The sequence below is a fragment of the Urtica dioica genome, chromosome 2 (assembly GCF_054948205.1).
Source record: "Urtica dioica subsp. dioica isolate 48M chromosome 2, U.dioica_male_clone48M_v1_H2, whole genome shotgun sequence".
In the NCBI taxonomy this organism is placed as follows: Eukaryota; Viridiplantae; Streptophyta; class Magnoliopsida; order Rosales; family Urticaceae; genus Urtica; species Urtica dioica.
This window is the reverse complement of record NC_142757.1, coordinates 37,730,640-37,802,218: the sequence shown is the minus strand read 5'-3', so window position 1 is coordinate 37,802,218 and position 71,579 is coordinate 37,730,640. Positions and strand designations below refer to the sequence as shown.

The 71,579-nt window shown below is 38.0% G+C and overlaps 5 protein-coding genes, 1 long non-coding RNA gene and 2 pseudogenes across 8 annotated transcripts; 5 read left to right on the top strand and 3 right to left on the bottom strand.

Annotated features, from left to right (window-relative positions):
- Positions 1-623: 623 nt before the first annotated feature.
- Positions 624-1,409, bottom strand: LOC149404616 (secreted RxLR effector protein 161 pseudogene; annotated as a pseudogene).
- Positions 1,410-9,586: 8,177 nt separating this feature from the next.
- LOC149404615 (ATP-dependent caseinolytic protease/crotonase family protein) lies at positions 9,587-11,808 on the top strand. 2 transcript variants are annotated; one of them, XM_089601365.1, is made up of 6 exons: positions 9,587-9,768; positions 9,946-9,982; positions 10,169-10,335; positions 10,455-10,494; positions 10,591-10,859; positions 11,024-11,808. In XM_089601365.1, the coding sequence occupies exons 1-6, from the start codon at positions 9,703-9,705 to the stop codon at positions 11,648-11,650; spliced, it is 1,206 nt and encodes a 401-aa protein (XP_089457491.1). In that variant the 5' UTR covers positions 9,587-9,702; the 3' UTR covers positions 11,651-11,808. The 2 variants fall into 2 exon arrangements, with proteins under 2 accessions (XP_089457491.1, XP_089457486.1); XM_089601360.1 differs by having other exon boundaries at positions 10,452-10,494.
- Positions 11,809-11,838: 30 nt separating this feature from the next.
- Positions 11,839-12,732, bottom strand: LOC149404614 (uncharacterized). Its single transcript, XM_089607605.1, has one exon. It carries the CDS (start codon positions 12,730-12,732, stop codon positions 11,839-11,841), a length of 894 nt encoding a protein of 297 aa, XP_089463731.1.
- An 8,145-nt stretch (positions 12,733-20,877) lies between these two features.
- Positions 20,878-23,185, top strand: LOC149404613 (ATP-dependent caseinolytic (Clp) protease/crotonase family protein). 2 transcript variants are annotated; one of them, XM_089605224.1, is made up of 9 exons: positions 20,878-21,107; positions 21,187-21,356; positions 21,470-21,544; positions 21,964-22,054; positions 22,155-22,206; positions 22,357-22,460; positions 22,549-22,625; positions 22,765-22,953; positions 22,988-23,185. In XM_089605224.1, exons 1-8 carry the CDS (start codon positions 20,966-20,968, stop codon positions 22,939-22,941), a joined length of 888 nt encoding a protein of 295 aa, XP_089461350.1. In that variant the 5' UTR covers positions 20,878-20,965; the 3' UTR covers positions 22,942-22,953; positions 22,988-23,185. The 2 variants fall into 2 exon arrangements, with proteins under 2 accessions (XP_089461350.1, XP_089461343.1); XM_089605217.1 differs by having other exon boundaries at positions 20,879-21,107; positions 22,765-23,185.
- Positions 23,186-44,228: 21,043 nt separating this feature from the next.
- Positions 44,229-45,224, top strand: LOC149404612 (uncharacterized). The gene is made up of 3 exons (XR_016295537.1): positions 44,229-44,571; positions 44,847-44,924; positions 45,161-45,224. It is a non-coding gene; the product is annotated as an uncharacterized LOC149404612 (long non-coding RNA).
- Positions 45,225-48,800: 3,576 nt separating this feature from the next.
- On the top strand, positions 48,801-52,639 carry UCH3 (ubiquitin C-terminal hydrolase 3). The gene is made up of 9 exons (XM_089608031.1): positions 48,801-48,962; positions 49,619-49,750; positions 49,825-49,863; positions 50,609-50,714; positions 50,881-50,939; positions 51,049-51,123; positions 51,889-51,937; positions 52,059-52,135; positions 52,369-52,639. Exons 1-9 carry the CDS (start codon positions 48,888-48,890, stop codon positions 52,450-52,452), a joined length of 696 nt encoding a protein of 231 aa, XP_089464157.1. The 5' UTR covers positions 48,801-48,887; the 3' UTR covers positions 52,453-52,639.
- A 5,046-nt stretch (positions 52,640-57,685) lies between these two features.
- Positions 57,686-58,250, top strand: LOC149404610 (protein LEAD-SENSITIVE 1 pseudogene; annotated as a pseudogene).
- Positions 58,251-60,426: 2,176 nt separating this feature from the next.
- Positions 60,427-61,666, bottom strand: ERF-1 (ethylene responsive element binding factor 1). Its single transcript, XM_089604394.1, has one exon. The coding sequence runs from the start codon at positions 61,551-61,553 to the stop codon at positions 60,696-60,698; it is 858 nt and encodes a 285-aa protein (XP_089460520.1). The 5' UTR covers positions 61,554-61,666; the 3' UTR covers positions 60,427-60,695.
- Between the last annotated feature and the right edge of the window lie 9,913 nt (positions 61,667-71,579).

Sequence of the window (71,579 nt, the reverse complement as noted above, 5' to 3'; positions counted from 1 at the left end):
GGAATCAACCCTTAGGTGAGAGAACATTAACCTTCTTTCAGAAAGGCTGGATTACGTATCTGTAAATCGTTTCCCACTCGAATTATGCTATGAGAAAACTCCCAAGACATAAACTGTGATTAGCATGAATAGCCTTTTAGCGAATGAGTCAAAGAGCTCAGTAACATAACCCAGTGTCCATGATCACTTCAGGATTTAGATCAAGTCTCACTGTGACCATCATAGTGGCCTCGGTTAGTGTGTCGTAACGGTCCTTAAACGGCACATCTACACCAAGACCTGTCCGGGTCGTACACTTACCACAAGTGTAGAATGCTCCCACATAGTGATCAGCCTTCACTCATGTGTTCCACATATATGACTTTAGATATAGTTTTCCAGGCGTATATCAGTCATCGACTATGTTTTAGCACACCGCCCGAACTCAAGTGCCCAGCACGTGACTCAGTTAGATACGGAGGCTATGGAATAATGAATGTTTAATAAATCTCATTAAATAATAAATAACGCTTTCAATTCAAATAGATAATAAATGTCAAACTTTATTTTATTAATAATTTCAACGAGAATTTACATAAGTATCTTCTCGTGGGCAAGAATTCCTAACAATCTCTCACCTTGACCTAGAGAAGATATGGCATGTATCTAAGGCCCATTCCTCCTACGTGTTTCACGAACACATGTTCAGATAGTCCCTTTGTCATTGGATCCGCGATGTTGTCCAACGTCGAGATCTTCACGACTGCCACGTCTCCTCTTCGAACTATTTCTCTTATAAGGTGGTATTTTCGTTCTATATGCTTTCCTCTCTTATGGCTGCGAGGTTCCTTCGAGTTTACGATGGCTCCAGTGTTATCACAATGGAGTTGCACAGGCTCGTTCATTTTAGGAACTACCTCCAGTTCGGCTAAGAAATTCTTAAGCCAAACAGCCTCTTTGGCTGCCTCGGAAGTTGCAATATATTCAGCTTCCATAGTAGAGTCTGCGATACTAGATTGCTTAATGCTTCTCCATAGAATCGCTCCTCCATTGAGAGTGAACACTGATCCAGACGTTGACTTCAACATGTCACGGTCTGCCTGAAAATCAGAGTCAGTGTATCCTTGTATCACCAAGTCATTACTTGTGTATACAAGCATCATGTCTATAGTTCTCTTAAGATATTTTAGGATATGCTTAACAGCTATCCAATGTTCTTGACCAGGGTTTGACTGGTATCTACTAACAACTCCCACTGCATAGCATATGTCGGGTCTAGTACACAACATGGCATACATCAGACTCCCAACTGCTGAGGCATATGGAACTCGACTCATATCCTCCACTTCTTGCGGTGTCTTAGGACACTGCTTTTTCGACAGGAACTTTCCTGAACGAATTGGCAATAACACCCCATGGGCATTTTGCATCGAGAAGCGAGAAAGTACCTTATCTATATAAGTACCTTGAGACAGAGCTAGTAGTTTGTTCTTCCTATCACGAATGATTTGGATTCCTATAAAAAAAGCAGCATTCCCCAAATCCTTCATTTGGAATTGCTTTGCCAGCCACTCATTTATGTCAAACATTACTTTAATATCGCTTCCTATAAGGAGGATATCGTCTACATAAAGGACTAAGAAAACAACTACTTTCTTCGAGTACTTGTAAACACAAGGCTCAGAAAGGTTTTGTTCGAAACCATAGGTCTTGATCACCTCATCAAACCTTTGGTTCCAGGATCTAGACGCTTGCTTGAGTCCATAAATGGACTTCAATAATTTACAAACCTTGTACTCTTGACCCTTTTCTATGAATCCGTCTGGTTGAGCCATATAGATTTCTTCTTCCAGATATCCATTCAAGAATGCCTTCTTTACGTCCATTTGCCAAATCTCATAATCGTAATGAGCGGCAATGGCCAGAAGAATTCTGATGGATTTAAACATGGCTACAGGAGAGAAGGTTTCGTCGTAGTCGATTCCTTATCTTTTGGTAAAACCCTTAGCCACAAGTCTAGCCTTAAAGGTTTCGACTTGTCCATCAGCTCCTTTCTTCCTCTTATAGATCCACTTGCACCCAATCGGTCTAATTTGTTCGGGTGCATCTACAAGAGTCCAGACTGAGTTCGAGTGCATAGACTCTATCTCTAGATTCATGGCTTCTAGCCATTTTTCCTTGTCCAAGTCGACCATGGCGTCATTAAATGACACGGGGTCGCCGTCGTTCGCATCCAAGGCAACGACGTTTGCTTCAAAACCAAGATATCGGTCAGGCTCTCTAGAGACCCTCCCACTACGACGAGGCAGTGTAGCACTTGGACCAACGTTTGTGTTTTCTTCTTCATCTCCCACTCTCACAACAATTATAGGTGGAGATGGATTCCCTTGGACGTTAGTCTTCGGGGTTGGTCTAACAGTTTCCTCGAGTATAATTTTACTTCGAGGTTTATGACTTTTAACATAATCATCTTCAAGAAAAGTAGCATGAGTTGAAACGAATGTTTTCCTATCAATAGGATCATAAAATATACCTCATTTTGTCGCTTCTGGATAACCAACAAAGAAACAAACGTTTGTTCTTGGTTCCAGCTTGCTCGATTTCTTTTTCAAGACATGAGCAAGACAACCCCAAATACGGAAGTGACACAAACCTTCAGGTGTTCCATTCCATAGTACTTTGGGTGTTTCGGATACAGATTTTGAAGGAACTTGATTTAAGATATACATGGCAGTCTTCAATGCATAACCCCAGCTAATCATGGATCTTACCATGTCTAATAAGGTTCTATTTCTCCTTTCAGCAACCCCATTTTGTTGAGGGTTACCAGGAGCCGATAATTGAGACTCAATCCCATGCTCAAGCAAGTAATCGGTGAACTCAGTGTCTAAGAACTCGCCTCCCCGATCCGATCGAAAGGTCTTAATAGTCTTACCCAATTGGTTTTCAACACAAGCACGAAATTCTTTGAACTTACTAAAAGTTTCAGATTTTCGTTGCATTAGGTAAATGAAACCATATCTAGAATAGTCGTCAGTAAATGTGACGAAGTATTCATAACCGCCTCTCGCAGCTTCACTCATTGGTCCACATACGTCAGAGTGAACAAGTTGCAGAGGTTCGGTGGCTCTTAATCCTTTTCCAGCAAAAGATCGCTTGGTCATTTTTCCTTCAATACATGATTCACAAACAGGCAGAGTTCCCACTTGAAGGTGTTTCAACGTCCCAAGCCTTGAAAGCCTCTCTAGCCTTTTTATATTTATATGACCAAGTCTTAAGTGCCATAAATAGGTTTGTTCATCACTAGACAGTTTAATTTTCTTATTAGATGTGGGTTTAGCTACTTTAAACATTTCAGCATTAAATGAACATTTATTTTCAGGAGTTAATACATATAAACCATTATCTAATAAGGCATCACATATTAATCTTCCATCTAAAGAAACACTCATAGTTTTCTCATTCACAGATAAAGAAAATTTTTGTTTAAGTAATTCAGAAACTGAAATTAGGTTTCTACAGAACCCAGGAATAAAATAAACTGAATCTAATATTAAATATTTATTTCCAAATCGGAGTCGAACTATTCCTAAAGCTTTAGCCGTGACAGACTCTCCGTTCCCCACTCTAAGCTGTAGTTCGTCTCCCCTCAGTTCCTCCCACGAGTCAAACACCTGTAAGGTTGTACAAACATGATTAGTTGTCCCCGAATCAATTATCCAGGACGAGAGAGAATCTCCAGCATATAATGCTTCTAATACATGTAAGTGAGTGAACGGTACATTACCTTTACACGACTCAGGGCTGATGTCATCATCATCAGGAATCACTATAAGTGATGGCCTTTCCATTACGAGAACATTCTCTAATGGTAAATCTTCTGGTGAAGGTGGACGAGGCTGTGGTGCCAAACTCGGTTGCACCTGATGGTAAGCATACTCTATCAAACCATCACGCCAAGAAAGAAGTTTGCTTTGAAACTTCGTCATTTTATAATCCGGGCCAAAACCACGAAAGTAAATGACAAAGTCGGCATATTCCTCGGCGAGTGAATTCAGAATGATTTCAACCCGAGTTTCCTCATCAATCTTTGTGCCCCGAAAGGCGGCTAGATTCATCCAATCCGTCATGTTTCTCATATAGAGAACTAGACATTCACCAAACTTCATTTTGTTATCCATAATATACTTCAGGAGATCATAATTCGAAGTCATGCTGAATTTAATAAAATACAAATACATAAATTACTATTGAAAAGAAAAACATTCATCATATAAATTTAGGAAATAAAAAACATAATGCATAAGCACGGGGAAAAATACTAAAGATTTAAAAGACCCAGTTTTTTATATTCCAAGGTAATTCGACTAATAGTCACAGTCCGTTTCACTCTGGTGACGTAACGGAGTGCACCTAGTGAAAATGAGAACCATCTCAGATTAGTGAACAATCACAGTACATGTACTTTCATAACTATGCTCACTAACTACCATTTTAATAGGAATCGTTGGCCACATGAGCAACCACCGGTTGATTCATGCATGAGTCGACCCAACATTTCAGTGAAAGAAATCTAGCCCATACGCACTAGCGTAACTAGTACACGCAGAGATCAACCCTCCCACCTATCGTCAGAGACACAACCTTGGTATTGGAATCAGAAAAGCCCTTCCGAATGGAACTGACCATGTTTAGAAAACCACCGGTCACGAGGGGATCTTTCATCTTCACGGTGTTGTGTCAATGTTGGAGGCCTAAGACTCAATATTCTTTTAGTATTTTAATTTCCTAGCATTAACTTTAATCTAGGTGATACACTCGTGTTTACTAAATCATATTAAAAGCTCGAGTGATTCTAAGCTACCCTTAAAAACAATAAGTTTGATATAGCTTAGTGATTAGGAAAATTGTGACATTCTAGTCTTGATTATCCTAATAGTAGTCCTTCACGGAAAAGCTCCCAGTAGAGAAGGTGAGACACTAGGTCTTCTTAAGTACCTTTCAGCTTAGCCTCTTATCGGCTTGGTGACAAAGCTCTCCGATCCGTTCAACTAATTCATTAATTAACTATCCTAATCGAATTAGACAATTTTAATGAATGAAAGCCCATGACAACTATAAACATACGATACATGATCTAAGTTATAGCATACAAGCATGGCAAAGCAATTAAATAAACAAGCATAGCAAGCATGGTTTAATTCGTGTTGATCGTATCCTAATTGACTCTTATAAAGTAAATCAAGATGAGCCCAATCATATTGGCCCATGGATTCAATTGGACTCATTCTTATGTCCCTTAGAAAAATAAATCAATATCAAATTATTTAATTTTTCTAATTTTTTATCGAAAAAATTAATTAAGTAAAGGCTCATTCCAATGTCTCATTTAAAATAAATAGATATCATAATCATTTATTTTGTAATGTTTTAAATAAAAATCATTAGGGCTCAGCCCATACAATTAATTAAATAAAACATTTAAAAACTTAATTTTTTTTCGGTAAATTTTTTTTTTAATGAGTGGGCCCGTGGGCCCACTAGGGTTTCCGGGCTGAGGCCTGGACGAATCCTCTAATCTTGACCTAGGTCAAGATTAGACTTGAGGCTGCACCGGACCGCCGCCGCCACGAGGGCGCGGCCCTGCAAGAAGAGGATGGCCGAAACTTGTCACAAAATTTTGTTACAAGTTTTCTTGTGGCGTAGTCGTTGAGGCTTTCTTCGTCCGTCATGCTTCTTCGTTGTCTGTCCGCCTCATCTCTCGCCGATCGTCGTGATCAAGAACGTCGCTCGTCGGATTACAATAATAATAATAATAATAAAAGATTTACAAAAAATCCTATACCCTTTGAATTTCGAGTGTACAAAAATCTAGAAAAGCGAGAATAAAAAATTCTACGATCAACCACAAATCACAATTCACATAATCATATATTGAATTACATGAACTTCATATCAAAATATAAATTCATTCAAACCATATTAAATTTAATCACATGAACGAATCAATTAATTAAGTATATCGACAAGATGATTAGCGTAATTAATTACTTTTCCGCATTTATATGGTTATATGGGGGAATCATCCCCGACAAGTGGTATCAGAGCTAGTCGATTTACGTTAATTAAATTTTATACGAGAGCATATATGTCAAGCAACCGATTTAAAGAGTAAACGAGTACTTACAGTTTTTGGCTCACGAACTGAAAGCTTTCACAATCCGTCTTCGTTTTGAACGTAGAAGCCTCCACACAATCAAATAAGGAACTCTCCTTCAAGGACTCGATGTGATGACACCTTAGTCTTCCGAAACGTAATCTCCGAGAGGAATAAGAAAGATGAGTGGGCACAGTCTTTATCTCACTAGATCACGAAACTAGGTGTTTCGAGATCTCTTTCTTATTTTACTAAGAATGGAAACGAATTTCCGAGGGGAGGGAGAGGCAGATGCACGGCCAATGAGAGGCTAGGATGCATGAAATTTTCACAAAATAATTGCTTCTAATTCCTTAATTTTTGCATTCTCATGAACCCCTATTTATAGTAGTAAAAAGAAATATTCATGGAATCTTCCAGAATATTTTATTTCCTTTTATTGTGTTCACACTAGTGGATTAAATCTAGGCCATTGGATCTCAACAAGTGAATCCTACTTTTTCTCTCATCCATCAGATCAATATCTATGGGATATTATTCTCTATTTAAATAGAGAATATTTTAATTAGTGAGAGAATAAAGGGGAATATATTATTTCCCTTTAAATATATTCTCTTAAATACTTTCCTTTAAATAATGAGAAAATATAGGACAATATCTTATATTATTCTCTCTCCTTTATTTAAACAACTAAAGAGAAAATATTGGTAAATACCAATATTGAAAAAGTCGAATTTTAGGCACACGGCCAAGGGGGATTTGCGCAACTCCTATGCCGAAATTCCCAAATCCGATTTTCATATTTTGTGCAAGGCTCAATTGCTTAAAACTCAATTAATCATTTATTTACTTGGTCCAACAATAAACAAATAATTAATAATTGTTTATTTACTTGATCAAACAATAAATAAACAATTCTACCATAAATATTTATTTAATTCTGCGAATACCCGTTTTCCAGAATTAATGCTGCCAATCACAATATAGCAAGTGAGATTAATAATGATAAATATTATTATACGAAAGTTTTTATCCGCCTTTATCAGAGCCGAATCGGGGACTATGGACCTAGTAATAGAAGCTTAACAAATCCGATGAAAAAGACGAAATAGTCCTTTCTCTTTTTCCATCGATTCGTTTAATATTGGTCAAATACTCCACCTTGTAAGCCAAGACTGAACTCTCCTTTATACTCGAATTATATTTACTCATCGTGACGAGTGTCCACTGATATAGTCAGTTCGTGATCAAGATCCTCCAGGTTCAACCCGTGTCAAGAGAAGTCAATTTTTCCGTTATACTTCTCTTGATACATATCAGCCCTAAGCATTGTTGCTTCCCCAGCGAAAGATTCTTTCGAACGTTACTTACTTCGAAAGTGCGCGCAATCTATCGGTTCTGGAATCAACCCTTAGGTGAGAGAACATTAACCTTCTTTCAGAAAGGCTGGATTACGTATCTGTAAATCGTTTCCCACTCGAATTATGCTATGAGAAAACTCCCAAGACATAAACTGTGATTAGCATGAATAGCCTTTTAGCGAATGAGTCAAAGAGCTCAGTAACATAACCCAGTGTCCATGATCACTTCAGGATTTAGATCAAGTCTCACTGTGACCATCATAGTGGCCTCGGTTAGTGTGTCGTAACGGTCCTTAAACGGCACATCTACACCAAGACCTGTCCGGGTCGTACACTTACCACAAGTGTAGAATGCTCCCACATAGTGATCAGCCTTCACTCATGTGTTCCACATATATGACTTTAGATATAGTTTTCCAGGCGTATATCAGTCATCGACTATGTTTTAGCACACCGCCCGAACTCAAGTGCCCAGCACGTGACTCAGTTAGATACGGAGGCTATGGAATAATGAATGTTTAATAAATCTCATTAAATAAGAAATAACGCTTTCAATTCAAATAGATAATAAATGTCAAACTTTATTTTATTAATAATTTCAACGAGAATTTACATAAGTATCTTCTCGTGGGCAAGAATTCCTAACAGAAGATCCCTCTGAAAATAAAGGTATTCATTTGACGTTCTCTTCAGAATATCATTATGAACCAAGAGAATCTAGCCCCTTAACAAATCCCAGTTACGAACACTTGCCTGTGCTGTGGAGCCCAGCTCGAGTCGTCCGTCCATGCCCTCATTTTATGCCCTTTGGTTAAATTAGCGTGGGCGAACTCGCCCTTTGATTACCTGCACGAATTGCATCCTCGCCGCTGTCTTCAGGACAATCAACTTCTCGCCATCTTGTTGTGGGAGGTTCGGAATCAGTGAAATAAACGTCTCCACGGAGCTCGAGCGCCGAACTGAAACATGCCTTCCAGAGATCGGTGACGCTACTGGACGACTACGAAGTCTTCACTCTAAACCACCAACAACGTCCTAGACCCCCGGACCCACACACCTGGTCTCCGTCGAAGAACACACGGTGGAAACTCAACGTGGACACAGCCTCTTCGGAGAACGAATCATATATGGGTATTGGGGGTTGTTTCAGAGATGGCAATGGCTCGTTCGTCGCAGCTTTTATCAAAACCAAAAGGGAGGTCTTCACGGTTCTCGGAGCGGAGCTGTCAGTGATCCGGGAAGGATTCTTTTTCCCTAACAAATGGAAGCTTTTTCCTTGCGAAATTGAATCCGATTCCAAGACGGCTATCTCCATCCTCCAAAATCAAGAGGCAAGGGATAATGAGGAGGGCTTCATCATTGATGACATCAAAGCCACCCCAGGCTTTTCGACCTCTCTGTTTAGTTTTGTCTAAAGGGACGGCAACAAAGTTGCACACCAAATTGCCAATGTAATATTAGTAGTTGTATTCCTAATACATGGTTTCATGTCCCTCCCCGCTGTATTTCTGAGAGCTTGAAGACCGACTTGGATTAACCCAGGCTTAATAAAAAATTTCCTAGTTTCTTCTAAAAAAAATAAAAAAAGATCAACCATACAACTAGGTATACTTTTTTTTTTTTTTGAAGGGACTAACTACTAGGTGTAGTTTTATAAGGGAATACAATACAACGTGTACTGACCCGACAAGTATTAAGGAAATTGATTTTTTTCAATACAACGGTTTTTTTTCTTTAATTTTGTTTATTTCTTTTATTTATAACTTTTTATCCTTTATTCCTTACTATATTTCTTTTATTTAGTTTTATAAATATTGAACACTAACAAACTAATAATAAATGATAAATGTAATTATTTTAAACTCTTAAATTTATCACCTAAATTAATAATACAACATTTACTCATCAAATATAAAACTATATCAAATGTGATCATTTAATTTCACAAGATGAGAATAACATGTAATATAATATGATTATATGATACATATTAATAATTCTGAGTACATTTATTTCAGTCCTTGATACGTACTAAAAAAAAAAAAAAATCGCTCAAAGTTCAAAAACTAGTAAATAAAAAAGCGCCAAAAATTCCAACCCGGGAGATTCAAAATTAGGACACAATAGCAGAAATCTCAAGAAACAAACAAACAAAAACGAAATACGCGAACCTAGAGAGAGACGGAGACAGAGAGATAGAGTCCAATGGAGCTTCCGAAAAGGTTATCCCGGAGCTCCCAATTCCATGTCCAAAGTGCCACGGATTCTGAGGTACATACGCTGAATACTTTATTTTCCAGACTCCTCAGTTGACATTTCCCTACATTTTGAAAATCTTGGTGTGTGTGTGTGTGTGTTTTTTTTTTTTTTTTTTAATTTTTTTTTTTTTATTTTTTTATTATTTTTTTTTTTCGCTACCGTTTTGAAAAGAAGTTGTTTGCTTTTCAGATTTTAGGGCCTTCGGATTCGCTCTCGCTTCCCTCAGGTTTGTCCGTCTTATTTTCTTCTTCTTCTTCTTCTATCCAGTAAATCTGTAGTTTTCTCGTCAGCCAATCGAAACACGATTTCTATCCTGGTTTATTTCGCTAATCTCTCTCTCTCTCTCTCTCTCTCTCTCTCTCTATATATATATATATATATATATATATATCGTTTTGGGATTCTATTACAGAACCTCCTGATATAAGAAACTGGTTCCCAAACTATCAGTATGAATCGCCGAAACTGGATTCGAATGACCTTTTTGGGGGTTCTGTTTGTCAAGAAACCGAATCCGGGAATGAGGATGTTTTTATCAATGGCGGTGAAAGCGAAAAAGATGAAGAACCTCTCCGTGAGGTACTCTCTTTCCTCTATATCTCTCGGCTCATTTTATTAACTCCCAATCTTCCATTTCTAACAAAGTTTATCATAATTTATTTATTTATTTATTTTTTTTTTTTTTTTGTATATAGCAGAAGATTATTGAGTTATCCCACTCGGCTACCCTCCTTTCTGGTATGTAAATCAGTACTCTTGTTCTCTTACAGTAACTTTAGATTGTATGAAAAGTAGAGTAATTTTCTTTATTTGGTTTGTTTATCTCTCTGATAGAGCCTATTCATGTGAGAAACTGGTTCTCAAACTACGCATACGAATCTCCGGTCTTGGATACAAGTGATGGTTTTGGAGGTTCCGCTTTCATAGAGAGCGAGTGTGTGGACGGGTTTGATGTCGAAAGGAAAAATAGAGACACAGTTGAGAATTACGAGGATGCCATCAGAAATGGGGTTGGAGATAGTGTCGAGATTTCAGTTCCACTTGCCGGCAATAGCAACTCCTATGTAGAAAAAGAAGAGCAAGAAAAACCGCCACTAAATGAGGTTCTTGTTTATTTTTTACCTCGATGCTAACCTATGATTCGAGTTTTGAAGAATTTACGAGTCATGTTTTGAGATGAATTGACTTTACAACAAGGTTTCATTGTTAATTAGTTTTGAGACGAAACCCCGTGATACTTAATCATGGTTATGCTCTCTCTACACAGGAATATACCAGAATTGGTGATAAGAGTACCACGCTTTTTTGGAGTGCACTTGAACACGGCTCGGAAAGTAATCTATTGCAAAAGCATGGAATTAGAGCTGCTAAATGCGAGGCGGTACCTAATCTGGATCGAGACGATTCTCAATGCACACAAGGTTTTTCACGCGAAGTGGACATTATGTCGGTAAATGTGCAAAGATGTTCCAAATGGGCTTCACGGGGGATCGAAATCGCTGATGACTTGGAAGTGAAGATTGGTAAAGAGGATGGCTTTTCATCACCGAAGTTGGTCTTCATTGATGCAGAGTTGAATGAAAACACAGCTCGTAGAGGCAACGGCAAGGAAAACGTTGGAAATGGAGCCTCAAATAATGGCTTTGTTGCAACAAGAAAAGGCAGATTTCACAGCGGGAGTGAAGAGAATCGTCTGGAAAGGCCAAAAACTAATTCTCTGGCGGATCGAAAATATCCAATTGTTAATAGAGCCGCGTTAGCTGAAAGAACAAACTTTCTAGATTCCAGTGTGAATGAGACTACTGGGAAATGGAAGTGTCCTCAAAAAAGAAAGCAAGACTTCGGGCCTCCTTTGAAGCAGCTTCGACTTGAAAAATGGGTTCATCGAATGTAAGCGCTCTGAAGAACGAAAAAAAAAAAAATAGTATGTGAATGTGAGTGACTAGTTCTTTATTCTGCTTTTGTCTCTTCATTTCTCCTGGAAGAATTAGGGTAATTTGTTTTCTAGGAAATGAGCAAAATTTGTTTTGACAGTCAAGTTTTTTTTTTTTTTTTTTTTTTTGAGGGAAAACCAGATCTTCATTAACCACAAGCTTGGGCCGCTAAGTCCCGAAAAATACAGTCGTTTAGCCACGCAGGGCAGGTATTTAAACAGCAATAAAAAATAATACAGTCAAGGCGAGACTTCGCAACCAGGTGCGCAGCAGCGTTACAACGCCGGGGGACCCAGGCGCACGTCGTCGGAGTAGTGGCGATCCGGAGTTCAGTACAAATATCAGCGACAATAACACCGTGAAGGCCGAGGGTTTGAGCATTTAGGACCAGCCGAACCGCCCGGAGGCAATCCGACTCCACCGCTGCGACCTCCCACCCGTTTTCACGCACGTAGCGGAGGCCTTCCCGAATCGCGCGACACTCCGCCGTCAGCGCCGAGTCCACATCAAGAAGTTCCAGCGCCAAGACCCCCACCACATCGCCAGAGTGGTCGCGGACCACAGCCCCAATCGCAGCCCGGTGCGAATCGACATCCCACGCCGCATCGACGTTCAGTTTCAGCGTCCCGTCACGTGGCCGCTTCCAAGAGACAGGAGGGGGGGGACCGGCCTCCATCCTCTTCTCCAGCTTGGCTGAGACCGATTTGAAGCCCGAGAGCCAATTTGCAGTGTCAGTGACCCAGGCCTCGGGCCTCTTCTCCACACCTTCGAACATACGTCTGTTACGGTCCGACCACGCGGCCCAGACCGGCCCACAAAAGAGTTCCAGGTCCGACGTCGAAAGACACCGAAAGGCTCGCATACAGACTTCCTTGAATGGGATTGCACCAGTTTTCTCAACCCACTTTCCCAAGGTCGAGCCATCCCAGATAGCCTTAGCACGCTCGCAAGACCAAGTGGCGTGAAGCACGTCTTTCGGGAGCGCGCCACAAAACTCACAGAAAGGAAGGCATGGAATCCCTTTCCGTCTGAGATTCCCCATCGTGGGGAGAGCTTCAAACTAGCAGCGCCACAAAAGGTGTTTGATCTTGGGAGGGATCGCAAGGTTCCACAACTTCTTCCACCAGAGAGGTTCCGAGTTGGTCGATCCCGATGGACCGCAGGCCACCCTCGAACGAGCCAACCGGTAATCCCGAACGCACCGTATAAACTCCGTCCTCCTCAAAATGCCACACAAGTCGATCCGTCCCAAGCCCATCACCCACCGGCACCCTCAAAACAGCCGCAACGTCATACGGACTCAGAAGCGCGTTGACTACCTCCTTGTTCCAGCCTCCTCCTGCTGCCATTAAATCTGCTATTCGCCACGGGAATCCATCATCCGGCTCTTCCGAAGTGAGCTCAAAAGCACCCGGTCTAGGAACCCAAGGAACCCCAAAGGCCCTTAGATTCCCGGTGCCCACTTGCCATCTAATCCCCATCCGCATAAGATCCAGCCCCCAACAAAGACTCTTTCCCAAAAAAGAAAAGTGACCTTTGCTATGGAGGTCGTCAATACCCGTATGCGGAAAATACTTCGCTTTGATGACTCGAGCCATGAGGCATCCCGGGGAATGAATGATTCGCCACACTTGCTTCCCCACGAGGGCTCGATTGAAATCCCCGAGATCCTTGAAACCCAAACCACCTTTGCTTTTCGGGTTCGAAATAGACTCCCAATTTTTCCAATGTATCTTCTTTTTGTCCTCCGAGCCCCCCCACCAAAACCTCGCTGTTTGAAGGAAGGAAAATATGTTATTTTTCTCATAGTATTGCTACTCGATACGAGTGTAAGATTAGCATCTATTGAGAAACTGCAATATGATCTCGACTCAGACGAAGGAGTGACATTTTTAATATCCATTTTTATCGTGTATAGAATCTTCATCCTACGCAAACAAATTACAATGGCATCTTGATTGTCTTCAATATTTAATCAACCTAAGAGTTGTCGTAGATCAAATTGGAGTTGGAAAAACACAATCATAACAATTTTTTGAAATAAAAAAATAATTGCGATACTTGCTATTATTTTTTATTTTTTTATTTTTTCTGATGTTTAAATTAAGATGGCAAGTTTATATAAATAAAGTCGTTAGAACATCTCCAAATTCCAATGCATTACCTCAAAATTCTATAAATATAGTAAAAGCTCTCTAAGAGCATTTCTATTTTCTAGTGAAGAACTTTAAAATTTTGTAAATAGAAGTAGAGTTCTTCAATAAGAAAAGCTCTAAAACTCTATTTGTTTTAATTATAACATCAAATAAATAATGTTACACTAAGTTTAGTGTAATACTGTTCATTTGACGTCAAAATTACACCAAATATTTAAACATTATTTAATCTAATTAATTCATAACCTATGATTAAAAATACATATTTTAGTTTATATAAGTTTAATTAATATTTTTTAATTGTTTATAGCTTTATTTGTAATCCAAATTATTCCCTTCAATACAACACAAATAATTTAGCATGCTTATTTTTATAATAATTAATTAATTATATGTAATTTTTATATTTATGTTTTCTAGTTGCACTATTTATTTCCCAAATAAATCTTGTACTATTCGTATGATGAAATTTATTAATTTTTTCGCTTTTTTTATAATTTTATTTTTTTACTTTTAAATAATTTATCATTAATTTATAATAAATATTACACATAAGTAATAAGTAAGATATACTTATATTAGTTTATATCTATACACAATTAGACATATAATTAGTAACTAATTAAATTTAAAAACTTAATATAAAAGGCATAATATTAGAATATCCTCATTAGTGTAAGATATATAGTAGTAACATTGGAGCTAAATAGAAATTTGGTGTAAAAGTTACACTATATTTGGTGTAAAATTACACCAAATATAGTGTTAGCATTGGAGATGCTATAATGATAAAAACTTCAAAACTCTAAAATTCTATATTTGGTGTAACTTTTACACCAAATGAACAATGTTGCACCAAATTTGGTGTAATAATGTTTATTTAGTGTAGAGATTACAGAAAATATTCAAGCATTATTTTAATCTAATTAATTCATATTACTAGCATTTAATATTGATATTTAATAGAGAAATGAAGTGAACCGGACATTTAACTTTGAAACTCTCTCTCTCTCTCTCTCTCTCTCTCTCTGCTGTAAATCCTGTCTCCTTCACCCAAACTCAGAAACCCTCGTCCAACCTCCGCGCACAAGGTCCGACACCAAATATTCGCCCAAACTAAAGTTCAAGGTTCGTTGTTTTTGCCTTTTCAAATTTTTCGTGATTTAAAAAGTTCTCTGTCATTTTTATAGTTTGTTTAAATGTTCGGTTTGATCTGAGTATGTTTAAATTTTTTTGAACGAATTTAAATATTTGTTGACTTTAGATGTCAACAAACAGAGAACTATTTACTCATAGATGTCAATAACTGACGAATATTGTTGACAACTACATCTACAATTGTTATCAATTATTTATATAGTTGTCAAGAATTACTCTTACATGTTTCATGCTCGGCCAGTTTTGCGACGCCGTCCAGTCCGCGGACACATCATCGAGTCCCTTTGCGTCCACGTGTCGAGCTAGGGTTTGGACTCGCGATCCCGGTGATTCGATTAGAAATTTGATCGCAATCATGGAGCTTCGCCAATTCTCGTTGTAGAAAGGACTTCATGAGGCCAGATTTAGCGAGAGAGAAGTTTCAGCGGAGATATGAGGCTCTTCGGCGACGGTAGATTCGATTGACGATGGATTAACGGAGATCTGGGAGAGGGAAGGGAAGGTGGAGATTGTCTTGATTGCATTGGCTGAGGTTTTTTTTTTTTTTTTTTTTTTTTGCTTTATGGTTCGGATTAGGGTTCGACGGAGGATTGACATTTGGGACGCCATTGGTGGAGCTGCGAGGAGGAGCGGAGAAATTAGACGCCATTGGGAGGGATGAAGTGGATTTTGAAGGAGCTCGAGATTTGGGTGCGTGGTTTCACAGAGGTAGTGGGGGTGAGAACGACTGAGAAGAAAATGAGAGAAAGAAGGAAAAAAAAAATAAAGAGAGGGCGAAACTGTATTTGTAGATTGGAGTAGTAGAAATGAGAAAAAAGTTATGAAATGATAATACTCGAGGCAATTTCTCTATAATAAGCCATCATGGGCCAAAGTGGAAATCACATGTGCGTTCCAAAAATTAAATGGGCTTTTGTATTGCGAGGCCTATTGCTTGGGCCAAATTGTCTATGTCATGAATCAAACCTGGAGGCTATTAAGGAATTGGCCGAATTTCAAGAGGAGAGTGGAGAGCCGTAGAGCGACCGTCTTGTTCTATGTTATTTTCTATTTATTTTATTATTTTTATTTATTTAATTATGTCTAGATAGATTTTGAATGGTTGATGGTGATTTCAAACCCGTGACATGAAATAATGAAATTTGTTTAGACTTTGTTCGATTCTCTATTACTTGTGGGTGCCACCGTTCATGAATATTTATGCTTTTATTTGGCTTGATCATCTAGGAAGAAACATTTGTACTCTTTATTGAAATTCTTAATCCGTAATTGTTATGAGTTTTAGTAAATTGAGCACATCTAGGATTACGATTCTTGTGAGGGTATAAGAATTCTACTGGCTCTCCTCCGCTAATAAGGTTGGAATTTAGAGTTTTCTATGAATACCTATTAGCAATTCAGGCTTTTTATCGGCGCAAGTTATTAGCATGACCCTAAAATTGAAATTATGAAACCTAAATTCCAACCTTGTTGAATCTTGTTTAGCAATCTCTAATTCATTATCAAAACCATTCTCAACAAGATTCAACATAAAAATCAATGAATTAGAGATTTATCTTAGGGTGAGAGAGAAAACGAGATTTCAATGAATTAAAAATTAAAGTTTTAGGCATCCCAAAAACTTTGCATGAAAGAGAACTTTTCCTAATTTTTTTAGGAGATAGTACGTACGAAATTCATATTGAAAAAACCATTACTAAAAAGTTTGGATATAAATGCCCTTTCCTTTCAAGTACAGGAGGGGCCCATCTACAATGAATTAGCGATTTGTTTTAGCAGTACAAGGAAAGTGTCTTTGTGACTTTGGGTGTGCATTCCCTCCATATATTTTGCTTTACTGAAATAGCGGGAAAAAGAATTCCAAAAATGACAATAAAATGAATATTAAAAATTACATAAAATAAAATAAAGTTAAATTTATTCTAACTAGCCAAGTTTGTCATTCTTATTTGAGGAATAGCTCAAGTTTCATTTTATTAAGCAAATAGCCCATATTTTCGGCTCAGACCATAATGCCCTTGGTAAATTCGCGAATAGGTTAATTCAATTAACCTACTTAACCTACTGGAGTGAGTTAGCTTAATTAATTAACTTATTGGTTGAATATTAGTTTAGGTTCTGATTTTTTTGTGAGTAAAATTAATTTACTAAATGATTGAATTCAGAATTAGGTTAATTAATTGAATGCTTTGAATATCAATTGACTTAAGTTATGATTTTTGTAATTTTTTTTGTGAATTTCAAATCCTTCACGAATCAGTTAATTAATTAACCTAACTCACTCTAGTAGGTTAATTAAATTAACCGATTCGCGAATTTACAAAGTGCCTCTCCTCAATCCCCTCCATCGCCGCCGATTTCCTCTCCGCCGCTGATTCCTCTCCCCCTGCCTTCCCTTCTTCGTCTTGTTCCTCGGCGCTGTGGTCGAGCTGGTTCGTTCCGGTGAGGTCGAGCATCGCTGCCGCCAGAGCTCGACAGAATCGACGCCGTCTATGACGGATCTTGACGGCGTCTATGACGGATCTCGTCGGCGACGTTAGGGATCAGCAACGAAGATGGATGACGATTGGCAATGACGCGGCGGTGTGAAATGGATCGGCGGCGATCGGCAGCGTGAAGTGGATCGGTGGCGTGAAATGGACGAAGACGAGAACGAATTTAGGTTTAGGTTTTGAGAAAATTGAGTTTTGCTCTTATATATGAGGGTACCTATATGAGGGTAATTTAGGTAGTGAAATATTAATTGGACTATTCACTTAATTTATTTAAACTTGAGCTATTCCCCTAATATTGGTGGGTTGATTGGGCTAGTATGCTCACTCTCCCTGAAATAAACATGAAGTACATATTACATGTTCGAACTCTTAACTCTTTTTTAACATGACGAAATTTAACTTAAAAAAAAAATAATCTTACACCCACCTTCAAAATGAAATAGCTATTTACCCTATATATCCTATTTAAAGAAAAGTGTGCTTCTCGAACAAAATAATAAAAAATAAAAAAATTAAAAGAAAATTGTAACTCCCTATGGCTATTTGTCCTATTTAGAGAATTCTAGAAGACACAACGAAACTGGACACATTCTAGATGCTTCTTTTATTTGAGTAAAATAGGCATATATGTAGATTCTTTAAGAGCGTTCCATGACATTTGGACCACCACGCTTCTTTGAATCCACATGTGTGAAAATTGTAGCCGAGTGTGACACTAATGTTACATATAAAAATAATTTTGGACAATGCGTATTATTTATCACTTTGGATATGCTATTGTTACATTAAATAAGAAAAAATAAATATAAGTATTATTTATCACTTTGGATATGCTATTGTCACATTAAATTAGAAAAAAAAAAATAGGCTCTTTAGGCATATGTGTTGATCCAGAAAATTAATATTTTTTAAAGATCTAGCATATTCTTGAAATGCATGGTTTATTCTTCTTGTTTGTATCTCTTCCATATGTTTTGCTTTTGCGAGACTAAAATTTAAAAAAGAAATAATAGCAACCAAAATAAATATTTAGAAGTACATAAAATAAACATGAAATACAAATTGGATATTCAAACTTTTAGCTGTCTTAAATAAATTATCTTGCACCCACTTGAAAAGAAATATTCATAGTTAAGCAGCATAATTTCAAGAAAAATTCAATTTTAGCGGTGCAAGAATCAACGAGGAAAAAGCGAGAAAAGGTTGAAAGGAAATTTTTAATCTTTATGGGTGTTTACAACAATGCTCTTTCTAGAGAATTCTAGAAGATGCAATGACCTTGAACACATTCTAGATGCTTCTCAAATCTGAATGACTTGTAGAGAAATGTTTTACGACAATCAAGTCTTGAACCTTCATACTTCTTTGAGCGAGATGCTTGCGTGCGTGTGGAAAATTGTATAATGATGTGACACTAAGGCTTTGTTTCATAAGAACGATAAAATTATGTGTGGATGAATTGAATATGATGGAATATAAATGAATGTAATTAATTATAAATGTGTAAGAAGTAAATTAGTATAATAGGTGAAAAATTACAATTGATCACATTATTGATTGGTTTAAATTGAAAAGAGAAATGAATACTAAATTTATATTATATTAAATTAATGTATAATCCAATTATGTATATATTATTTTATATATAAATATTACAATATTAATTTACTGAAAAAGTTTATTTCCATCTTTCTCAACCCCATTGGAATAGGAAGTATTATTTTTTGGACCTCATGGATTACAAATCCATTCTTATCTCATGTATATTAATCTCAATCTTTAGAACACCACAAATGGTAAATTTTCACAACTCAATTCTTCGATCTAAATTCATTCCTCTTACTTTCTTTCCTACTAAACAAGGCTTAAAATTACTTATAAACAGTTTTGGTTCGTGGATATTGCTTATCAGTTTTGATATTGTATTGTCATAGTGAATGAGAAAGAAATGATGAGCTCTCTAGATATATGTGTTGATTCAAAAGACCGATTTATCATAGGTTCATCAGGTACATTTCAACTAATTATATTATATTTTCTCAAATAGTTAATTGATTTTTTCTTGTCCTTTAATCTACAAAAAAGTAACAAAAATCAGTTAACTGTTAAACCAGTTTTCGGTTATTTATCTGGTTGGTTTTTATATTTTATAAAAAAAATTTCTCTCGCATAGTTCTCTCATTTTTCTCTTCCACTTTGTTTTTTCTGTTACCTCTGTCTCTCTCTCCATCTGCTAGTCGTCAATCTTGTTGCCGTCTACCTTTGTAATTCGCACTGACCTAATCCTCTCTACTAGTAGCGAGCTCCGTCCTGGGAGCTCTCTCTCTCTCTCTCTCTCTCTCTCTCTCTCTCTCTCTCTCTCTCTCTCTCTCTCTCTCTCTCTCTCTCTCTCTCTCTGTTTTGTCTTCAACATCGAGCAATGTTGATAAAAAGAAAATTGAACAAAAGTAGTGGGATTTGTAGACTGTACAATGTACGTACCACTTTATCGTTTCTGGCAACTAGCATTTAGAACTTCCAACTAAATATGAGTATTGAGTATTGACGAATAAAGTGTGCATTGGTATTTGATTTATCCCACAAACATTAAATTCGTTCTAGTATTGATATTGATGTTCAAATTTCAGTTCGAAATCAAATTCTGCACAAAATACTGTAGTTTCAGTTTGGTACCGTATAGCCAATATTGTGGGATGTTTGACGTTGAACTCGAGTTCCCGAGACAATAAAAAATACTATTTATACTTTTTTTTTTAAAACGCTAAATACTTAAAGTGCAGCCATATTGGGTTCGTGCTTTTTATGTGCTATCCACTTAAGCTAATATACTTAATTTTTTTTATTTTGAAAACTCGAATCAACTTGACTAAAAATAATTATACTAAATCAAACCGAAAATAGTCAAGTTATTCTCGAATAGTTTCTTCGGATCATTTTTCCCAATACACAACTTTATAACTCGCAATATATATATATATATATATATATATATATATATATATATATATATATATATATATATATATCCACAATGTTAGATAAAATCACAATTTTTCTAACTTCAAATACTAATAGGTCAACATATTAATTTGAAATTACCCATATACTCTCAAGTCTTAACTAAAATGAAGTTACCCAATACTCTTAATAATCAACTATATTAGCAGTAACCCCGCAATTTAGTATTAACTTGAACTTCTTCAGATTTTGACGGATAATTTAGTAATTTTTATGAACACCCTAAAAAAATCGGAAAAATAAATTGATATAATTTGAATAACCAATTCTAAAATGATTTATTTTTAATAAGGTTTTTAAGAATTCACTTTTTCTAAACAGGTTCATAGGCTTTTAAGAATTTGTTAACGGAAAGTCTACTCTGGATAATTGAAATTCTATTTTAGACCCATTTAGTCCAAAAAAAATTGAAAATTGATCATCTATACCAGACCATCCTTCCTCCGAAATGAGCCTCGCAACAATGCGCGCTTCAAACCTTCTTCGCACTTCAATCACCCAACAATGGCGTCACCAGACTCGCCGAACTCTCATCCTTGAGCCGCCTTCTCGTTTCGTCAACCTCCACAAGCTCTCAGACTCGGACTCCGGTGATCTCCGCCGCCAATTTCGATCTTGTTCGGTTGATCGGGCCCTGAAACGCTCTGACTCGGGTTCGATTCGTCGCAGGGATCGTCGAGGTGAGCTTGGACAGGTCCGAGACGAGGAACGCGATCGGTAAAGAGCTCCTGAGAGGGCTTCGAAACGCCATTGATGACATCGGTAACGATTCATCCGCGAGAGTCATGTTGCTTCGGAGCTCGGTTCCTAAAGCGTTCTGTGCTGGTGCTGATTTGAAGGTGTAAAGGAAAGAAGAAGAAAAAAAAATCGAAAATTCTCTTTTAATCATGTTGATTGTTTGTTTAACCATGTGATTATTTGTTAATGTAATCGAAGCAATTTGGGTTGACAGGAACGAAAGACAATGAGTCCAGACGAGAGTCGGTTGTTTATCTCAGCCTTGCGGTCCACATTCTCTGTTTTAGAGGTTTGTTGACCTTGTTGCTTGGTCTTTTTTTTAGACCATGGCTTCTTTTGTTGAAACGAACATATATTTACACCATGGCTTCTCTTTTTAGCTTACAACTTTACTCACACGTTGTTATTTAGACACATATATTTATCACACCATACTCATATACTTATAGCTCTATACAGTTTCACCATATGAGCTTACCCAGTTGTGTGTGTGTATGTGTGTGTTTTTTATGGCATCAGAAGTTTATGAATAAGCTTGTGTTATATACCTCAATCTGCTTATTTCATATGGTCAAACAATTGTCTGTGCATGCCATCTTTTGTAGATTGTTCGAAGTTCAAGTTGCTGATATATCATTTTGCTTCTCTTGCATATTAACACGCTCCGGTAAAACATGATTTTAACGCATAATATATAACTTTGTTCAGGCACTCCCTATTCCAACAATAGCGGTCATTGAAGGAGCTGCGCTGGGCGGTGGGCTTGAAATGGCTTTATCTTGTGATCTTCGAATATGTGGTAGTTTTATTCATCATGTTGAGTAAAAATCTAGAAGCTTAGGGAGGATTGATAACCGCCATATGAGGTTAGTTACGTTTCCTGTCTGAATTTGACACAGGAGAAGATGCGGCGTTGGGTTTGCCAGAAACAGGGCTCGCTATAATTCCCGGGTATGAGCTAATCACGCATCACATTCACATATATGCTCTCTCTCTTTTTTTTTTTTTTTTTTTTTTTTTTAAATTCTATTTCATATCTGCTGTGAAGATGATATTATCAACTTCTCATTATCTTTCCCAACAATCTTGGACTTAAAACAGGGCTGGTGGGACACAACGGCTTCCAAGATTAGTTGGAAAAGCGAAAGCAACAGAACTTATTTTCACCGGATCAAAGATTAGTGGCTCTATGGCAATGTCTATCGGTAGATGTACTTGCGATCTATAATGGTTTTATTTTTCTGATATAAGGGTCGGTTTTCTTTAATGGGTCGTGTTAAAAAATCTCTTCAGGTCTTGTCAATTACTGTGTTCCCGCTGGCAAAGCTCATCTAAAGGCGCTCGAAATGGCTCGAGAGATAATACAAAAAGTACGTACTTCAATCGTTGCATTTCCAAGTTCTAACTTATCTACTGTGCTAAGTGCTGCTAAACTTGCACTTTTGGTGATCTTAAGAACTGAAAGTGTGTATGAAATCATTTAAGCATCAGATGTAAAATCTTATCCAGGGTCCGGTGGCAATAAGAATGGCGAAACAAGCCATCAATGAGGGGCTAGAGGTAGATATGGATGCGGGCATGGAAATCGAACAACACTGCTACGAGCAGCTCTTCAAGACCCAAGATAGACTAGAAGGCCTGGCCGCATTTGCTGAGAAGCGAAAACCAAACTACAGTGGCAAATGATTTCATATTATATTCTCTATCCATAGTTACTTGCCTACGGAATATAGGGGCTTGGTCAAATTAATGTTTAATAATGTACTCTACGACTGTAAACATTTTTCTGAAATAATTAAATTCAAATAAAACCCCAATCTTGGCTGAAATTATTTCAGCTCAGAGCTTCTGCAACCCAAAACTTCATAAATACAGTTTCTAGCACTCCAAAATGCAGTTTATGTCACTTCAAACAGTATTTCATCTCCAATCTAATACTCCATTTTTTTTCACTAAAATTTCATAATCCATATTTTCTCTAATATTTTGATAATTTTAACTTCCTAATTATTACTTTTTGGACCATATATATATATATATATATATATATATTTAATTTGTATCTTTTGTATCTTAATGATTGTTATATAATTTTATACATATTATATAAATTTAAAATAATTACGCGACTTTCCAATAAATACAAAGTCATTACTTTTTTAAATTACCGCAAATTACATATAACATTTAAGTACTTGACAAACAATTATAAAATGAAGTGCATCATACTAGAATACTAATTAAAATTTTACACTAAATCCATTTAGCAATATTTTTAATGATGATGAATCATACACTCCTAAATACTAGATGTTGCTTCATTTTGTTTGCACTTGACTTTGTAATGTATTATGTTTTAGTAATTTATTATTTAGAGTTTTAATTTATATATTGCCATGTACTTAAATGACTTTTGATCAATGTTCATACCAAATTAGAATAATATAAAAAGGTTTTATGATAAATTAATATTATTACATGTAAAATATTAAAATACATAAAGTTTTGCGATCATTTTGTAATTAGTTCAACTATTTTAATATAATTAAATTTCCACTTCAAAATGAAGTAGAATGAATAAAAAAACTCCATATTTAAAGTTTTCCTATTCACTCACTTCACAAGGTAGTGAAAAATGAGGTTGAGTTGGAGCATATTCAACCTCATTTTATCACTTTTTACTTCAATATGGAGTGAGTTGGAGATGGTCTTAATAGTAGAACTAGGGTTTTATTTGGATGTTTTCATCATGTTTGAAGGTCAAAGTTACATCCAGGTCGAAGAAAAGGAACGAAAAAGGTCAAATCTCCTCAAAATTAGTTGAGAAGCGTGATAATCGTCTAAGTGTTCCATCATTTGGTCAAATCGGTTCGTAATTGGTTGAATAGCTTAAGAGTATTGAATTTGTTGTGCAATTTGATGGTTAATTTCATTCGGAATTAGTTAAATCTTGTAGTCCTGCATCGTCGAATGATCAAATGTGTTGAGAGATGCTAAGATTATTAGCAGTATAAATATTTTAATCCACATTTTTTCATGCATAAAATTGATTAGTTTTTTTAACTTTACAAATATATATATATATATATATATATATATATATATATATATTGTTGACCTGTAAAATTAGTACAACAATATCTCACGAAAATACACAGACTCCGAGTACAAGGGCTCCGAGTACAGAGATGATTTAGGCAAGACTTTCTCTTTATACAGACGAATCTAATACAAGAGAGCAGTGTTTTCTAGAGGTTTCAAGTGAAAGAAAGTGTGTGGAAAAGTTCGTCCTTAGTTCTGTGTCGCAGCCTCTATTTATACTCGTCTGGTGTGGCTTCGTGGTCGTGTCTCTGGCGGTTATTCTGGGGAACGTGGGGTGATCAATCCCACGTCCTGGACGGTTTTGGGTAACTGCCTCTCACCTCTCGCTGAGGTGGATGGTTAATACTTTTCGTATGGTTCCTGAACCGTCGGGGTGTGCGTTTTATAGTTTGAAACATGTTTTCTTTTGGTTTTGACTAGTCTTTGACCCACGTTCTTCTCTTCTCTCCGAAGTTCTGATCGGTGAGTTTCGTTCTTAACTTATGAACGGTTCGTTCCTTTTCAATGGATGGCCCTTGTGTTTACTTAACCTGAGCTCGGTGCTGGATTCCTCTTACTGCTCGGGAGTCCGACTATTCTACTCGGTGTCCGACTAATTTATCCCGTAACAGCTGCCCTCCAGTTTCTTAGTATTATTAGCAAAAATGGTAAGGAACTATTTCGGTTTTACTCATGACCGTGTTCATCTTTGCTTATTTGTCTCGGGATGTTCCGAGTAGAATTCTACATTCTTCTCTTTTTTGCAGGACATCGTACGACGTCGTTTGTCTTTTGGTATTGCTGAACCGTGGCGTCATTTGCTTCGACGGTCAGATGTGTTTGGCTTCTTGGACAAGCTTAATCCTCGCCGTTCATGTGGTCTTTATATAAGGTCTCTTCTCAACTCTTGGCTTCATTTTGCTTTTTCTTCTAAATTTTTGCTTCGGAGCGTTCTCGGCTTGATCTGCTTATTCAGACTGTGCTCTTAGCTTTCTCGCTTTTTGCTCGGATCTTCCGACCTTCAATTTCGCGGGTAAGGCTTTTTTATCATTGATCTGATACATTTTTGAGATCATAATTCGGTGATCTGTATTTTCCTTTATTTCTCGTATTCGGACCCTTCGGACTTTAGGGATCTTAGTCTCTCACCTTCCTTAGGGCTATGGGAGGACTTGCGCGTCCTGATCTGAGTTTTGACTCCCGCGTCGTTCGACGGTCGGAGCCTGATCCTGATAGTGTTATCTTGTCGGATGGGTCCTCATTTCCTTTCCTCAGGAGTCGCGTTTGGTACCATGTTCCAGAGATAGGATGGGACCGCCCTGTAATGGCTTTCGATGAATCATGCGTGTATCCCAGTCCTGAGTCCGAGGGGGTTGATAACGAGAAAAAAGTTTTTGACTCGTCTTCCCTGTCGTGTAGGGATACCATGGTTGTGGAGATATCGTCTTCGTCCGCTTCTTCGAGGGAGAGCAGGTCGGAATCTCGTGATTCAACGAGCCTATCTCTTTCGCAAGACCGAGGAGAGGGCTCTTCTCAAGGCATTCCGGGTCCGATTGGGAGGACATTTGGGGTCGATCTCCCAGAGGAAGAGGACGAGGCCTTGGTCTTTGAACGGAAAGAGGGCCAATTTTCGGCTAAGGTTTGGACTTCTCGGGTTACCGAGAAATATATACAAGAGCTGAGGGAGGAATTTGAGATAGCTGAGGGCATTATTATCTCGGCACCATTAGAACATGAGAGGGCCGATCAGCCTCCTGCCGGGAAGATAGCGTTCAATAAGGCTATTTTGAACGTGATCGGAAGGTTGCCAATGCATCCTCTAATTTCCCAGTTCGTTTCTGACTTGGGCTGTTCCCCTACTCAGCTCGTCCCCAACGTGTATAAGATTTTTGTTGGGATGGCCGTGTTATGGGCGAAAGTCTATGATCGCCCTGTCACTTTGCAAGATTTTTCGCAGTATTACTCGTTTAAGTCGGCTCCAGGGCAGCATGGTTACTATTATGCTAGGGCCAATGATGACCAGTCTAAGGTGGTTACTCGCCTTTCGACCAGCCAGAAGAATTGGAAAGACTATTTCTTTTGGGTTGAAGGGAACGCTTCTTATGAGAGGTGCCCCATAAGGGCTTCGTTTTCGGAACTGGGTGTGACTCTGGTTCAGAATTCTTATTTGATAAACTGGGGCCAGGTTTTCGTTCTGGTTTCCTCATATGTTTTCTGTTTGTTTCCAGGTTCCCTTCCACAATATCCCGAGGACGAGCGACCACTCCACTCAGAGATCTTCGATATTTCAGAGGCTGATCGGTCGACATTTGTGTTGTCGGACCCAGACCTGCTCGACCAATATTATTATTACCCCTATTCGAGTGAGTATTCTATTTGTCCCTTATCAACTTGCATATGTTCCAGTCTTTTCTCATTTTCATTTTTGTGTCTTAACAGAGATTGCCCAGATGGCAAAAAAGAAATCCGCTCCCGAGCTGATCCCTCCCAATCCGAAACGTGTCAAGGCTTCCAAGACTTCGGCTGCCAGCAAGCGGGCGGCCTTGTCTACTTCGAAGGTTTCGGAGCCTCCGAGCTCTTCTCCGGTGAAAAGCCTGGCCGAACCTTCTTCTGCCTCTGACCCTCTGGCTCCGGTTGTTACCTTCCTTCACGAGCGTTTTCCTGCCGAGAAGGTTCAGGAGGTTCTCGGGTTCGAGCCTTTAGAGAGGCTTAACCAGGCCACCGACTTGGTGGTTTCGGTACGTTTTTACTCATCTAGTCGGCATCTTTCCCTTTCTTGACAACTTGTTGTGGCTGACCTTTTGATCATCACAGAGCTTTGTCAGCATGACCGGTCTTGTCGGACTGCTAGGCTCCGAGCTCACCTCTTTGAGACAACGGAATGATCGATTCCTCAAGGAGAGAGATGCTGCCAGGGACGAGACAGCCAAGGTTCGGTCAGAGCTAACCCGGAAGTTCCGAGCAGATCTTGAGGCTGCTCGCTTAGCGGCGGTGGAAGAGTACAAAGCTTCCGAGGACTATCGCGACATGCGCGATGATCTCTATACCGCTGGAATGACCGAGGCTGTTCGGCTCCTTGGTCCGAAGAATCCTACTCTGGATGCGACGGACCTCGATCTCGACTCGGAGTCAAGGGCTAGCGATGATTTGGGTGGAGGAGGCGACCAGGATTAGGATTTTTATTTTCTTTTTTCTTTTCACTTTCTGTTAACCCGCTCGGGTTTTAAACGATTGATCCGTGGTCGGATCTTTATTATGTAATTTTTGTTTTACCCTTTCGGGTTTTGAATAGCTGATTTGTGGTTGGATTTATAATAGTTTATGTTTTTGGCAAAAAAGAGTAAAAAGTGTTTCTGAAGTTTGGCAAAATAAAGTATAACTAAGTAGATTTTCTTTAAGTTTTTTAAAGCAACTGAAACAAGTGTTTGCTGGTTATCCTGCCGCCGAGTTTATTCTGCCAAGAGTAATAGAAATTATGCAATTTAAACACCGAGTATTGGAGCAAAAGTTTAATAACTTATGAATTTTTGAGAGTACGTGCGACCAAGCCGTTTTTTGAAAAGTAAAAACAACACTTGCGACCAAGCCGCTTTTTGAAAAGTAAAAACAACACTTGCGACCAAGCCGCTTTTTGAAAAGTAAAAATAACACTTGCGAACAAGCCGCTTTTTGAATGTTTGAAAGATAAAAAAGTTAAACGTAAAATCAACGAAGGTGCTCAGCATTCCAGGGGTTTTTCTCCATATCGCCGCTCAATTGTTGTAGTCGGTAGGCCCCGTTTCCGAAGTCTTCTCGGATGATGTAGGGTCCTTCCCAGTTTGCGTTGAAGGCTCCTTCCTGGTGGATTTTGGTGTGGAGAAAAACTCTTCTGAGGACTTTGTCGCCGACTTTGAATGATCTTGGTCGGACTTTCCTGTTGAAATACCGAGTAACCTTTTGCTGGTTAGCTAGATTTCTTAATCTGGTTTTTCTCTTTTTTCTTCTAACAGGTCTAGGTTAATTTTTATAATGTCGTTGTTTACCTCTGTTGAGTAATTTTCTCTCCTTACTGTTGGTATTAAGACGTCGGTCGGTATGGCCGCGTCGGAACCGTATGCGAGGGAGAAAGGCGTTTCGCCAGTTGAGGAGTGTTCGGTGGTTCTGTATGACCAGAGAACTTCTTGGAGCATATCCACCCACTCTGACTTTTGCTCGCCTAACTTTGTTTTTAAGCCGTGTTTTATTGTCTTGTTGACTGCTTCCACCAAGCCGTTGGACTGTGGTCTGACTGGAGTAGAAAAAACCTTGCTAATGCCATATTTTTCGCAAAATTTTTTGAAAGAATCGCAGTCGAACTGAGTTCCGTGGTCGGATACTATTTTGATTGGTATTCCAAACCGAGTAATAATATTCTTCCATACAAATTTTTCAATTGCATGTGCTGTTATTTTATTTAAGGGCATCGGCTTCAACCCATTTTGAAAAGTAGTCGATGGCTACAATTGCGTACCTGCATCCGCCTCGGCCTGTTGGCAAAGCTCCGATTAGATCTATTCCCCATTCTGCGAATGGGATCGGGCATGAGAGGGAGATGAGTGGATTAGGTGGAAGCCTCGGGATGTTAGAAAACTTTTGACATTTGACGCATTTTTGTGTCATGCGCCGAGCATCGGCTTTGACTGTTGGCCAGTAGAGTCCTTGCCGGATGATTTTTTGTGCCAATGCTTCGCATCCGATATGGCTTCCGCATATCCCTTCGTGGATCTCTTTGAGAGTGTACTCGGCTTCGTCTTCGTCTTCGTCTAGACATTTGAGTAGAGCCTGAGAAAATCCTCTTTTGTAGAGACTCTCACCTTCTAGGAAATATCGAGCAGCTCTGAACTTCAAGCTTCTAGCCTCATTTTTCTCTTCGGGCAGAGTTCCGTGCTGCAAGTATTCCCTGATCGGAGTTTGCCATGACTTTCGTCGATCGACTTGAAGCACATGGGGAGCTTGCTCAATGCTAGGTTGCCCAATTTTGATCACTAGGATTGATTCCGAGCCGGATCCTTGAGTAGCATGCTTTGCTAGTGCATCGGCCTCTTCGTTCATGGCTCTGGGGACTTGGGTGATTTCGCATAGTTCGAATTTGCTTGCTAGGTTTCTAGCTTTCTCGGCATATAGTGACATCTTTTCGCCTTTTGCCTGAAATTCACATTTCATTTGATTAACAATTAACTGAGAATCCGAATATACTTTGAGCTTTTTGATTTCTAAATCTTTTGCTATTTGTAGCCCATGTATCATGGCTTCGTACTCAGCTTCATTGTTTGAAACATTAAAATCGAAATTTAAAGCGAATTTTACCTTGTCTCCTTCTGGACTGGATAGCGCAATTCCGACCCCGGACCCCTTTTCGTTGACTGCTCCGTCTACATACATGTCCCAAATTGGGAATTCAACTGGTCTGTATGTGAATTCTGCAATGAAGTCAGCAACTGCCTGCCCTTTGATTGCTGGTCGGGGGCTGAAGCGTATATCATACTGTGTCAGCTCTATCGACCATTTCATAAGCCTTCCGGACGCGTCAGGTTTTTGCAGCACCTGACGCAGTGGGAAGTTGGTGAGGACGGTAATCGGATGAGCGAGGAAGTAGTGTTTTAGCTTCCGAGAAGCAGTGATGAGGGCGAAAGCTAGCTTTTCGAGTTCCGGGTATCTTCCTTCTGCCTCGTTAAGGCGTCGAGAAGTATAATAAACCGGGACTTGGTGTTTTCCCTCATTCTTGATCAGCGCTGAACTTACTGCATGCTCCGATACGGCTAGGTAAATTTCCAGGGGCTCTCCTTCCTGCACTTTTCTTAAAGTCGGAGGCCATGCCAAGTGCTCTTTTAGAGACTCGAAACTCTCGTCGCATTGCTTGGTCCATTCAAATTCCTTGGAGCCTCTGAGTACATTGAAGAAGTGAACGCTTCGATCGGTAGACCGTGAGATAAAACGGCTCAATGTAGCTATGCATCCTGTCAATTTTTGCACTTCTTTGATGTTTCGTGGTGGTCTCATGTTCCATAGGGCTGTGATCTTCTCTGGATTCACTTCGATGCCTCGTTCATGAACGATGAATCCTAAAAATTTACTTGCAGAGACACCAAACGTACATTTTAGAGGATTTAGTTTCATGCGATATTGCCTTAGAAGTTCGAATGATCTTCTAAGATCATTCGTATGCTCATTTATTTTTCGGCTTTTAACTAGCAAGTCATCGATGTATGCTTCCATCGTAATCCCGAGTAACTCAGCGAACATTCGATTTACTAATCTTTGATGTGTTGCTCCAGCATTTTGTAACCCGAAGGGCATTACTGTGTAACAGTATAGCCCTCGATCAGTTATGAATGCCGTGTGATCCTGGTCGGGACCATACATAGGGATTTGATTATAGCCAGAGTAGGCATCCATAAAACTTAGGATTTCATGGCCTGCTGTGGCGTCTACTAACTGATCTATTCTCGGCATAGGGAAACTATCTTTAGGGCAAGCCTTGTTCAGATCTGTAAAATCCACACAAGTTCTCCATTTCCGGTTAGGTTTCTTGACCAGGACAGGGTTGGCTACCCATTTAGGATATTTAGTTTCTTTTATTGATCCGTTAGAAATCAGTTTGTCTACTTCTTCTTTTAGGGCTGTATACCTTTCGGAGTTTAAAGCCCTTCTTTTTTGTCTGATAGGTTTTTCTTTGGGATTTATATTTAACCTATGACATGCTATTTGAGGATCTATCCCCGTCATGTCGGACTGTGACCAGGCAAATATATCTAAGCTATTAGATAGGAGAGTAATTAAGTTACTTTTGGTACCTGATTCAAGATATTTCCCAATCTTGAGCTTCTTCTAAGGTTGTTTCGGATCTGGAGCGACTTCCTCGACTTCGTCTCCTGGGCCAATTTCTTCTCGGCTCGGAAGGCGTGGGTCGAAGTCCGAGTCGATCATCATAATTTTGTGGACATCTTTGTCCTGACTCTCTTTGAGGTAATTCGCATAGCAGCTCCTTGCGATAGCCTGAGTCCCGACTACTTCGCCTACCCCGTGTTCGGTAGGAAATTTCATCTTCAAATATTCTACGGAGGCGATAGCTCCGAGGGACTGCAAGGTAGGCCTGCCAATGATCGCGTTGAATGAAGATTTTTCGGGGACCATCACCCACGTTGTGTTTGTGGTTTTGCTCCTCGGGCTTTCTCCCACAGTTATTGGGAGTGGTACTACTCCCTTTGGCTGGATTGAGTCTCCTTTGAAACCATAAAGATTTTCAGGAGAAGGAGCTAATGCATCTTGCTTAAGACCCATTTTGTTGTACGTGTCTTCATAAAGTACGTCGACAGCACTCCCAGTGTCTACCAATATTCGGTGTACATTCCTGTTACCGATAAGAGCCGATATGACCAATGGATCGTTGTGAGGATACATCACCCACCGAGCATCTTCTGCCGTAAAGGTGATAGGCTCCGAGCTAGGTTTGGCTATCTTGTTAGGCCTCTGCTCGGCTGTAAACAAGATTTTTCGGGGTCCTGCGTAGGCTTCTCTTACATAGCTCTTTTGAGCGCTCCTTGAAGTTCCTCCCACATGTAGTCCTCCGACTATGAGTGAGATTTCAGCATACGCCTCGCCTTTTTGTTCCTCTTGTTCCCCTTGCTCGGCCTTGAATTTCTTCAACGCTCCTCTTCGGATTAGAGCTTCTATGGCTTCTTTGAGGTTGAAACAGTCGGCAGTGCGGTGACCGATGTCTGCGTGGAAAGCACAATATTTTGTCTTATCTCTTCTTGAGATATCTTTCTTGATCGGCCTTGGCTTAGGGAAATCTTCCTTGTCCTGTGTAAGACTAAATATCTCCTCTATCGGGGCATTGAGCTTATGATATTTATCGAACTTACTGGAAAAAGGTTTTAGAGGTCCCGCTCCCGACCGGCTCTTCTTCGGTGGGCGGTTGTCCTCAGAATGTCGTTCCCTGTGCTCTTCTCGGTAGCTCTTTGGTGGCTTTGCTTTTCTTGCCGCCAGCCTTGCTTCCTCCGCGTTGATATACTTCTGAGCTCTTTTCAGAAAATCGTTGTAATCCCTTGGACTAGTCTTCTGAAGTGACCACCAGAATTCTGATTCTGTTCGGACGCCGGAGGAGATCCCGAAGAGCTTAAAATCTTCGTTCAGATCGTCAACTTGAAGAGCTTGCTCCGAATAGCGATTAATAAAATCTTTTAGAGACTCGTCATGGGCTTGTCTCACCGCTAGCAGCCTTTCTTTGGGAGTTTTCCCTGAGCTGGAGCCGACAAACTGTTCCATGAATTTTCTAGATAGCTGTTTCCAGGATCCTATGGAGTTTGGCTTTAGTTTTCTGTTCCACCTTTTGGCTGAGCCAGTTAGAGTGATAGAGAAAGCTCTGCACATAACTTCTGGTCCGGCTCCTTGCAGCAGCATCCAAGAAGAAAAGGTGTCTATATGGTCTCCCGGGTCGGTCTTTCCATCGTATACTGGGATGCTTGGCATCCTGAAACGATCAGGCAACGGGTGTTCTAACACGCGTGCCGTGAAAGGGGAGATAGCTTCTCCAACTTTCGGAATAGACTCCCTCTGACCTAGGGCTACCTCTTCGATTCGACGTTTCAATCTTCTAAGATTTGTTTTGTTGGTGCTTGCACTGTCTTCGGTCTCCGAGCTTTCTAAGTTGTGCCTTAAAGTGCTTGAATGACCTTTGTCCATGATGGGCTGGTACCGATCAGGAATCTTTTCCTGACTGTACTGCTCCTTCTCGAACTCAGAATCATCTTCCATCCTCTCATACCGATCTCTAGCATGTTTCCGAGGTTTCTTAACCTGCGGATCTTGTCCGATGGGTTCTTTCCCTGATCGGTGTGAGGGCTCTTCATCTGGGATCACTATCGCGCTTCGCAGTGTGACCTTTTTCGCCTGTAGCCTTCTCTTCAATTCCCTGTTATTTGCCTCTAAGACCGAGAGACGCTCTTGCATCTGTCTGAATTGTTCTTCAAGGCTGGGCTCCGGAAGAAGTTCAGCTATTTCTTCCGAGGTGAGAGGCAGGGTGCGGTTATGGTGCTCTATCTCCGTTTCCTGGTTAGAGACAGCGTTCACGGGTGCGGACGAACTAGCCATATTCTTCAGCTGGTTCCCCTTCTTCTAGCGCCAACTGTTGACCTGTAAAATTAGTACAACAATATCTCACGAAAATACACAGACTCCGAGTACAAGGGCTCCGAGTACAGAGATGATTTAGGCAAGACTTTCTCTTTATACAGACGAATCTAATACAAGAGAGCAGTGTTTTCTAGAGGTTTCAAGTGAAAGAAAGTGTGTGGAAAAGTTCGTCCTTAGTTCTGTGTCGCAGCCTCTATTTATACTCGTCTGGTGTGGCTTCGTGGTCGTGTCTCTGGCGGTTATTCTGGGGAACGTGGGGTGATCAATCCCACGTCCTGGACGGTTTTGGGTAACTGCCTCTCACCTCTCGCTGAGGTGGACGGTTAATACTTTTCGGGTTCCTGAACCGTCGGGGTGTGCGTTTTATAGTTTGAAACATGTTTTCTTTTGGTTTTGACTAGTCTTTGACCCACGTTCTTCTCTTCTCTCCGAAGTTCTGATCGGTGGGTTTCGTTCTTAACTTATGAACGGTTCGTTCCTTTTCAATGGATGGCCCTTGGGTTTACTTAACCTGAGCTCGGTGCTAGATTCCTCTTACTGCTCTGGAGTCCGACTATTCTACTCGGTGTCCGACTAATTTATCCCGTAACATATATATATATATATATATATATATATATATATATACACTCGTACTCCAAAATGTTCTCATGATAAAGACAAGCTCTTATGAAACTTTAGATTGAAATTTATCGGACCCAGTTACCAATATATATACCAATCATCTTATCATTTATTGAGTCGCGTAGAAGACGATGCAATTAATATACATGCACCTATATACAAAATTAGAAATGAACACGTACCTATAGGCAAGGAATCAAATGACGGAGAATTTCCACGATTTTTTTCCGGCGAGTCGACGGCCGTTGAAAGCTAAATATGTCGTTTCGTCGTCGTTTTTCGCCGATTTTCGTCATTTTCGTTTTTTTTTATCGTTTTTCATCGATTTTCGTCGTTTGTCGTTTTTGTTGTCGTTTTTTTTGCTGTCGTTTTTCTTTTTTGTGTCGTTTTTTTTTCTGCTGCTTCTTCTGTAGTTTTTTTTTCCTGCTGATGCAGTGTGCTTTTTTTTGTTTTTTTTTTTTTTGTAGTTTTTAAGTTTTAACTAACTTTTTAATATTATTGATAAACTTTGTGTAGTTTTTTTTTTGTCGTTTTAAATTTTTTGTTTTCGTTTTCTTTTTTTACTATCGCTTTTTAAAAAAAAAAATTATAAAAAATAATATATACGTTAGTAACACACATTTATAAAATATTATATATATACAATTTTCTATTAAAAATAATAGAGGTAGTGTAAAAGTTAGTGGTTTTTTTTTCGATTGAATATTTGTTAAATGGAATATCGTTTATATATTATGGACTAAGTTGAAGTATTATTCGGAAAAAATTAAATATATATATATATATATATATATATATATATATAGAGAGAGAGAGAGAGAGAGAGAGAGAGAGAGAGAGAGAGAGAGAGAGAGAGAGAGAGAGAGAGAGAGAGAGAGAGAGAGAGAGAGAGTTAATGTCTAGAACATTATTAAGAATTTTGAGAAATTTCAAAGTGGAGTCTCTAATTTCAAGCTACAATTCATGTCGTATTCTCGTGATATTAAAAAAATCAAACCCATCAATATGCTAGACAAACATCTCAGTTTGAACGATTGATTACGGTGAAGAAAATCAAATTTGTTAGGAATTTTTGCCCACGAGAAGATGCTTATGTAAATTCTCGTTGAAATTATTAATAAAATAAAGTTTTGTTATTTATAATTTATTCGAATCGAAAGCGTATTTCTTATAGATTAAGATTTATCTAACATTCATCAACCCATAGTCTTCGTATCAAACTGAGTCATATACTCGGGATATTTGAGCTTGGGCGGTGAACTAAAATTGGTCGATGATTGATTCATGTTTGGGTAGCTGAATCTGAAATCATATATGTGGGACACAAGTGAAGGTTAGGTTGATCACTTAGTGGGAGCATTCTACACTTGCGGTAAGTGTACAACCCATACAGGTCTTGGTTGCCTAAGGACCGTTACGACACACTAACCAAGGTCTCTAATGATGGTCACAGTAAGACTTGATCTAAATCCTGAAGTGATCATGGACACTGGATCATGTTACCGCGCTCTTTGACTCATTCTCTAAAATGTCACTATCATGCTAATCACAACTTATGTCTCGGGAGTTTCGGAACATGGTTCGAGTGAGAAGTGATTTATATATATGGAATCTAGCCTTCCTGAAAGAAGGTAAATGTTCTCTCACCTAAGGGTTGATTCCAGAACCGATAGATTGTGCGCACTTCCGAAGTATGAACGTTTGGAAGAATCTTTCGTTGGGGAAGCAACAATGCTTAGGACTTATAAGTGTCAAGAAAAGTATAACATAATAATTGACTTTTCTCGATACGGGTTGAACCTGGAAGATCTTGATCACGAATTGACTATATCAGTTGACACTCGTCACGATGAGTAAATATAATTCTAGTATAAAGAAGGGTTCAGTCTTGACTTGCAAGGTATCTAAAAGCTTGAAGAAGGAGATCAAGGCGTTCAAGTACGAGGATCTGAAAGCTTGAAGAAGGTGATCAAGGCGTTCAAGTACGGGGATCTAAAAGCTTGAAGAATGAGATCAAGGCGTTTGAAGACGAATTGTGAAAGCTAGAAGTTTCTGTTCGTGAGCCCAATCCGTAAGTTCTCTATGAACCTTGTTCTTTGATCTTATTGGTTGCTTGACATGTTTGAATTAATAAAGTAAATCTATATCTTGTTAGATAACCATCCTTTTAATTAGCTATTGTTAGTGTAATTAATTTATTCAGCAACTTATATGGTTACCAATGTGAGCACATAATCCCGACGAGTGATATCGGAGCAATCATTTGTGTCTGATACCCCCCCCCCCCCTCTCGTTTCTTTACAACAAGTGGTATCAGAGCGATTGTTTGTGTCTGATACCACCTCTGTATCCCAACAAGTGACATTAGAGCGATTGTTCGTATCTGATATCCTACATGTTTTTGAACTAAAACTGATCAATGATTGTTTCATGCTTGGGTAGCTGAATCTGAAATCATATATGTGGAACACAAGTGAAGGTTGATCGCTTAGTGGGAGCATTCTACACTTGTAATAAGTGTATGACTCGGACAAGTCTTGGTTGTAGATATCTCGTTTAAGGACCGTTAAGACACACTAACTGAGGTTGCTAATGATGGTCATAGTAAGACTTGATCTTAATCCTGAAATGATCATGGACACTGGATCATGTTACTGTGCTCTTTGAGTCACTCGCTAAAAGGCCACTATCATGCTAATCACAACTTATGTCTTTGGAGTTTCGTAACATGGTTCGAGTGGGAAGTGATTTACAGATATGGAATCCAGCCGTCCTGAAAAAAGGTAAATGTTCTCTCACCTAAGAGTTGATTCCAAAATAGATAGATTGCGTGCACTTCCGAAGTGTGAACGTTCGGAAGAATCTTTCGCTAGGGAAGCAACAATGCTTAGGGCTTATAAGTGTCTAGAAAAGTATAACAGAATAATTGACTTTTCTCGACACGAATTGAACCTGGAGGATCTTGATCACGAACTGACTATATCAGTGGACACTCGTCACAATGAGTAAATATAATTCTAGTATAAAGAAGGGTTCAGTCTTGGGTTACATAGTGGAGTATTTGACCAATATTAAATGAATCGATGGAAAAAGAGAAAAGACTATTTCATCTTTTTCATCGGATTTGTTAAGCTTCTGTTACTAGGTCTATAGTCTCCGATTCGGCTATGATAAAGACGGATAAAAACTCTCTGGTAATAATGAATATTATTATTACAATCTCACAACTGTAAATTTTTTAGCAGCATTCATTCGGAAATTTGTCTATTTGTCATATTAAATATTTATTGTGCCATTAATTATTTACTGTTGGATTAAGTAAATAATTAATTGAATCCTGGACACTGTAAAATTCGAAAATTCTTTGGCCCATGACCATGAGGTAGGCGGCTACATTAGTGTATTAATTACCCAATATTCTCTCTTTAATTAGTTGCTAGATTTGTGATAACTAATTAAATAAGAGAAATAATAATAATGATAGATATATTCTATCTCAATTAAATAAGGAAATAAGATATTGGCACCGTTTGGCATAGCTTTGCTTAAAAAAAAACGCTTTTATATTCTGCTTTTGAAAAAAGCTGTTTTTTTTAAAAACAAGCAGGCGTTTGGTAAACTGTTTTTAAATTAGCTTTTGCTTTTAGCAAAAACAAATTTAGCGTTTGGTAAAATAAACATAATTATAGAAAAAGACCAAAATAGACATCTCTTTAAATGATGGTTTCTAGTTTTCTACTTTACGGCTAAAAAAAACACTAACTCAATATGGTATAACTTAACCATAGTGTGTTATCATAGTTACTTTTTGGTCAATCAAAGACAAATAGAACATTGTCTTTTATTGTTTTCTTTTAAACAATATATTTTATTCTTTTAAGATTTAACTTTTTGTTCATGTTTCCTTCCAGACCAGCCGACATGAGAGAGAAGAGGGATATGCTTTTCCTCAAGAAAAAAAAAGAGAAGAGGGATCTGAGCTTGATAAAAAAAGACGGATCTGAGAGAGAGAGAGAGAGAGAGAGAGAGAGATAGAGCAGCGATTGGGTATCTTCGATCTGATTCCGGCGGAGGCTGTGGCGGACCTCCGACGCATCGCCGAGATGATGATCTCCGCCGGGTATCTTCGACAGTGCGTTTCCAGTTTGTGGCAGATACACTTTTTTTTTTAGTAAATAGCAGACACACTTATACGTTAGGATTTTATAACAGATACACTTAATTGTTAAATTCATGATGGTAAATAAGTAATTGTATTTTTTTTAAGAAAAGCTTTTTCTCAAAAGCTAAGAATTGTAGCTTTTCAGAGTTACGTTATAATTTCAAAAGTGCTTTTGTCATTTTTTTTAAAAGTTGTTTTACCAAACAGGAAAAAAACGGTTAAGCTTTTATAAAAAGCCAAAATCAGGCTTAATAAGCTCTACCAAACAGGCCCATTGTCATTTATTCTTTCTCATAATGAATTTCCTAATATCTAGGAGAGTAATAACGGTAGAGATATTCCCTCCATTAAATAAGGAAATAAGATATTGTCATCATTATTATCAAATATCTAGACCTTAAATATAGGAGAAAAATAAGGAAATAAATATCCTAGTTTATGATCTGATGGATGAGAGAAAAAATATGATTTGTAGTCAAGATCCAATGGTTCATGCTTAACTACAAAATAAGAAAGAATAAAGGAGAAAATATCTCTAGGATCTTCCTAGAATATCTCATTTCTACCTATAAATAGGGGTCTAAGAGAAATAAAAAATAATATAATTGCAATAATTTCGACCAACTCACCTAGGTGTTGGACAAAAATTCTCTCTCTCCCTCTCCATTGGAATTCCATTGATTCCATTCCCATAAACACGGTATGATCTGAAGTCATAAATGAGAATCGTAGTGAGATTTAGAATGTGCCCACACTTTCTTCTTATTCGTCTTGGAGATTACGTTTCGGAAGAGTACGGTGTCATCTTCTGAGTGCCATACGATGAAAGTACTAAAGTCATTCCCAGAGATCTGATCGTGAAAGATAAAGCTTGAAGAAGGAGTTGGAGGAACTCGGATCGAAAGCTTGAAGAACGTATTGAAGATTTTGTAGCTAATGTGAAACCCGTAAGTTTTTCCTAATGACTCTTCTGTTTAAATCGGTTGCCTGATATTGCTCTCATGCTTATATTAATTTAAGTAAATCTAGATCTTGTTACATATAATCAATATTAATTAACTCTTGTTAGTGTAATTAATTTTCCGCATGGTTATATTGGTGCATAATCACCAACAGATCATACAACCCTGGTGGATAAATTTTTTTAATCTCAATTCTTCTCTTAACAATAGAGGCTGGGTGCATGATGAGTTTGCTAGCAGGGCGTGATGCATTATGGAAAAATTGTGGAAGATAAAGCTTGAAGAAGGAGTTGGAGGAACTCGGATCGAAAGCTTAAAGAACGTATTGAAGATTATGTAGCTAAGGAGAAACCCATAAGTTTTTCCTAATGACTATTCTGTTTAAATCGGTTGCTTGATATTGCTCTCATCCTTATATTAATTTAAGTAAATCTAGATCTTGTTATATATAATCAATATTAATTAACTCATGTTAGTGTAATTAATTTTCCGCATGGTTATATTGGAGCATAATCACCAACATATCATACAACCCTGGTGGATAAAATTTTGAATCTCAATTCTTCTCTTAACAATAGAGGCTGGGTGCATGATGAGTTTGCTAGCAGGGCGTGATGCATTATGGAAGAATTGTAGTTGAGGTGTAATAGACGGGTTTTTGACAGTGTGGTGGTAGACGAAAAGAGCTCTTTGAACAAAATCAGAGTTCAAATCAAAGAGCAGATCAACTCTATGACTAGCGCGACTCAGCGCCCTTCTCCGAGCGTCATCTCTGATCCTGTGTGAAAAGGGCCATTCCAAGGGGTGATTAAAATTAACTCTTGTGCTTATTTCAGGGATAATCGTGCAATGCTGATTGTGGAGAAGTCCAATCGTTGGTAATTTTACGGAAGAGGCGGAACTGGTGAGTGTTCACATGGCAATGCTACTGATTAAATTTCGTGGCTTAAAGAAATTGTAATCGAGGGTGATGATAAGGTCTTATTGGAAAGCTTGGGTAATTCCAGAAAATGCATTTTTTAGTTTTCATTTCTCCTGTTTCAAACTGTTTTGGATTGTTGTAATTGATTTGATGTGGATATTTTTGTTTGGACTAAACGTGATTGTAACCGAGTTGCTCATGAATTGTGCCAATGGGCCGCATGAATGGGTGGCTCGGGTTTTTGTTCTTTAAGGGAAGCTCCACCCTTTGTGAGGAATTTGAGGCGGATTCCGTCCATTCAATCGATGCTCAGGTTTCTCTTCCCCCTATACCGCTTTTCCCACTCGAGAATGACGGAGAGGTTTGGAAAAGGCTCTTATTAAAAAAAAGTGTTGAATTTTGACTCCACATTTGGTGAATCTAGGAAAGCCAGCGTCTTGAGTGGATATAACCACTCGACCAAAAGAAACTTGCAACAAGCATAATTCGTTTCATTCTTTCTCTCTCATATAGGTACTTTCACTTCCTGTTCAAGTTGTCCAAGACATTCCAAGTAGTCTTGTGACCTAAAAAATTAATTTCAAGTTATTTGTATTCACTTGCACACCCACACATATTTTACATGTCTTTCGTTGAGCATACTTGTAGATTCTTTCTGCGGTTAATTTAGAAAGATGATTATTTACAACTTGAAGATACGTAACAAAAATTTTACACACGCTATTATTATGAGGGAAAATTTCATAACTAACTTAAAACATTCGTCGCTTTTCATAGTTCACTCATATTTTTATAACATTTCACTAGCAACAGTTTCTCTTATTTTTGAGACAATAATACTCTCATGTTTCATAAATTTAATCAACAATCATTGAACTCTGATCACCAATTATTAAGATCTGGTCAACAACTATTAAAATCTGATTAACTGTTATTGAAATCTGGTCAATAGTTATTGAAATATGGTCAACAACTATTGAAATCTAATTAACTGTTATTGAAATCTGATCAATAACTATTGAAATATGGTTAACTGTAATTGAAATTTGGTTAACTGTTATTGAAAATAGTTATTTATGAAAATTAAGAAATTCAGCGGCTAATATTGCAAAAAGTGACGAAAAACCGTTACTTTCGACTATTTCCACATTATTGTGATAGGTTTGAAAAACACGGGAGAGTGGCAGAATAATTCTCTGGGGAAATGGCCGGATGTAGTAGTGTTTTCAATGATTTGGACCAAAATATAGAGTTTCTTGTTTTGGACACTTTTAGTAGTTGTTGAAGTGAGCAAGTACATATTTGCCCTTGAGTTAATTTTTTGTTTTGAAAATACCCATTTCCTAAATACCGAGTATATCAAAATCAAAACGAAATTGAAACCCATTTTCATCTCCTTCTTCGCGCGTATCTAAAACCCTCACCCAGTTCGCCTAAATCGCCGGGTGCCCTCCCCCCGTCGCCGAAATCCCGGGATCTGTCACCCACGTCGCCGAAATCGCCGGGGCCGTTTCTAATCTCTCCTAAAAATCTCAGGTTTGTTGCTCATTATTCTTTCAAATCTCTACGAATCCCATTTTTTGAAACCCAAAATCGCAGAAAATGACGGCCAAAAAACGCGCGCCGGTTCGGAAGAGTCCGAGGACGATGAAGAAAGCTCCGGCGCCGCTGAAGAAAAATATTTCTCCGGCCAAGAAGCCAACAACGTCTCGAGTGAAGAAACCAAAACCGGTCATTGACTCACCGGCGTCAAATTCAGATGAGACATCGCAATTTCAACTCAGAAAACGAAAACCAACTGTAAATGAGGTAAATTTCTTCACTTTGAGTGTTTTGGGTAACTTTTTTATGCCATGCAAAACTGAATTTGGGTTATTATGTAGATTTCGTTGATCTACATTTTCTGTGTTTTGAAAACTGCATAGGTTATAATTTCTGTAATTGTAGACATTTAAAGCTATAGTTCCTAGAATTGTATATGTTTATGTCTACAATTTCACACCATTTTGTTGTTGTAGACTATTTTTTTCGACATCTACAATAGCTGTAATTGTAGACTTTTATTTCTAGAATTTTTGTGAATGTAGCCATTTATATGAACTGTAGATGTAAATGGCTACATTCACGAGAATCGTAGACATAAAGGTATACAATTTCAGAAATCGTAGACTCTTTTTTGTATGAGTACTGTTTGTGTAGATATAAGTCTGGTGATATGTGTAGATTTTCATGTTTTTTTCTTCACTTATGAGGTAAATTTCTTCACTTTGAGCGTTTTGGGTAACTTTTTTATAGCATGCAAAGATGAGTTTAGGTTATTATTGATGTGATTGTAGAATGTTTGATCTACATTTATAGTGTTTTAAAAACTTAATAGGTTATAAATTCTGTAGTTGTAAACATAGCTATAGTCACTAGAATTGTAGATGTTTATGTCTATAGTTTCACACCATTTTGTTGTTGTAGACTATTTTTTTCGACATCTAAAATTTCTGGAATTGTATAGTTTTATGTCTAGAATTTTTGTGAATGTAGCCATTTATATAGCTATTTATATGAACTGTAGATATAAATGGCTACAGTCACGCGAATTGTAGACATAAAAGTCTATAATTTCAGAAATTGTAGACATAATAGTCTACAATTCCAGACATTGTAGACATAACAGTCTACAATTCTGGAAATTATAGACATAACAGTCTACAATACCAGAAATTGTAGACATAACAGTCTACAATTCCAGAAATTGTAGACTGGTTTTTGTATGAGCACTTTTTGTGTAGATATAATTATGGTGATATGAGGAGTGTTTGTGTAGATTTTCATGTTTTTTTCTTGGCATATGCAGGGATTTGTGAGGTTTGTTGCCGAAGAACAGATTGTCGACCATAATTTCAGCTTCTTCGGCGCATTGGACAAGTTTGAGGAGACGATGGCCATGTCTCCTGAGGAGAAGGAGTTGTTTAGTGCGTCGTGTTTCGGCCAGTTCCTTGATCATCCAAAAATCACCAAATCATCTAAGATTATTAATCACCTGTTGATGAGGGTTGGTGATTTTGAGGGGGTCGAGTCAGGTGACGCGATCTACATAGAGATTGGCGGGGAACCGAGACCTTTTACAGCAAAGCAGTTCGCGGAGATAACTGGTCTTCGCTACGTCGATGACTACAGCCCCTGTGACGTGGAGATTACCGATGTGGAAGGTAGCTTGTTCAAAGAAATCTTCCTTGGAGGCGTCGTGAAGAATCGGGGAGTGTTGACCTCAATGCTAAGTAAAAGCAAGTCTTGGGAGAACACTCAAAAGCGAGTGAAGTTGTTACTACTTCACTTCCTGACGAACATTCTCCTCGCCGCTCCGGCTCACACCCTGATACAAAACATGTCTTGGGCAATGCTTGTCGAGGACTTGGATGAATTCAACAAACATCCATGGGGGAACGTGGCGTGGAATTTCTTCCACGGACAGGTGCGGAAGCATGTTATGAAGATGGCCTCCAAGGCCGAGTCGAAGCAAAAAATCAACTTCCCGGGTTTCGTCTACCCGCTTCATGTCTGGGCGTACGAGTGCCTGCCTGTGCTGACTGCTTTAAAGCTCTGCCAACAAGTGTCTGAAACCGCCGTACCACTTATGCGGCGGTGGAAAACAAATGCGCATGTCTTGGATTCAAGACTGAAGGAGATTAATTTCCAGGATGTAGAATTCAGACCACTTGGCGCTGAGGTTGAGGATATACTCCCTCAGAAGAAGAAGCAGAAGTTTAAGCAGAAGCAGGTACTTGCCCTCGCGTCCACCTCCACCTCGAGGTCCAACAATGATGATTCACGGGTCAGTACATTACCTTCCTATATATCTACAATAACCACTACTGTAGATATTCAGGTCTACAATTTGTACCAATTGTAGACGTAAATGTCTACAATCAGTTCAATTGTAGACGTCAATGTCTACATTCATAAATTGTAGACGTAATTGTCTACAATCAGTTGTATTGTAAACGTCAATGTATACACTGTTTTGATATATTGTCCATTTTCTAACCTTACATACCCAACTTAAGCTCCTAGAGCTGGAAGATTCAATCCTTCAGTTGAAGGCTGAATGGACAGGGTTTAAGGCCGCCAATGAAGTTTTCAAGAACGAGATTAGGGGAATTGTCAAAGCTCTCTCGGCGAAGATTGATCCACAGCCGGAGAAGAACAACAACAAGGAAGCACAAAGTGAAACAGAGACGGGGACAGAAAGTGAAACCGAGTCCGAGACCGAGTCCGATGGTGATGGCAAGCCAGACAACAAGCCAGATGCCACACCAGTGAAGGAAACGGTCGTTGAAAAAAAAAATGAAAGTGAGAGTGAATATGAAACTGACTCTGATGATGAATCAGAGACAGAAGAAGACGAAGAAAAAAACAAGGTAAATTACTGACTGAAATTGTAGACATATACGTTTACACTTTCTGAAATTATAGACTTTTAAGTCTACAATTACTGAAACTGTAGACTTAGAAGTATACAATTTCAAAAATTGTAGACTTATAAGTATACAATTTTAGAAATTGTAGACTTAAAAGTCTACAATTACTGAAATTGTAGACTTATAAATACACAATGACTGCAATCGTAGAATGGATTTTAAGTAGACAATAACTGATATTGTAGACTGTTTGAACTTGTTGATTGTTTGTCTAGGGAAAAGAGGAAACGGAAGAGGAAAAGAAAGATGAGAAGGAAGAAGAAGAGAAGACAGAAGAAGAAGAAAACAACAAGGTAAATTACTGACTGAAATTGTAGACTTACACTTTCTACAATTGTAGACTTTTAAGTCTACAATTACTGAAACTGTAGACCTAGAAGTATACAATTTCTGAAATTGTAGACTGCAAAGTCTACAATTACAGAAATTGTAGACTTATAAGTACACAATGACTGCAATCGTAGAATTGATTTTAAGTAGACAATAACTGATATTGTAGACTGTTTGAACTTGTTGATTGTTTGTATAGGGAAAAGAGGAAAAGGAAGAGGAAGAGAAGACAGAAGAAGAAGAAAACAACGACGGGGACAAGCCCGACGGGGACAAACCCGACGAAAACGACGGGGACAAGCCCGACGACAACGAAGGGGACAAGCCCGAAGGGGACAAGCCCGAAGGGGACAAGCCCGACGGAGACAAGCCCGACGGAGACAAGCCCGAAGGGAACAAGCCCGACGGAGACAAGCCCGAAGGGGACAAGCCCGACGGAGACAAGCCCGAAGGGGACAAGCCCGACGGAGACAAGCCCGAAGGGGACAAGCCCGACGGAGACAAGCCCGACGGAGACAAGCCCGAAGGGGACAAGCCCGAAGGGGACAAGCCCGATGGGGACAAGCCCGACGGAGACAAGCCCGATGGGGACAACCCCGAAGGGACGAATGAAGACAAGAAAGAAGACCAAGTTGGTCAAGAAGAGTATGTATTTCCGTGTTTTTCTAAAACGGAATCAGAAAAAAGAGAAAGGTTGGACCGTCAAGAAAAACTACTTGAGGAAGAGGCATGGGATGACAGCCAACCATGGTTTTATGGTACGGTTCCAGAAGGCAAAACTAGAGCGCAAATTGAGGAAGAGTTGTATGCCGCAAAGAAGTTGGCAGAACAACATATTATCATTGAGGACTCACCTCAAATTGAGGATGAGTTGTATGCCGCAAAGAAGTTGGCAGAACAACATATTATCATTGAGGACTCACCTCAAATTGAGGATGAGTTGTGTGCCGCAAAGACGCCGAAAGAGAAACAAATTCTCATTGTCGACTCACCTCAAAAACCGAGAAGTAGAGTACCTCCGAAAAGGTACATTTATACATAAATTGTAGTCAGTTATACAATCAATTGTAGTCATTTATACAATCAATTGTAGACATTCGTGAAATTGTAGACATTCGTGACATTGTAGACATACATGAAATTGTAGACATACATGAAATTGTAGACATTCGTGAAATTGTAGACATACATGAAATTGTAGACATACATGAAATTGTAGACATTCGTAAAATTGTAGACATACCTGAAATTGTAGACATGTATGTTTACAGTTTAGAACAGTGTAAATAGATTTTTGACATAGTTATTTGTTTGATTTGACAGGTTTACACCGACTTCGATGCCACTTCGGTGCCGTAAAGGGACTTAAGAGCTTTTCCTCTCGACCGCCACGCTTTTTTGTATGACATACGAACTCCGTAATCCATTTGCATGTAATTAATGATCTCCTTTGGTTTACACAATCCCAACGTCGGATCTATGCACTTGTGCTTCACAACCTCTCCCACTACTTTGGATGTGGCTTGAGGATGATATCCTTGTCTTTCATTTATAGGACAAATATGTTCACTCTCAAACCTGAATAAGAAAATTCCAAATTAAACATTACTTTCGATTTATATGTATAATTGTAATAAAAACTCTCATAAACTGTAGACTTATAAGTCTACAATTAACGACAATTGTAGAGATATATGTCTACAGTTTCAGTAACTGTGTACTTATAATATCTACAATTGTTGTCAATTATAGAATTGCAAGTCTACAATTTATGTAAACTGTAGACTTGCATGTATACAGTTGGAGTAGTTTGTAGACATGTAAACTAACAATTATTCTATTATGGCAACCTAATAATTACCTTTTAATCCTAAAAATCGGAGAGCTGGGAATTCTAACTGCTCGAACACTCCATTTACAATGCTCTCCCGGACAAACTACATGGAGACATTCTTTAGATGAATACTTTGTCCGAAACGTACAGTGTTTGTTAATGGCATACAAACTCAATTGTTTTTGCAACACCAATTTGCTAGCATACATTCCATGAAGCTTGAGTGTCACAGGGGAATTGATATCCAGCACTTGCTCATCGCTACTTGGATGAGGAGGAGGAGGATGAGCGGACTGCCTACGTGGAGGCGGAGGAGGGGACTCTCTATGCGGAGGAGGCGGAGGATGGGACTCTCTACGTGGAAGAGGCGGAGGAGGGGATTCTCTACGTGGAGGAGGCGGAGTAGGAGGAGTCTGTCTAGGTGGTCGAGGAGGGGATTCTCTACATTCTTCCGTTGCATCGTAGAAAGTATTTATGTCCTCAAGTCCCTGCGTTGGCTCAACCGTGTTAGGAGTTGATCTAAATCCTGGAGAAACTACGCTCTCCCATGCTGCCTCATGCCCTTCCCGTGGCTCTTCACATATTTCCAAAATCATATGAAATCTTCCGACGTCAGGTATCGTTTTCCTCAAATACAAATAAGCTTTCAATTGACCGTTGTCTTTAATCTCAATAGGTTTACATGCACCGTCAATCAAGTACTTCAAACCGATTCTGTGAGTTGATGGGGAAAGGCCAAGCTCCGCGAGCAAAATCTGCATCAAACTAGGGTAGTTCACCGAAGACGACACCATAATACCCAAATTTCCTCTCTCGACGTATACTGTGGGTTCGACCCATGTACCACTGTGTTTCAAAAATATATATATTTCGGACATTCCTGCATAGGAGAAACGCATATATCTGATTTTGTTATTATCATGTATGAAAAAAATTAAATGTCTACAATGAGAATATTTGTAGAAATGTATATCTACAATTACACCAATGAAGTGTAATTGTAGATATACTGTCTACAACTGTCTACAATTATTGTAATTGTAGATATACTGTCTACAACTGTAGACATACAGGTCTACACCTTCAGCTGTTGTAGACTAATACGTCTACAACAACGGAAGTTGTAGACCTATATGTCTACAATTACAACATGTCTATAGTCTACAATTTCAGAGACTGTAGACATGTATGTCTACAATTCAAGAACGCGAAAAACTCAAAACGTTCAAAACAATGAAGAACAACACACAAACAAACCCAGCAACAAACAACACAGAGACGGCGGGTAATGGCACAGACCTAAAACCCAGACAAACGCACGAAAACAAAGATGAACGATGAAAAAGAAGCTTTCTTTTAAGATGCACGATAATGACGTTGAACAAACATGAATCCGAAACCCATAAACTCAAAAACCCCACGACGATGAACGAAAGCCCAGAAACAAAAAGAGAGGAGAGAAGACGACGAAGACGATGAACGAAAGAAGCTTACTTTTAGACGATGACGAGGTGGCCGGAGAGCTGAGCTTCACTTCATAGACACGCAGCTCATGGAGGATCATGACAGGGAGATGAAACGTCCTTCACACGCAGAGAAAAAAAAAGAGAGGAGAGAGAGAGAGAGCTGTACATGGGACAATAAACAAGACCGTATGAGAAGTCTTATACAGCAAGTTTTGGTTTGGGGGTTTGAATGAACAAAATTACAAATTCAAGGGCAAACCCGATATCAAACTATTATCTCTCCTCAAAACACTACTAAAAGTGTCCAAAAACAAGCTACCCTATATTTTGGTCCAAATCATTGAAAACACTACTACATCCGGCCATTTCCCTAATTCTCTGTTAACTTTTGGGCTCAATTAGCCATACTGGGCCTAGTCACAGACCTCGTTGTTTTCAAGTGGTCGCACCGCCCCAGCACGTTAAACTCGAGGCATATTCTTCTAGAAGACTAGTACTCTACCCAAAACATATATATCATTAATTTATTTTTTTTTTTTTTTTTTTATTAATCGCAGAATTTCACTCAGGCGGTTTTTTTTTTTCCTTTTCAAAATCTCTCTCCTTACAGAAAAGAAGAAGCTCAAATGGCGGATTTGGATGAACGTCCTGGTGCTAAAAGATGGCTTCCTCTTGAAGCTAATCCCGATGTCATGAACCAGGTTCTTTGTAAACTTTCTCTTACTTCTGATGTATACGATGTTTAGTGCTTTGGAATATTCATAGTCGCGAAGTGTAGAGTTGATCTAGTTTGGTGCTTCCTATGAATTTCTTAATTTTCTTTCTCTGTTTAGCTTTTGAGATATCGTTCTGTTCATAGCTAGTTTCGCCGCCGAGATATTAGAGCCAGATTTTTTTTGTGTAGGCCAATCCTAACCCAAAGAATGAATGGATTCGGATCCTTTTTACAAGGAAAAAAATCAGCTCGGCAACAACAAATACACTGCTATATCAATTGTTTTAGAAATAATGTCAAATAGCTGTGCTTTGTAGTATTGGATTGTACAAGAAATGAGAAGCCAGTTATTATTTTTTCTTTACATTTTTGTATTTAATATGAAGTTTTGTTTTGTAAAATGGTGCTCATGATTTCAAAGCAGGCTATGGCAATTTTAAAGTTTGAGAGACTTTTTCTGGTCGTTTGAGTATTATCAATTCTTAAATCTGATATACCTTAGTTTGTATATATTTGTGAACAATTACATAGCCAAAAAATTCCTGAGATATTTTATTATTTACTATACTTACTAAATATAGTGTGACTAGCCTTTTATTATTCTATGGAATATTGAGTTCTCTTATTAATTTAATTATGCAGTTCCTCTGGGGCTTAGGTGTTCCCGAGAGCGAAGCAGAGTGTTACGATGTGTATGGTTTGGATGGAGAACTTCTAGAAATGGTCCCAAAGCCTGTCTTAGCTGTGCTATTCCTATATCCCTTAACCTCAGAGGTATGCTTTTTAATTTTTTTCCTTACATTATTCTTGTGCTCAGAGTTTTTGACAACGATTCGTTTTGGCCGCAGAGTGAAGAAGAGAGAAGGCTACAGGCTAGTGAAATAAAGGTTAGCAATTCGTTGATCCAACAATTTATATTAAACCTTCATAGTCACATTTTTGTTTCTTGTTTTTCACATCTTGTATTGAATTAGCTTTTGTCTAGAAGCTAGATTAGTGTAGTAAATTAGACAAACACATCATAATTCGTCTCTCTCTCTCTCTCTCTCTCTCTCTCTCTCGCATAGGTGTCTCAATGGGTGTATATGGTCCCATCCGGCCAAGCCGGAGCTGGCCATTCTTAAACGGTTTGGAAATATATAGACCGGACTGGACCAATAAGAAAATAGACCGAACCGGTTTAGACCAGTCCGGTATAGTTGGATAATTTTTAGTATACATATACAAATTCATAAAATTTTGTAACTGGTCAGTCCAGTCCAACCATGGTTTAGTATTTGAAACTAGACCGCACCGCATTAAGAAACATATCTTTCTAGACCGGACTTGTGGTTTAAGAAAATGGTGGTCCAGTTCAGTGTACGGTCCTTCAGGGAGGCGGTTTTAGCGCATTCATAGCTTCTATATACATGTTATTTATTTTGAGAACTGAGCACAAGATTAGGCTGACAACTTTCACTTTCATTTTCTTTAAATTGTGTTCAAGTAAACATTGTCAGCAACTCTTTTTGGGGGTGAAAAATCAATGCTCATTGACCCTGGCTTTAAGCCAGCTCTGCACTCAGGCATAACTCACTAAAATTAATTTTTATTCTGTTCTCTCCCTAATTTTTTTTTCCTTCCCGACTATAGGAACCTCATGGCAGTGTTTATTTCATGAGACAAACTGTGGGAAATGCATGCGGAACAATTGGACTTCTCCATGCTGTTGGAAATATAAAATCAGAGATAAGCCTCCGTAAGTGTTACGTTACTGTTTGATATCCATGTTTTTTTGTTTCTCGATGGCATCTTCTCTGGGATGTAATATTATTTCTCAATCGTTTTTTTATAAATAATAATCAGATGCATAATATAACCCTCTTCTAAATAGTTGCTTGTGCTGACGTCTCCTGTGTTTTCAGTCGAGGGGTCATTTCTGGATAAGTTTTTTAAGACAACTGCAAATATGGATGCATTGGAGGTTCTGCTTCTTTCACTATTTCCCTTTGGCTATTTCTCTTATAAATTAGATATACACTGATGAACTGCCTTCATTACGTTGTAATTTTATCTTTTGTATATCTGTGTAGAGAGCAAAATTTCTGGAGAATGATACTGAAATGGAAGTTGCTCACTCAGTTGCAGCTACTGGCGGTGATACAGAGGTTAGTTTTTGTACCTTTAAAAATAAGGATACTCTCATAAGAGACGTCTAAAATTCAAGAAGCCCGGGGTCTAATTGGTTATCTTGGTTAGATTCTAGTGTCCTTTAGTTAATCCCCTAAGGACGAGAGCTTGTCAGAAACACGGTTCAATTGGCTTCTACTAGTAGTATTACATTAAACTATTATGTTTTTAGGTGACAAAGTTGCTGATTAATATAACGACATTGTTTTATTAGAATGGTAAGATGTTGTTGATTCTCGCATACGAATGGACTACGAGAAAAATAAACAAAAATCGAATCGGTAAATGAGGAAAATGATACTTCTAGGTATCTCTTCACAGGATAGTAATAAGTATTTAGATGCTGATTGTTAGTATATTTTAGCACAATTGGAACTGCAAAGGAAAATATTTAGTATGTGCATTCTGGTTCATGAATATCTGACTAAGTAGTGTAACCTGTTTAAATTATTAGTTTGATCAGGCCTTGGAGATTCTTGTTTAGAGCCACGTGGGCTTTTGGGAGATGATATTGTAGGCACGTCTCGAAATTCTGGCAAAACTATCCTTTTTTTATTTTGATTATCATATTTTCCACTAATAAAGTGAGCGAGGCACTTATCAGCCTGTAATTGATTTATTTGCTCCTTTACTTGATTTCCATAGACATGAATACACCCACCAAAATGTTTCTTATTTTCGTGTTATTTTATTTCGATAAGCTAAGCTTTTGACTTTTTTGACGCACCACTTCCATTCTATAGGCAGTGGACAATGTAAACACTCACTTCATCTGCTTTGCCTGCGTGGATGGTATGTTGTCCCTACCTAATCTCTCATTCTTCTTCTCCGACAAAGGAAATGTTTGCTAAATGAATTTCAACTCACGGTCCGTATTTTATTTTTTACATCGGTCTAAACCTTTTTCGTGTAGGAACACTCTGTGAGCTCGATGGAAGAAAGACTGGACCAATTTCCCATGGCACATCCTCACCAGCCACTCTTTTGCAGGTATTGATGTCCTCTCTACTACCGAATGACAGTTTGGCAGACTTATATGATGAAACAGAACTATTCGAACATGCCGACAAATATTTCAATTGAATTGGTGTTTGGAAGTTTTGGGACTTTTTATTAGTGAGGAAACTGCCCGTACAACTTTTGATATCAAGTTTAGTTTTGGGACCGATGACATGTCATTTAGTAAAATTTTAACATTTCTATCATCTGTTTCTGATCAACAGGATGCAGCTAAAGTCATCCAGGGCATGATCCAGAAAAATCCCGAGTCACTCAACTTCAACGTCATTGCCGTTTCGAAGAATTAAGACTTCACAAAACTTAATAAAATGAACTGTCAAAATTATAGTAATGTTCCGTTGCGATTCTCCAGCTTTTTCGTGTAATGTGGAGCTAATGTTTAGGACTTGCAGCGGTTTGTGTTAGAAACCTATGTAAATTTGGATTTTTTATGAGCTAGGTTTTAAATGATATTCCATTATATTTTGGAGTTAACTTGACGAAATTAAATAATCACCCATTCAAACTAAATTGATCTGATTTACATGAGCTACTTAATGTGGTTCTGACCGAGGATTAAACTATCCATAATTGATGTTCTGATATTATTGAGAGATACCAGTTACTGAATAGTATTTCATAATATATTTAAATATCAACATCGAATTTGTTGATCAGAATGTATTGTGACACTGGTAGGTTAGTTGTTGGTATACCGATTAGTATTCAATAAACCAATATACTAAAAATAAATTTGTCGATAAAGTTTCAAATAATATCCGTCATTAGTAATTCTTTATCCATAAATAAAAAAAAATAAAAATCAAAGTTTTTTAATTGAAAATGGTCCTTAATTGTCTTGCGTCTAGGTGTGTGGTACAATACAGCTATCCTTGTAATTTTTTTAATAATGGGAAAGCTAATGATTAGAAAGCACCTTAAATTTAACGTGGCTGTAGCCCATTTACAAACCTTTCTGAATTAAATCATCGAAACAAGACGAGTCCCGGTGATCTCTATTATGAGGAGCGGCGAAGCAGTGAAGAATGAGAAGGGTTTTCTTATGACGATAGTCGTGATCTTAAGGTGAACTCAGCCTCATCCTTTCAGTTTGTCAAACGGAGAATCATGTTGCCCACCAATTAGCTCAATATAACCTTTTTTCCTTACTCTAAAACGTCGTTTGATATACCACCTGCTTGTAATTTTTATCTCCCCCAGACTGATGTAGTCACGGGGCATTAATAAATTCTCCTACTTGAAATTCTGTTTAGTCAGAAATATAAGATGTCGCACAGAGTTAATGTGTGCGACAATCTGTTCAAATACAATAGATGAATAAATATAAAAGCAATACGTAAAAGTAAATGACACAATAAATGTTAACTCAGTTTAGTGCAACATCACTTACTCTGGATGACAGTGTGTCAAGTGGAAAGGAAATTCACTATATGAAAAGTAGACAACAGTACAACAATGGACATATATGAATGATCCCCGTTTCAAGGCTTTTTTTTTCTATTACTACCCGTGAATTTCAACTCAAGCTCCCCTGAATATGATACCCGTGAATTTCAACTCAAGCTCCCCTGAATATGAGATCATCTCACTTCCACTCTGAAACACTCTCCCGAGTGTTTAGTAATCTTCGATGTCAACGCCCGTGTACACTAAGTGTTCAGAGAATCACACCACACACACTACATAGTTAGCTTCTCAATCCGTCGATCGTACACGTCTAAGAACTTAAAAGTGTGAATGAATGCGTCAAAACCACTAAGAGCAAAACCTCTTTCTTTTATAGTAGTCAACACCTCTGGATCGAATTAGGGTTTGCTTATTCATTCACACAGAGATAATATAAGAAGAAGGTCTTTAGCGAAACAAGAAACTTGTCAGAAATACAGATCTGCACACAGTAACTAAGATGTCTTAAAATATCCAAGAGTATGTTGCACGACATCTTTCCAAACAAAGTTGCACTAAAAAATAAGCCAACAACACTACTGTTTCCCTAAAAAAAAAGGCGGTGGAAAAAGATGTTCATCCAATTCCAATAATTTTCAAATTCGACTCCGATATAGCATTAATAGCATCATAGCATACTAGTGTTGTTGTGTTTAAAAAAATTTGACAATCATGTTTCGTAAAAGAAAATTGAGTTTGATATATTCGTAATCTCTTAGTAATTACAAAGGATAGATGCCTTTCAAGAGGACCAACGCTCTCATATAAGTACAAAGTAAAATGCCCCACATATTTTTTTCTCTGTTAATAAACAACAGACTACATTCTCCATCTGACCAAAAAGCACAAAATAAAATTCGACCTACACTCTTTTATTCTTTCTAACATACGTGAACTTGATTGGTGGCTTATCATCACTCCTCGCCCAAAGAGTCGCCTTGTCCTCAAGGTGAAATTCTAGAAATTGTTGTTTCACCATCTCGTACGGCTCCCATGTTGCTCATGAGAGTGCAGCCCCTTCCACTGTATAAGCACCTTCATCTCGTGCCCACTTCCAATTTCTCCGACGCATATGCCCATAACGTGTGTCGGTGTGACAGAGAGCTAAAGGTCAGAAGTTAATTGTCGCAGGAAGGTAAGCTCGGCCACTATGCCAACGAGAGCGCCCTAGAGCTACGAAACATGGAAAACGGGGTGGATCGTCACCTTCGCTGAAAGCTTAAGGTGATATAAAAAAACGAGTCACACCCGAGCACAGAACAAAAATGGCATGCAAACTCGCAAGTTGAGCTTCTCGAACATCTGTTTTGCCACAAACTTTTGACGTTTACAACCAAAGCTTGACGTAGAAAAGGTTGCCTACCTCGAACTCTAGCTCTCACTGCTTCCCGTCCACGTGTCGTTTCACGTGAGCTTGCACTGAGACTAAGTATCATTTTAGCGTGTCGAGGTAGATGTCACGATCGCATAGGAGAATATCGACATCAGGAAAAATGGGCAACCCGTAGTGATACCGAATTAGTGCCGACAAGGATGGCCGTAGACACTTGGTCTTGGACGAGGTGTGGTTATTGTACCAAAACATGACCAATGGGAGCCACTTCGACTATTGCATTGGGCAACTACCCCCGAGGCAACATAGGTACGTCTCGAGGCATCATATGACGACCTCAGTTTGGCCATCAGTTTGCAAGTGGAGTATGGTCCCTTGGAGCTTGAAGAGGTCATCCCAAAACCAAATCATGCTTGTCCTAATCCGACACAATGGACTTCGGCATGTCGTGGAGCCTCACCACCTGTCGGATGCCTCGGCTACCGTCAGAGTTTAATACAGGTGCTTGAGTCCGATGAAAAAAACACAATTAAATTGTTAATTGATGAATATTACAATTAATTCATTACTATACTCACTACTAAACAAATTATGTAATTATGATCATAATTCTATAGAAAAAAAATGATGAAATACAGAAATATTGGTATGAACGATCTTCAAAATCGTTTAGAGAGAGAGAGAGTAAAAACGAATCATGATAGATCATCTATTCCTTACATTAGGAGTATTTTTTTTAATATCGAAAATCTAGTAAAATAACTAATTAATAAGGTTAAGTTCGGTAAAAACGTATATGATCATTTATGGTTAGCATATAATTCTATTGTTTCATGTGACTTAGTTAATTATAGTTTTTAATTTTTGAATTAAATTTTTTTATGGGTGCTTTATTTTCCTTGGTCAAATTCTGATCAATTTGTTTCGTTTGAAGATGATCATCTTGTCTGGAGATCAAGTTATTTTTGTCTTAGTTTAGATTATATGCTTTACTTATTATTGACTACTGTAATGAAAAAAGTATCACACCTCTGTTAATTTGTACTTGCCTTGTTAATATAGACGTTCTTGTTTGTCTATAATTGAATGCTCCACTTATATTGTTTACTATTAGTGATAAATTTCGGACAACTAAAAAAATTAATGGTTAGAATAATCAATAGTTTCACTTTACATTAGATTCATTAGAGTATCGTTGATGCACTTGTATTCCAATTGGTCTTTGCAGTCGAAAGAAGGCTAAATAGTTCATGTCGACATGAGACAACTTGAGCAGCGACGATTTTAGGCACGTTTGTTAAAATAAGTAGTGGCAATTTTGCTACTACAGTAACTTATTAAATCGTACCATTTAATATATGTTTATCTTTTAATTTTTAATATCGACCATTGTTTTCTTTCATTCATAGTCAATACTCAATACTCAATATGACTGCATGACATGACGAACGTTAGTTCTAGGCAATTTCATTTTAATTAGTTGAAATGACCTTTTTTTTCCTTACTGAATATTGCGTTATTTAGACTTTCCACATTTGACACAATTAAGAAAAATCACTGATTCTAATTTCAGTCAAAGCTATCATATTTAAAACGTGCATGCGGATTCAAACACCATAGACTATTTATTTTGCAGGCATTTTATTTACTTATAATATAGAATTTTTTTTCAATAAGAAATTAGTTTAGGTTGGTGGAAGCTATAGGATCCCTGATATTAACTTATGTAGCATAATACAACAAGCTACTTGTTATTTATTTATTGAGGAAATGGCGGCACACGTGCCCAAAGTTATCGGGTTTTTACACTTATGTACCCAAACTTTTTTTTTTCGCGGCATAAGTGTCCAAAGTCACTTCACGGTTACTCTGTTAGTGTTTTGGACGTTAAATATAAATGGCGAGCCACGTGTCTTCATCTTACAATGTTTGAGTTAATAAATGAGAGTAAATTATAACAAATTAAAAAATAAAGGGAAAATAACACATTTATACCCTGTGTTTTAGTGAAATGTCGAGTTTAACCCTCGGTTTTCAAAAATGTCGAGTTCATACCCTCTGTTTAACTAAAATGACGAAATTATACCCTGAAATAGACAACAGTGTCACGAATATTCTTTTTATTGACTTTTCATTGACGTTGACTATAATATGTATATATAAACATCAATTATCTTTATTCATTCGCGCCATATATGTAATTTATTTAAAAACTAAAAAATAAACAGCAGTCTCTTAATCGTGAAGAACACAGAAAGAGACAAATGGTTAAACATCGATAGTTGATAGTCATCAAAATCGCATATTCGAACAGAGAATACAGAATTTAGAGTTACAATTCGAACACGGAATGAAGTCATTTATTAGGAGGTATGAGTTTTATTATTTAATTTCAATTTAAGGCTATTTTTATTTCAAAATTGAGAATTTGGAAGTTAGGGCACTGATTTAGATTTGATTTGGTCTTTCTTATATAAGACTTAATATCAATGAAAGGGAGATTTGTGACGCTGTTATTCATTTCAGGGTATAATTTTGTCATTTTAGTTAAACAGAGGGTATGAACTCGACATTTTTGAAAACCGAGGGTTAAACTCGACATTTCACTAAAACACAGGGTATAAATGTGATATTTTCCCAAAAATAAAACCTTATATTCGCCATTTCCTTCTTCCACCGTGCTTCCTCGACCCGCGGTGGTGCTTTCTCGGCCTGCGACGCTGCTGGCTCCACCCGCGTTGATGCTTCCTCGACCCGCGACGCAGCTTCGTCGACCAGCGGTGGTGCTTCCTCGACCCGCGGTGGTGCTTCCTCAACCCGCGCTCTTCCTCGCCAAGGCCCGCGGCGTGACCTGCACGCTGGCGGACTCCGACCCGGCCCACGCCGTGGTCCACCGCGCCCGGTTCCTCCTCGAGAACGGGTTCGGTTGCTACAATGTCTTCAAGCACAACTGCGAGGATTTCGCGATATATTGCAAGACGGGGCTTCTGGTCCTCGACAAGAGGACGATGGGTCAGAGCGGCCAGGCCGCGTCGATCATCGGTGGCCCGCTCGCGGCCGTGATGTCGTCTCCGCTGCGGCTCTTGACCACCAACGTCTATGGTATGGCCGCCACCGTTGTCGGGGTTTACTGTGCGAGCCGATACGCAGCTGATATCGGAAAGAGGAGAGACGTCGTCAAAATCCCGGTCGAGGATCTCACCACCAGGCTCGCGGCCGGCTTGCTTCGGGTGGTCGAGACCGAAATGCCCGCCGGCCCGCCACTGGTTGTCGCCCGTTGAACCGCTTCGAGTATTCTTTTTTTTTTTTTTTATGATTTCTCGGTTCATGTTTGTCTAAACTTGTATCAAATATACTTTTTTTTTTGTTATGGAAGTGTGTTTACAGTTTAAAAAGTTGATTTCTACTCTCATTTATTAACTCAAACATAATAGGATGAAGACACGTGGCTCTCCGTTTATATTTAACGTCCAAAACACTAACAGAGTAACCGAGAAGTGACTTTGGACATTTATGCCGCGAAAAAAAAAAAGTTTGGGTACATAAGTGTAAAAACCCGATAACTTTGGACACTTGTGCCGCAATTTCCTCTTTATTTATTTATAATTATTAAAGGGCTTTGAAGTAAACATGAGCTTATGGAAGGAAGTGAAAATCCAATTTCATAGGACACGAAATTCCGTGTTTGACTTAAAGTGATTATTTCTTCCAATATTGACATTTATTCCACTCATTATGGGAAATAAAAGAGATTTATAAACAACTAGCTCATTTATAGAGGAGACTTTTAAATTATAACCTAACTATTTATTTATTTAGGGAAAATAACTCATATTTCTCATACTTCCAAAATTGCCCTTGGTTTCATAAAATTTCGTTCGCCAAATCGGAGACATGATATTTTTTCGAATGATAAATAATATTTACTATCGAATGGTCCGACAGTAAATATTATTTACTATTAAAATTATCCTAGAGTTGCGACCAGGATATTCGACGACTCATTTGGAATAGATGCTTAGGATTGTCGATTTCGTAAATGTTCTTCTATTGTTCTTATATTATCTATTCGTCTAGGTTAGTCATTTAATCCTTCTTAGTTTATGTTTGTCTAGTGTAGGTGTTTAGGTTCTTTGGTTTCTTAAAACTTCGTTCTTATTTGTTTGTCAATTCCAAATTTTTTCCAGTTATTCATCATCAAATTTGAATCATGGAATCGTTCGTCAAATCGGAGACAAGTATTTTGCTTTTTCGAATGGTAAATAATATTTACTATCGAATGACCCGACTGTAAATATTATTTACCATTAAAGTTCTAGAGTTTCGGTTATGGTGTTCTATGGGTTAATCGAATTGGAAATATTATTTACCATATTTTATAGTTAATCTAACAGAGAATTGATCGGAGATGCGGGGTATGGTTTCGATTATGGTGTTCTATGGGTTAATCGAATTGGAAATCATATTTACTTACCATTTTTTCCAAGTTTGAGAACGGAGACGCTTCGTCGGCTTCGGAAGTGGCGAAATCAGAAAATTGGGTGACGAAAAAGAAGGTCGGACGCAATATCAAAGGATTGAAGGATTCGAAATCGACGGAGAGTTCGGAGGCAATATCGGAGGATTGAAGGATTTGGAGTCGGATGCGAAAATTTTGGTGTGTATTTGATGAGGGTTAAGATAGAAATATAATATTGTTTGGTAGTGGATTTGACTAGTTACCTAATTTAAGTAATAGTTTGGTTAGAATTTTAAAAGAGGTGGTCAATTTGAACTAGATATCTAGCCGGCCCAAAAAATATCATTCCATTGGTGAAAATTTCCATTTTCATACATAAAAAATAATAATTAAAATAAATACATTTGTAAATGATTAAAATATAGTGTTTCTTTTAAATAAAGACTAACATGTAAAGAGAGAAAATTAAGAGTATTTTAGTTTTTTAAACTCATAAAATCTTACGAACTATATACTAAATTTATATATGAAAATTACATATTAAAACTATATTACAAACTATATACGAAGAAGAACAAAAAAAATGGAGAAAACAATGATTTTTATTAAATTTATATATTAAATCTATATACTAAAATTATATATGAAAATTAAATTAGAAAGTTTATAATAAAACAAATATATATTAGCATTGTATGAGTTAGAGTAGTTGAAGAGAGTATGAAAATAAATTATATGAGAAAGTTGTGATGAAATAATGTGAATGAGAGTGATATTTATAAAAGAATAAAAATGAAGAATTAAAAAATAAAAAATAATATAAAGACTGAAATCAACGAAAATCACTAAAAGGACCATTTCCGTACTATTTTTGCTGATTTTCGTTGATGAACGGAAAAAATAATTCTTTCCACGTATTATCATTTAAAAGAAAATTCTATTCTTTAAATTAGCCGGAAGGGAATGAAATTCCCCGCATTACCATTCAAATGCTCAGGTTTACTTTAAAGTGGACGAATTGGATTTCGCAACGCAGTGTAAAAACTTTCCAGTTGAGAAACAAGTCCCAATAATTATAAACAAGTAGATTCAGTAGATCTTTTCTCTGACCACCACCCACTATCATACTTTTATCTAATTTACATACGTGTTTTCCTTTTCCCTCTAAGAATGTAACAAAATCAATATAATAAACAAACTCCAAAATTCATTGTCTCGCGTGTATTCACAATATGACTCGTATGTATAGAAAGATATCTCCATCTGTGGGTCCAGGCTCAGCAAACCCACTATCAACTCGCCAATGATTCCTCGCCACGCGTACACGCTCCCACTTGCTGTTGCCCGAACGACATCGCGTCACCCTCAAACGACAGCATCTCGCTCCCAAACGACGACAAAGTGGTGCCACTTTCAACTGACATCGTCCTGCTCAGCGGCGACAGCGACGACGACGTGGACGTGACACCGCTCTCCGGCGAAGAAACCTCCGGAGCCGCCTTCTTCCGCCTCTTCAGAGTAGACAAGGAAGACGAGGAAGAAGAAGAAGAGGAGGACGAGGAAGAGGAGGACCGTTTGGACCTCACTCGAACCGGGTCAGGCTCGCCGGAGTTCACCCGGAGCGGGAAATTGAGCAGCGCGCGAGAGCCGCGCATCCGATAGGCGGCGCGGTCGTAGGCCAGCGCGGCGTCCTCGGCGGTCTCGAAGGTGCCGAGCCAGACTCTGGCGCCGTTCTTGGCCGGGTCCCGAATCTCCGCCGCGAACTTCCCCCACGGCCTCTGCCTCACCCCGCGGTAGTGCTTCCCCTTCGGAGCCGGCGCCGCGGCGGCGACGTCGAAGGACTCCGGCTCGGGCTTGATCGGCGCGGCGCCGAGGGACGGGACCCAGCCGAAGCCGACGGCGTCGTGGAGGACGTTGTAGAGGAACATGTCCTCCGAGTCGTCCATCTTCAGGGGAAGCTCTCCCCAGTTCTCCGTCAGGCACGGGTACAGGCTGCTGAAGCTCGTGTTCCGCTGGAGCGTTGGTTTCGTCGCCGCCGCGAACAGGTCTTGATTGTCGCCGCCGCCGAGGAGGTGCCGCCGGATCGAGTCTAGCAGAGCCGAGTCTGTTTCGGCTGTGCTCGTCATCGACATCTGTTGATGTCCGTACATTTTCTGGATTGGATGTGAGAGAAGTGTTGGTGTTTTAGAGAGATAGAGAGAGAGGGGGTAATATTGTCTGAAATCTGAATTCTTGGGATGGAGAGAGAAGAGAGGGTTATATAGCTGAGCCGGTTCATGAACCAATTTTAAAAATAATTGGATATTTGTTTGGGGGATATTAGAAAATTATTAAAATGATTTTTATAACATTTTTGCTTCGGTGGCTTCGGTGAAGGTTCTTTCTGGGCGTGCAAATTGTGCGATTATTGGGGCGAGCAATTTTTGTATTAATCACGTGCTTTAATTAAAAGTATGACATCTATATGATGACGTACGCCGTGTGATTGGATTAGCTCAAGCTTTTTTTTCTGTTTGTTCCTGCCTCCCCTCATCATATCGTTTGGACATTAGTTACTAATAGTAGTGACTAGTGACTGGTGACTAGTGACCAATTAAATGTTTTATCAAAAACATTTATTGCGTTAATGTGAGATAAAACTTGACATTTTTAAAACTTGTTATAGTGCCATTTTTAAAACTTTTTAAAACATATAACTCATGCTAACAAAAATTTAGATAAAACTTGTTATAGTGCCATTTTTCTTTAGGTAAAAAATGGAAAATATCGAGAGTATCCCTCGTGCTTAATCGAAATGTGAGATTTATCTTTTCGATTTTTAAAAATATCAGATATATTCATTCAGTTTAATATAAATGACATATACATCTCGTAACAAAATATTATATTACATATATCACCATTTTCGTTTATTTTTTTTACAAAAATATAATTTAAACTCCCCAAAATATCATTAATAGAGTAAATATTTATTTACTATTTTATTAAAAAAAATAAAAATGTCATTTTATAAAAAAAAATCCTTAACTTTTTATAAATAAATTTTTTAATTTAATTTTTTTGTATATATAATAGAAAATAAAAATTATTTCATTAAAGGTATTTTGAGGAGTTCAAATTATTTTTTTGTAAAAAATAAACGAAAATGGTGATATTTGTAATATAATATTTTTTAGGGGATATATATGTCATTTATATTAAACTGAAGGGATATGTCTGATATTTCTAGAAATCGAAAGTATAAATCTCGTATTTCGATTAAACACGAGAGATACTCTTGACCCTCACACAAAAAGGGCACAGACATAAGACAAACTTCAAGTCGAAGTTAAATCTTTGAGTCAACTTCTCAAAAAAGTCTCGAGCTGACTTCAACATCCTCGAGCCAATTTCAAAGTCCTCATATCGACTCATAACCAAGTACTCAAGTCGACTCCAAAGTCAACGGGTCAACTCTCAAGTCTTCATGTTTACTCCAAACAAGATCTTCGAGTTGACTCTCAAATTTTCGAGTCGACTCTAAAGTCGACGAGTCAACTCTCAAGTCTTCGTGTCGATTCCTTAATTACTCAAGTCCTTGAGTCAAATTCAAAATCCTCGGGTTGACTCCAAACATACGTCCTCGAGCCGACTCCAAGGTCCCCAAGTTGAATCTAAATCAAGTCCTCAAGTCGAATCCAAGTCAAGTCCTTGAGTCAACTCCAAACAAAGTCTTCGAGTCGACTCCAAATCAAGTCCACAAGTCGATTCTCAAGTGTTTCTAAAGATAGACTTTCGAACGAAGCCCTCAAGTTAAACTCCTTGACGAAATCTTCAAGTAAAAGTCACAAACAAAACACTCTAGACAAACTCGCAAGCAAGAACTCTTGAAGCTCTTTAGAAGGCCGTCAAATCAATATTTTCCACCAACCTCCATCAGTGGTTACCAAACCCAAAAGGCCGACAACCTTATCACGCCGACAACCCCTTTTCGCCACCACGCGAAGCAGGCCGCCAACCCCTGCTACTGCCAAATCCTTTTTCCCGCCAAACAGAGGCCACAAATCCTTTAATTCGTCTCCAACTCCCTTGTGCTGCTAACTCCTCCAAGGCACCTTAAAGTCCCTTGTGCCATAAACTAGAGGCCACAAACTCCCCCGAGGCGCCTCCAACTCCTTGTGGCTGCCAAACCGTCATCTCATCCATACATTCGCCCTTATGTCTCCAATAGACAAAACAAACCTTCTCACAACCTTCAAGTGCCACTATAAATGGCTCCTCCATTCTCACTCATTTTAAATTCTCTTTGACTTAAGAAAACTCTGTCTCATTTTCACCTCGACTTCTCTCTATAAGAAGTTTAGAGACGAGCATGACTTCATCCACCTAAATACGATGTAACCGGACTAATGTTGAGCGTGGAGTGCTCTGAGGAAAAATCCTATGCACAATTCTCTAGTTTATGTTTCTTGTTTCCTAGGTGAAGACACGAAGGTTTGAAGACTCAAAGACTCGAAGAGCCCGAATATTTGATATTCGAAGAATGCGAAGGCTCGGAGACTCGAAGGACTCGAACACAATTCAAAGGACTCAAAGTCGAAGATCTTGAAAAACAAAATGAACTTGGAAACCATTTTTGGTGAGACAAAATTGATATGAGGAAGATCCCGTCACATCTCAACCTACATGCTGTTATAGTCTCTCCCTAGATCGAATAAATTTTATATGGTTATTTTGTATAATTGTTTCTTTAATTAATCCGTGATTGGTTAGTTATACAATCTCTTTGATGGAATTTTTTTTAAAATCACAATACGTTTGGTTATGCAAGGGTTTGCTTTTTAATGACCATATGAATAACCTATTTATTAACGGATCATAAGAGAAGGAAACATGAGGTGTAAACAAAAATTAACAAGGAAGGGCAAGTACACTTGCAGAGTTAGAGAATCAAACTTTTAGATACACTGGGGCCATATGCCCCGTTGAACTTTTAAAAGTTATATTACCAGTCTTTTTATTATTTCCATTTATATTTTTAGCCTAGAATTATATGATATTTTCATATATCTTCTATGGAAAAAACAATTTTTTAAACACACTAAACTTTTTATTTTTATATCTTTATCCGATACGCCTCCTTAAGTTTAAAAGTCTGGGCTACATATAGAATTCAGTTTGTTGATACCATATTATGGATCTTACAGTGTCAGTTGAAAGTAGATTGTGTTTAGCTGATAAATAGTGTTTTTTGCATGTCATCATAGTGTGTTCGGCTAAATGTTTTGAAGATACTATCAACTAAAAGAATGCCATTGAATTCAGTTTGTTGACACCCTATTATGGATCTTACAGTGCCAGTTGAAAGTAGATTGTGTTTAGCTGATAAATAGTGTTTTTTGCATGTCATTATAGCGTGTTCGGCTAAATGTTTTGAAGATAGTGTCAATTAAAAAAATGCCATTGTTACTTTTAATAGAGTGTGTATGGCTATTTGTAAACAGTGACATGTACAAAGAGTGTCACCGTGTTATGCTATTTTTGTTTTAAAAATTATGTGGTCATGAAGTCGTTTGTAACGAGTGTTACCTTGTTGATAAAGTGCATTTGATGTCGAGTAAAGTCGATGTGACTGCAAAGTTGTTACTTTGTAAAAGAGTGTAATGAACTAGCATTGTTAATGCATTTGTTTAATATATATTATTATAGTAAAATATAATGGGTATAATCAAAGTTAGAATATTAATTTGGTTCTAACTTAGTTTAGTTATAATCCAACTGATAATTTAGAGATTTCGGGATATATTGATAATAAAGTAATAATCTAAATACAAGTGTTTGAGAGTAATATATCCTGATACAACCGCAAAGGAAAATGGAAATGACTAAGTTTTCTTACCTCACAAATAACAAATATGCTAATATCCTTCCTCAAACTCACTATACTACAATAATAAGCATTGAAAGTTTGTCAGGGCGAAGTGGAATGAGCCTTTGTGAACATTTCAATTTGAAGAGAAAATGGCACATAAGACATATCAAGCTGTAAGTGATGGCGATGAACATGGAAATCAATCTTTATACGTTTGGAGCTCATGAAAGATCAAATTACGAGCAATCTGAATACCACTCTGATTATCACAATATAACGATGTAGGGTGACGAAGAGTAACCCCTAGATTAGCAAGTAGCCATCGCAGTCAAACAATCTCACATGTAGTCGAAGCCATGACACGATACTAAGGTTCCGTTGAGGAGTGGGAAATAACATCTTGTTTCTTACTCTTCCAAGAAATGAGATAATCACCAAGAAAATGCTAAATCTAGTGGTGGAGTTGCAATTGATAGGATTACCAGCCCAACGAAGAGGGAAACAAGAGACTCTTAAACTGAGTTCCTCGAAGGTACCCAAGGATACGAAGAACGAAACCCCAATGGATTGTAGTTGGGCCAGTGATAAACTTACTAACCATATGGACCGCGTACGCAATATCTAGACAAGTAACTGTGAGATAATCGTAAAATATAGGATGTGATCAGAGATATGAGACCTACCGCAAGGAGAGTAGCGAGCATTGGAATCAAGATGAGTGTTAATGGTCTTGTTGTTGGTGAGACATGCGCGCTCGAAGAGATCGTAATATACATTGACAGAGACAAAAGATAGCCCTTTAGAGAAGAGGCCACCCTTTATCCTCTAACGTAACATAGCAAACCTCAATCTTTCATAGCAAAATACTGGGCCAAATCAGACTTCAATGATTTAATCTCATCATCATCATCTGTTATAATAGTATGATCAATATATAAGGATAAGATGATCTTTACTTGTATGCTTGACAAAAAAAGGCGAAATCGTGGTGACTAGGAATAATGCAATGAAAGGTGGTCACAGTGGAGAAATTCTTAAATCAGGCTCAAGGAGCTTGTTTGAGAGCGTAACGTGATTTTTGGAGCTTCTTAAATCATTCCCGGATTGTAGCGCGATACCAAGAGGAGGTGTCGTGTAACTTCTTCCATCTGAGATATATTCCATTGATGAACAAAAGCTAGTCGTAATCTTCGAAATAGGTCCAAAGGTCTCTTCATAATCCATGCCATACTCCTGAGTAAAACCTTTCACAACAACATGGGCCTTGTATCGTTACACAAATCCATTAGATTTTTTTATGATCTTATAAACCCAATGAGAACAAATAGTATGGTTCCATGATGGCAATGATACCAAATCCCAAATGTGAGTCTGATGTAAAGCAGTGAGTTCATCATCCATAGCCATCTGCCAAGGTGGATCGTGACCCCCTACATGCTCAGTCAAATAGTGAATAGACACAAAAAATGAGGCAAATTAAGCAAAATAGGAAAATTAAAAAAATAAGGATGTTCAGTAGACTTATGAACATGCATGGATTGACGCAGATGAGGATCATCTTCAATCTTGGGAGATGATTAAGTAGTCGTAGTAGAGACGTCGAAGATATGTGTGTCTCAGGAACCAAATTATCATATTCAATGGATATAACCTCTCGGTGACAGTATCAAATGGATTAATGCGAATGGATTTTGAATGAGTCATGTGGTGTGAACTAGCGGGAACCGAGAAAAAATTATCTACCAACACAACAAGATGATAGACATATAATTTCCAACAAACCGAATCAAAACACTGATATCCCTTTCGAAAAATACCATAACCCAAAAAGACACACTAAAAAAGACGTATGAGAAAACTTAATGCGCTCCACATGCATGAGATCGGAGGACAAAACAAGTAGAACCAAAGACACGAAGAAGAATAATCAGGAGCAATTTCACTAGGACAAATATTGTCTTTGGATGCGACTTTTTTTGCATCCAAAGCTCAAAAAGTCACATCCAGTGATCAATTGGAAGCGACAAAGGTAGCATCCTGATCAATTGGATGAGATTTTGGATGCGACAAAAGTCGCATCCAATTTTATGTAGCTAAAGCTATTGGATGCGACAAAAGTCGCATCCAATCCTCTATAGATAAAGCTACTGGATGTGACTAGTCACATAAAAAGTTCATGACCTTGTTGATGCGACTAGTTGCATCCATAGTCGTATCCATATCGATTCCGACAAAACATAGATGGTGAGAATTGATACGTTTGGATGCGACTTTTCCCGCCATAACGCGGGACATGAGGTTTGACATTTGGTTCAGGAGAGGCAAGTAAATGAGAAAATTCGTTAGGCATATATTCACCCTTCAAAATCACAATGAAGGTACTTAATGACAGCATAATGTTGGGTTTTTATGAGAGCTTGCAAATCACGAAAAAATCTCAGGAAACCATATCTACGCTTCATAAGATAAACCCACGTATCACGAATGAAATCATCAATAAAGAAACATAAGATGTAGAACCCCCTTTTGTGGGCACAAGATATGGTTCCCACACATCAAAATACACAAGATCAAAATGAGTAACTGATGCGGAAATGCTTTTTGAAAATGGTAATGAATTTGGCAAGTTTACAACCACTACAATAATAAATCTCATGGGAGTTCAAATGTCCTAAGGCTCGCATGGATGCCAATAAACGTAAATGAGATGCGAAAACATGACCCAAGTGAGAATGCCATAAATAAAATTCAGAAAAAACTTCATTCAAATGAAATGAAGATAAATTTACACTAGAAGCAATAACATCTGAGATTTTAAGTTCATCCAAGACACTGAGTCTTAACTGCCTACGACATGTCCTAATCACCTTTTGAGATCGTGGGTCCATAACACAAGTAGAAGAGGAAAAAAATGACTATGAAACCAGATTCACACAATTGACTAGTTGATACAAGGTTTATAGCCAGACTATGAATACAGTATACATCATTAAGAGAGACATGAGACGCGGCAATATAACCAATACCCTCCAATGGCATAGGAATTCCATCGACTTTCATAGTGACAAGAGACGAATGAGTAGACAATGAAACAAAGGCGACAAATAAGGGGACATATGGTGCGAGGCACCCAAATCAAAGATCCACAAATAGGATGATATACTTGAGACATACTGAAATGACAAACCATTCGAAGATGAAGCAGACATGACATGAGGCTGTGAGACAAGAAACTGTTGAAGCTCCTTAACATATATGGGTCCACAAATAGGGCATAACTTTCCATGGAGCCAACGATCGCTGATGTGACTCTGGTGTTATTGTTGATGTTTAGTTTTGCCTCTGCTCAATAATACGAGACGCATAACCTTTCAATGACTCTTCTTCTTAAAAGTAAGCACACTCATCATTATGTCTCGCCGTGACAAAAATTCAAACCCAAATATGCTCTAAAGATGAAAGCCAAAAATATCTAGACAATCAAATTCGAGAATTTACAAGCCTCGAATTCGAAATTCAAACAACCTATGCACCGCAAATCGAAACAAATTGCGATCAAACAACAAACAATGCAAAATAAAATTGCCCAAATAGTTTGCAACTCTGTGATTAACCCAAAAAATACCTCCAATTGTCACGAACACGCTGCTAAAGTTTTGTGATGATCAAATGTTTAAAAAGGTGCAAACTTCATTTTAACGTTGTTGGTCGGAGCTGTTGCGAAAATAATTTTGCACTTATTCTTTTCGCTCGATAGACCAAGCTAAAATACCCTAAACATTATCTTCACCGTTTAGTATGGCTGTATATGTGTCATGCATATTATAATAACATAATAATACAACTACAAAAGAAAAAAAATGACTGAAATGTTCTTTCATAATAATAATAATAAGATTCTTAATAGAAATTATAATATATGCTTACATTATATATTTGTTGGTGATTAATGCACCTTAAATAACCAATTAAAATGCGAAAAAGAATAATTACGCTAACAAGAGCTAATTATTAACATTGTTATTAAACAAGATCTAGATTACTTAATTAATTAATCATAAGTAACTTCATCAAGCAACCATATCAGATAAAACACAAGTTTAAGAAAACTTAATGTTTTTGGCTCACGAACCGAAAGCTTTCACAATCCGTCTTCGTCTTGAACTTACAAGCCTCCACACGATCAGATCTGGAACTCCTCCTTCAAGGACTCGATGTGATGACACCAAAGTCTTCCGAAACGTAATCTCCGAAGAAGATAAAACAAAGAGTGGGCTTCGTTATAACTCATTAGATCTGGAAACGGGGTGTTTCCGATCTTTCTCTCTTATTTCTAAGAATGGAATTGAAGAAATTCCGAGGGGAATGAGTAGAGGAATTAGGTCGGCACACTCATGGGAGAGAGGCCACGAAATTCCTTGGCAAATTAGGTTAAATTTTGCTTCACATCAACCCTCTATTTATAGCACTTTAAAAGGCATCTTTATAGAATATTCCAGAATATACTTTCCCGCCACTGCTCAAGCCACGACGGTCACGATCGATCCGGAGACAATGCAACAAATGGCAATGAAGATGGCAAATCTCCGAAAGGAGATGAGAGAGATGAAGGAGATGAAAGCCGCCGTGAATGCCATGTATACAACTTGGGAGCCATGTTTTCGTTGTCAATGGTGCCCACAAGAAGAGTTGTAGTCTTTATATTGTACATTTGATGTAACAAAGTCTCATGAAGACTCTTGCTTGTAATTGCTTATTCATTAATAAAAAGTTGAAGCGTTCATTCATTCTTCCGTGTCTGTTTGAAGCTTTATGATAAAACATTAGTCTTTAGTCCATAAAAAAACTAAACAACTTACGAAGAGACAAATGTAGATTTGCATGAACAAACTCTTCGTAGTTTGCTTAAAACGATATATTCGCAATCTAAGGGTCAAAGGCCTATTGACCTCAGTACGATTGTTAGGAGAATCTATGATGTCTGGTTATGGGGCATTGAGAGTTGGAGACTCTATGGGTTTGTTTGGTAGTTAACTCAAAAAGTTTTTGTTTTCTATTTTCTAATTTTTGTAGTTGTACTGAAAAATTATTTTGCAGCTGTTTTCAAAAAGCTGTTTGGTACAGTTTTCATTTTTGTTTTTGAGAAATTGAAAAAACTGAAAAAACTGTTTGGTACAGTTTTCATTTTTGTTTTTGAAGGAGAAGGAGGAGAGAAGAGAAGAATTTTTTTTTTACAAAACACATTTTTATTTGTTTTCACTTTTCTTTACTCTTTTACAAAACAACTTCAAAAATTTTTAAAAACTTTTACCCAAAAATTTTACCAAACACCACTTTCACTTTTTGTTTACTATTTTTTTATCTCAAAAACATTTTTTGAGATGTATACCAAACACACCCTATAGTTCTTCTAGGTATCTTCCGAAGGTACTGAATTGACCAATGCACTTCTAGAGACAAAATAAGAACAAACAATTTAATCTCTTATGTCTCGAAGTCACTACCTATGAATTGCATCGTGCTTACCTTAATCCTGAAATAAGACATGCCATTTCACAACTTACGTATTCTCATTTGAGAAAGTCAGAGTTCGGACTCAATATGTGATTCCGAACAGGGCCTATTGGTGAAGTACTAAGTTGTGAGAATGTCATGAGTAACTTTGTGAAGTTCTCATAGATATGGAATTCATGTACAAGATTGCTGAAATTTAATGTATATCACCTCATGCTTTGTTCCTTGGAGTGTGAATAAATGAACTGGCCAGTGTCCAAATTGAGTCTTGACTCTTTTGGATGAAACAATGTGACTTGTTAGCTCCTCGTCAATACATTGTTTCTAACTTATTCACAAGCGACAAAGGAGTTGAGGAAATAACAGCTAGAAGGGTAAAATGGTAATTTTGTAAATCCCGACTAGCTGATGATATTCATGAAGGGTAAACACTGATAATATTATGTGGATCCACTCATTACAATTAGGTTGAATTCTTGAGTAGAAAATAAATTCATTTGAACCGAGAGATTTTCAGTGTCAACTCTTTAGTGGAGTCAGTTGACATTAAGCTAAACTTGGAAAAGGTTTTGTGAACTTTTGAGTCCAAGTGTTTAGCTCAAGCTTTGTTCATTTGGATCCATGAGGTCACTGTCACGAATCACATCGAGTATGAATAGTTAAACTAGAAGCTAAGTCAAAACAAAAACGAGACAAGTTTTTCGAAAATTGTCAAAAGGGTATTTTTGTCTTTTGAGACATAGGATGAAATGAATGTCAATAAATTTTTTGACATGGTCATTTGATGACAAGTAACACTCGGCCAAAATTA

Coding starts and splice junctions, on each gene's coding strand:
- LOC149404615 (XM_089601360.1), top strand. CDS start 9,703: ATGGAGCTTCCGAAAAGGTTATCCCGGAGCTCCCAATTCCATGTCCAA. Junction 10,495..10,590: donor CTCGGCTACCCTCCTTTCTG/GTATGTAAATCA, acceptor TCTCTCTGATAG/AGCCTATTCATGTGAGAAAC. Junction 10,860..11,023: donor AAAAACCGCCACTAAATGAG/GTTCTTGTTTAT, acceptor CTCTCTACACAG/GAATATACCAGAATTGGTGA.
- LOC149404614 (XM_089607605.1), bottom strand. CDS start 12,732: ATGGGGAATCTCAGACGGAAAGGGATTCCATGCCTTCCTTTCTGTGAG.
- LOC149404613 (XM_089605224.1), top strand. CDS start 20,966: ATGAGCCTCGCAACAATGCGCGCTTCAAACCTTCTTCGCACTTCAATC. Junction 21,108..21,186: donor GCTCTCAGACTCGGACTCCG/GTGATCTCCGCC, acceptor GATTCGTCGCAG/GGATCGTCGAGGTGAGCTTG. Junction 22,626..22,764: donor CTCGAGAGATAATACAAAAA/GTACGTACTTCA, acceptor AATCTTATCCAG/GGTCCGGTGGCAATAAGAAT.
- UCH3 (XM_089608031.1), top strand. CDS start 48,888: ATGGCGGATTTGGATGAACGTCCTGGTGCTAAAAGATGGCTTCCTCTT. Junction 49,864..50,608: donor TACAGGCTAGTGAAATAAAG/GTTAGCAATTCG, acceptor TCCCGACTATAG/GAACCTCATGGCAGTGTTTA. Junction 51,938..52,058: donor CTGCTTTGCCTGCGTGGATG/GTATGTTGTCCC, acceptor TTTTTCGTGTAG/GAACACTCTGTGAGCTCGAT.
- ERF-1 (XM_089604394.1), bottom strand. CDS start 61,553: ATGTACGGACATCAACAGATGTCGATGACGAGCACAGCCGAAACAGAC.